Here is a 72089-nt window from a genome sequence, read left to right as displayed (position 1 = left end):
CAGGAAGTTCTTCTTAATGTTTAGGTGGAATCTCTTTTCTTGTAGTTTGAATCAGTTGCTCTAGATCCTATTCCCTGGAGCTGCAAAAAACAGGGGCTGTGCAGATGGGTGGCTAAACGCTGCCCGGTTTTGCCCCAAAAGGAGGCCATGGCAACCGCATGTTGCGGCCTCCGGTGGGACCAGAAAGAACCCACTTCTGGGTGGGTTTTCTTTTCTTTTCTTTTCTTTTCGTTTCGTTTCGTTTCTTTTCTTTCTTTCTTTCTTTCTTTCTTTCTTTTTTTTTTTTTTTTTTGCATCCCCAAAGGGGTGCCATAGGTATGCTCATGCTCCATGATGATGCCCCTTGTGCACAGCGCTGTTTGGGGGCTATGCATGATGAGCATCTTCATTGTGTGCACCATGTAAATGGGTGTGTGCCAAGATGGTGCCCAGGTGGTGCGGTGAGGGCTTGGAACATCCAGACGCTCAGCCCTCAGCTCGCCTACAGGCTGGCACAAAGTGCTAGTCTGTAGAACCCCACAATCTTGCTCCATCCTCAATATGGCAACTTTTCAAATATTTAAACAGGGCTACCATATCACATCATTCTCTTTTCCAGACAAAACATACTCACCTCCTTAAGTCAATCCTCATAGAGCATGGTTTCTAGTTTTCACCATTTTGGTTGTGTTCCTCTGGACACATTCCAGCTTGTCAACATCCTTTTTGAATTTTGAATCAGAAGCAGAAGTGACATGGCAGCATCACTGAACAGGAAGAATGAGAAAATAAGACTAATTGAAACTGTGCACATAAATAATGGGGACAAAAGCTCCAGAACATATTGAAGTTCTGCATGTCAAATTAGACTTTAAGCCACATAGTATCTCCCATAGAGAAGAGTTATGTGGGGTGGGGGGGTGAAGGAAGGGCACATAATTTTCAAAGAGTGTTTTGAGATCTGCTAAACTGGGGAGCTGGGAGTTTCTCAGAGTCCATGATTTATTTTTCCAGCTCTCACTGTGAAAAGTATTTGCTCGTTTACTTATACTGTCCTCACTGGCTTCACTCTTAGTTGTCCTTACTTTCCTTCACTGTCATTGTGCCATTTATCACTAGGTTGGATAATCTAGGAAAATAGAAGACACTTGCATTTGGTGTAGGCAAACGACAAAGGAAGAGTGGCAGCAAAATGGTTCAAAGAAGTTTTGCGTTCACACAGTCTATATAATACAGGGCTATGGGATGGCTCTATATTAGCTAAAGTGCTTCTTTCCATCCATAAGTGAATGCTAGAACACTATATTAGCTTTACATACCTGAGTTTTGTTTTGGTTAACTCCCTTCCTTGTTCAAATGCAATTAATATATAAAAAGAGAGAGCAAAGGGAGGGAAATTTTAAAACCCAAAACTGGGAGATGATTAAAGCTTTAGTATTTCCCTTCCTGAGAGTGTAGAAAAGTATTAAAAGAAGAATGCGTGAGACAGAGGCAGAGAGACCAAATTGATACCCTCTGTAGTTGCTGTTGCTCGGTCTGTGGCGAATTATCTCAAACTTCTAAAGTGTAAGTAAAAGGGGGATCCTTGGAGCCTGAGTCATTTTATTTCATTGGAATGTAACCATATTTCAATTTGCACTTGAATTAAAGGGTGACTACAAAGCTTTGAAAGTCTTAAAGAGCATGTCTCACCTATTATAACACATTTTATTAATCAGTGTTTTGCATTAAAGGAGACCATCCAGCTAACTGTTCATCTCTCTATCAGAAGATGGGGAGGGGGAGGAGGGGGCAGATTTGTATGCAGTGACTGCAGTCCAAAATAGTTAGTCCAGACACATTTGGAGATTCACCAGAGTACATCAGGAAAAAAAAAATCTGTTTTCAGTTTGAACACTTTCAGACATCTAAACTTAGGCTAAATGAATTTTTATAATGCAATCAGTGCTAATTCCTTTCAATCGAATGTATATTTTCTCTTCTGTATTTCCCCCCAAGATTGTGCAACTCAACATTTTACTTCAAAATAGAGTTGCCAGTTCAAAATGATCACAGGCCCTGAAATTTCTGGGCCAAAACCTGAGCCCTAGAACCTCAGTGTGGTCATTAAATACCAATCACAGTTAATGACAGTATGTCAACTGAAAGATGTGTGTTCTCACACATGCACACAGAGAGAGAAAGAGAGAATTAACAGTTCCTTTTTGTCACTAGTTCCCAGTAAGGGTTCAATGGGAAACAATGGCCAAGAATTTGGAATGCAGTGTCACATTATAATACTGCAGATAATATATACATAATTTCCAATTTTGACTCTCCATTCCAGCTGACTTTAGAGAGGTTGTGTTTTCTAGGCTGGGTCAATTCAGTGGGAGCCAAGATTTGCACAGAACAGAGAGCTCATTCTCACTTACATTTACCCAGGTTTGTGATTTGCTTTCACTCCGGGTTGGTGAATCGATTCTCCTCTGGAATGCATGTATCCATGGGTGTCATGGAGAACTCTCCATGCCATCCTCTGAGGCTGAGAGAGTGTGACTAGCCCAAGGCCACCCACTAGTTTATATGGCTGATCTGGGATTCAAACACTAGTCCTCAGCAGCCCAGGCTGTACTCGAAAGTAAAGGTTGAGAAGAGGAGGAGGAGGAGGCAGGAATTGCTCCCTCTTTTTTACCTCAGGACCCTGGGCTCTACTCGAAGACAAAGGCTGGGAGCCAAGGAGGAGGAGGGGGAATAATCGCGCTCTCTTTTCCCCCAGTCCAGCAGCCCCACAGCTGCCCTGAGTGAATCAAGCACACCATTTCCCCTTTGAGCACCCCTATACCAACCCATTCTGCCATAGACCCTCCCCTTCAGAATTATGTGATTCAAATCCCTCATTCCCACTTTTTGAACACACTTAGGAATCGATTCTTTTCAAAAGAACCACTAGAAAACTAGTGTCTGGAAAAAAAACATAGGTTTTTTTTGTTTGTTTTTTGTTTTGTATTTGCCTCACTTTATCGTGACAGAAATCAATCAAAGTAGGATTGGCATTGATTTCAAATGGGAACGACAGTCGTATAAACTGATCAGCAATTTGTTTAAAATCATAGTGGAAATGAGCCCTAAGACTTAATCTAAGCAAGATGATTGTTCTGTTTGTTGGATGAAGGAAGTATCATCTAATTCATACGTTTGATTAATCTGAGACTCAATTTTCATTCATTTATATTGGTCAGGTGCAATTTAATCAGCTGTTCTTAACATTTTGTATTTATTTGCCCTTGTTGGTGTTAAACAAGAGGATCTAGATAAAAAAATACTGGTGAAAATCCTAACTGAGTGAATCACATAGAGATTCAAAGACAGATTCTTAAGAGCAAAATGTACAAAGCTCTTTACCTAGATGGGCAAAACAACTGGTAATGAAAAGAAATTTGCTATGTATGCAGAACTGAAGCAGGGTTTGTAAGCTGTTTCTGGTCTCTCAGGAGGCAACTACAGGTCCGCTGTAGGAATCAGGAAGTTGCACAGGGCATATGGAGATAAAATTTTCAATCACAGTAGTAAACCTGAGTGACAGGCATGTCAGAAAGGTCAGTAGTATAATACCTATAGCAACACCTTGAATTTGGAGAGGGGGGGGGGGAGAGGATTGTTTCTAACCAATCTGAATTACCCAGTACATAGAAATGAATTGACTGCAGGAGCATTTTTAACATACTAAACTAAATTTTAAACATCTGTGTTTTAAATATTCTTTTCTTGAGTTCATTGTGTAATGGAAGTAATCACCTGTGGCATTCCAGACATTGAACTTTACTGCATTGGCCCTGGAACGGGCCTGTAGCATTCCAAAAGGGAATGTTCTGGGGACGCTTGGCAGCAGGAAACAGATTTTACCACACAGCGGAAATGCTACTGCCACAGCCAATCATCCCATCCCATTCCAGATGCGTCTCAGAGGGGGCGATTTTTGAGAATGCTTGAGAAGCGTTCCCGGAAATCACCCAGTGGGGAACACATCCGGAACGGGATGGGGACGCTTGGCAGCAGTGGCAGCAGTCTTCTCACTGTGTGGTAAAATTCATTCCCCGACGCCGAGCGTCCCCAGAATGTTCCCTTTTGGAATGCTACAGGCCCGTTCCAGGGCCAGTGCAGTAAAGTTCATAGTTGGACTACAACTTCCATAACCCCTAGCCAACATAGATAATGGTGAGATAGTGTGGAAGTGAATTTCCAAAACCATTGAAAAGATTACAGTTGTTAATTATGGAGGTTTAAAAAGGTTTGTTGCCTGGGATCACTGTGGGTTGAAACACATGTATAAATTTCTACTTTAGCAAAACATGACTTTGGCTCCCCGTTGGAATTGTTTGATCATTATAAAGGGGATAAGTGGCATTTAATATTGAATACTTCCTATCAGATCAGTTTATTATTTCTTATAATGAAGAGGTTGGGACAAAGCACATATTTATTAAAAAATGGTTCATTTTATTGCATTCTTGATTCTTATTTATTTATTTATTTCATATATTAACACCCTTGAGAAAGAGCTTTGCAGATTAGAATGTACGATATTATTTTGAAGAATCAAAAATAAACCATACATCAGCCACATTAGCTTTTATGGGCGGGGTACAGATCGCCGCTTTGCGGCGGTCTGCCGCCGCCGCCGGTAGGTCCACGGGGGAGCCGGAGCCTTCAGACGGCGTGGCTCCCGCACGGACCGAAAAAGAAGCTCCAAAATGGAGCTTCTTTTAGAGTCGCGTTTGTGACGTAGCGAGGCGCCAGGGGCGCACTCGCTACGTCATAAAGGCTGCGACACGTACGGACGCTCAGCGTCCGATACGTAAAGATGGCGGCGCCTGTGTGAACAGGGCGCCACCATCTTGTACGTATTCAATACGTACTAGGGTTAGGGGGGTGCGGAAGCACCGCTTCTTCCTAACCCTAGTATGTATTGTATACATACTATTTGGCGGTCTGTAACCCGCCATAGTATTTCCTGCCTTGCTTTTTGATGTTGCAGTGGTACAGATATTTTTCTTCTGGATGTAGAACACACAAGGCTGGATCATTGGATCACATTGGTTATGCTGATGGCTGGTACATTTCTTTATCTTATTAAATGGACTTTGGCCCATATGCCAAAACTTCATCCAGGGCTCCACACACCCCTACGCAAAAGATCAGGAACAAGAACTGGAGTTCATGTTGAGCATCTTTTAGAATTGAGTCATTTGTGATCTGAATGTTCATTTGAAAGGCCCACCTCTCCTTCCTTCACAACTGTGCCCAGTGCCCCTGTCACGTTATTTTCTCAGTCTACGTATACTGTTTGTCACTGTTGATGTGGCTGCCTCCATGTGTGAAGCCTAGGGCAATTTCTCTCATTATTCTCTCCTCCCACAAAAAGGATTTGGCTCAAAAGGAGAGAATATGACTCACCCATGCCAACCAGCCAACTGGTGGCTGAGCCACAATTTTGATTCCAGGTCAGCCCCAACCTAGTCAAACCACCAAATTCAACCCCTGACAAGGAAAAAAAAAATCCTAGCACTTTCTGAATGATGAATATGAGCCAAACAAAAATGATCAAAGTCAGAAGTGATAGATATTTTTACTTTTTTATAATTTCTTTTACTTCATTCAGGGAGCCTTCACATTTAATCAGTGTGCAAGAACTCACATTAAATTACATTATTATTCTATTTCTGCTCTCCAGATATTCTCATTAGAATCATATGACTAAATAGTATAACTTTTCCACTGCATCTTTAGCCAAAGTGTCCAACTTAACAAGTACTTTTTAAAAAGATTATAAACTTAAATTACATCAAATGCCTCTTGTCAACCATCACTGAGCTACTGAAGTTTCTTCTATAAGGCAAATGGACTTTATTAGACAAGAGAAGCAGCCATACATACAAATCTTTAGGGATGACAAAAATTCCCACTGAATTCCCATTTTAACTTTCCACCACTGCTGCCAACTGTTGCTTGCCTGGTTTTGGCAGACACACTAATAAAAATTTGTGTTGGTAGAAACAGAAAACTGAAACCGAAGTCTGGCCCCTGCCAATCCACCATCCCCACAAAACAGATCAGCTTCCAACATCTGATCAGTATTTTGAAGGGACAGTTAAAAGGCTACATGCAAAAGGGATTCATGCTGTCATTTCTGCCAAATTACAATCCAGACCTTGAAAAGGGGATGGAAATCTCACTTCAACATATTTGTACCTTTATTGGTGACAAATGATGTAAAAGCTACAAATCCCACTGATAAAGACATTTTGCAAGTCTAAATGTCCTTGGAAACTGCAGATGATTCCAAATGTGTTAACCACATTTTTGCCTTGTTCAGAATGTGGTGCAGTTGTTAGAGGGGGAGGGGAATAATAATTGCTCCCCCTCAAAGCAATTGCCTACTCCCTCATGACATTTTCCTTCAATCCACAAATTACTAGCACTGCAGACATTTTACTATGTTGTTTTAACATACGTTTTAATGTTAATATTATTTAATTTCTTTTTTAAGATTTGTAATTAATGTTTTAGTTTTATCTTCTTAAATTATTTTAAGTAGCCTTGAATCTCATTTTGGGATAAAGGTGAGATGCATAACCCATCAATCAGTCAATACAATACAAAAGTTTGGTTGCACATTTAGAAATACAGTTTATCCATCCAAAGAACAAGGGCAGGAAAAGTTACCAAGGCAATGGCAACATGGCAAATATGAGTTCTAGGGGCAGATGAATTTCATTGTCTCCTCTACACTGTAGGTAACTTTTCTCTTTAGCCAAACTTTGCAGGTAATGTATACCTGAATATCTAGTCACACCAGTCAGTGTGGTGTAGTTTTCTGAGCACTGAAGTATGACTCTGGAGACAAGGGTCAGTTCCCAGCTCAGACATGGAAACCCACTGGATGAACTTGGGCAAGTCACACTTTCTCAGCCTCAGAGGCTAGCAATGGCAAACCATTTTTAAAAATTGGGAAGAAATCCTGCGATAGGGTCACCTTAGGGTTGCCATAAGTCAGAAACTATTTGAAAACACAACACACACACACACACACACACACACACACACACACACTATTCACACCAGTTAATAGGTGGATCACAGCTTTCTATAGGGCCAAAACTTAGGCGCGTTACAGATTGCGGCGGTCTGGCTCTGCCTCTGCTTGCAGCGTCCAGGAGCCGCAGCGGCCAAACCGTGCGGCTCCCGGACGCTCCGAGGAAGGAGCGTGGAAATCGTGCTCCTTCCTGGGTCCCAGAAGAGACACCGCGAGGCGCTAGTCGCGCATTTGCGGCATCACTTCCGGGGCACGATGTGCGGACGCACAGCATCCGCTACATCAATATGGCGGCGGCCGTGTGGAACGGCCACCGCCATTTGTCACGGACTCTGTCCATGATAGGGTTAGGGTGTCTGGAAGAGATGCTCCTTTTTCAAACTGGGACGTCCTCAGGATGTCCCTAATGGCGGTCTGTAACCCGCCTTAAAAATCTTTCCCTTTATACAGTGCATTTTGGTAGTATAAAGTTCCCCACACAACACCAAGCCTTATATTCCACCTGATTGCCAAGGCCTCAAGGCCTGCTCTGTAAGATCTGCCTTGGAGAAATGTATCCTGAAATTGTCATTTGAAAATGGTCAAGGAAATTTGGCAGACTTACTTTTTACACTGCAACTCCCAGTATGCCAGAACCAGATTAGCCACTGGCCAAGTTTTGGGAGCTGTATCCAGAAGGAAGGAGGAGATCCCTTCTTTGCCTCCTCAGTAATAAACACAATACCCCCATATTGTATCCCTAGTGAGGCATCAGTCCATTGGGGAAATTATTTTTTCCAAAAAGCTAGCATGGTCTTCAATTCTGGCATCTTTGAATGCAGCTTCGTAGGTGCCAAAATGAGAACTGATGGACAGAACTACCTATGCTCTTTGAAAATAAGAAAGACCAAGTTGAATCCAACAAAAAATCTATTTGCTCCCACAATCTGTTCACATAATGGCAATCAGTTGCCTACAGATATCCCAAAAGTAGGCCATGAGCACAATGTGAGTACCAAGAACTGGTGTAAAGGGGCATACTTTCTCTGGCAATGGAGTAGATGTCCAGCAAGACTAATAGCCATTGATTTTCACAATGCTTTTCCACCAATGGGGCACACTTCTGCCTTTGCAGCCAAGTGAGTAATGTCAAAAGTAGATGAGATAGAAAAGGGAGAATGGGTTAGTGACGCCATGCATATAACTTCAGCCTGATTTTGGATTAGCTCAGGAGTCAATATGATGTTGAGGAGGGACAATTTCTGGGTGATTCATCTGCTTTACTCTCAGGAAAGGATTCATCAGACTGAATACTGACCACTCCAAAATGTATTCAGCCCCTTGAACCCTGGCAGGTATCAAAGAACAACCAGGTAGTTCTGGCCACCAGTGCAGAATGTATCAAAGGCATTATTTTGGGATAGTGGCAAAAAAAAAAAAAATCCATTTGAAAAAACTAGATGGTGAGGGAATGAAGAGAAGGGAAAAGATGAAAAGAAAAACAGTTCACTGAATAACAGATTTTCCCCCTTTAGAGGCTATGTTCTCTGGGCTCAATTTGCTTGACTCCTTTGTCCTCCTGCGTTCAGACTCACAGCAGCTAGTTGAGCAGTAAGCAAAAAAAGATTTTTTTTGAAGATTTTAAAACCCTGGAAGGTATATACAATAAAGAGCAGGAGTTTAAACATAAGCGAGACCAGTGTATTAAGCTAGCCTCTTAAATCTGATGAGAGGCAGGGCTACCTTCAAATTGTTTAGGGCTCAACTGGATAGGGGCTTCAGGTAACTCTTGCCATCTATCTGGCTGATGGATCACAGCAGCTCAGTTGGCTCGGATGTTTGGTTTGAAAAAGGATTAATGTATTTTTTCAATCTTTATAATATGCTGGAATTTGTGCTGGAGTCTTACTTATCCAAGATTGCAGGTAAAAAAAAAACCTCTTTAGCTATCCAAGGGAGGGGGTAGCTAAGGAAAATGGGATACACATAAAATCATGGGTTTTAGACTTTGCAAAGTACTTTCTATCTAAATGTAGATTTCTGGAAAATGTCCTAGAAAATTTTACACCAAGCATGCAAATCAGGACTGCATGGAGAATTTCTACTAGGAGCTCCCTTTTACAGAAAGAAGAGAAAAGAAAAGTAGAGATATGCTTTAGGTTTTGATCTGGGTTTCCAGAGGACAGTGAAACAGCCAATCTTCGGGTAACATAGATCTCAAGTTCATCCCCAACAGGGCTTTGTTTTCCTTCTTATAATCACAGTTGAACATTTGATGCATGCATAAGCAAGCACTGCCTCTTAAGAAGGTGAGAACTTAGCAATAATGGTCACTAAAATCTATTTTATGATTTTATTTATTAAAACATTTCTACCTCTCCCTTTATCATAGGATATCAGGGCACTATATGATTTAAACATCCTTAAATTGTTTAAAACACTATAGAATTAAAAGCTATGAAAATAATTTAGACAGAGTGAAATAATTCTAAACAATTCAATCATACTAAACAGGTTAAAAGAGATTAAAAGGTTGAAACTGGTTAAAAGCATATACAGGAACATTTGGGGGAGGGGAGCCAGTTAAACATCAAATGTTTTCATAAAAAACCATGTTTTAGCTTGGTGACAGAATGAAGCCAACATGGGCAGAAAGTGGGTCTCCAAAGGAAGGGCAGAACCAATTATTGTGGTCATTTCTGAAGATCAAATTCAGATCTTAAGACTCTCTGTTATTTTTAATTGCTTTCAAGCTGACTTTGATGTATAGTTACCCTAAGAATGACAGACTTCCAAGAGTCCCTGTCATCAACATGCCTGCTGAGGTCTTTAAGACTGAGGGTATTGGGCTTCCTTGACTGAATCTATCCACCTGTATTGTTGTCTTTCTCTTTTCCTAATGCCTTCCACCTTACCAAGCATTGCTGTCTTTTCTAATGAGTCACGTCTTCTTATGATACATCCAAAGTACACTAATCTCAGTTTAGTACAGTGCGCCTGTACCAACTTGCCATCTGCGGTTTGAGTTTCCATGGACTGCAAGCCCCAGCTTTCTCAATGGCCATGGATTCCCCCATGGATAGCAAGGGCTCACTGTGGTTTTGGCTTTTAGGAAGAGTTCACACTTGATTTCTTCAACCCATTATTTTGTTTGTCCTTATGACAGTCTATGGTATCCATAGAGCTTTCATCCAGCAACACATTTCAAATGATTTTTAAATCTAATGACTACAATTCAGGAAGCTCTAGTGACAGATCAAGAGAATGACAGACACACAGAACTTATGGCAGAGAATACATGAAGGAGGAGCGCATTTCAAACTTGGTAGGTAGTACTGGAGGCTAAACTCTGCTCCTCTGGGAGAGGCCTACTTCAGTCACAAAAATCTAGGCTTTCAACTACCTCCCAGCGGGCATTTTCCATCGTTGCCCCCAGACTGTGGAACGGCCTGCCGGATGAGATCTGTCTACTTACATCCTTAGACAGCTTTAAAAAGGCTGTCAAGTCAGATCTCTTCCGGCAGGCCTTCCCAAAATAGAGAACCTGGCCTCAAAAAAAGTCTGGGAATAAGATACTGCTGATCCCATTGATTGTTTATTGATGTGATTTTGTTGACCTTTTGGCCAGTTTTTAACTTGTATGTTTTTTTAAAAAATTCTGTATTGAATTTAATACTCTTTTAACGAGGGGAGGGTACCAGGGATTTTATATGTTCTGTATTTTAACTTTGTTAGCCGCCCCCATTGTTCTCAGAGGGGCGGGATACAAATAAATTTTATTATTATTATTGTTATTATTATTAAACGTTGTGAGGCAGATTCCATGGGGACACTGAAAAACACTGAGAAACCTGGACAATGAAGAAATTAGAGTGAAGATCAGTGGCAATGGGATGCTTTCATGCCAATGGAATGGTGAATTCATGCAAAAAATTTTGAGCCTGGAATTTAAAAGGAATCATCCAAAGTGCTGAATTCCATACCTCAAATACAGTTTCTTTATAGCACACAGGAAAATCTAGAACAGATCTTCAACTCCACTGGCACAGAACCCACCAGAGGCCACTACAGATATTTTCAGATGTATTTCTGTTTCTAGTGATTGGAAAAATCTGAACTTCTTTCCAATTTGAATATATAAAAAAAATGTACATTAGGTAAATTCTTCAAAATCATAGTGAAAGGAAACTCACCTTCATTTGCACCAACCAAGATCAAGCTGTAGACTTATTTCTAGCATGGATAGGGCTGAGTCGTTTTAAATATGAGCAATATCTGGTGGAGGGGAGGAGAGATGGCAACTCTTATTTAGCACTAATATGGTTGAAGACACAAGTCTTCAAAACCAGAACTGTAAAATTCTGGACCTGGATGGAGGAAAGAGTTCCATTTTCCCACACATTCATATTTTCTTTGATCTCAAGATGTTTTCATTCTGATTATGGAACTAGCTAAAATGTTGATAATGAACTGAAACAAAGTTCTAACCCAACTATTTCAGAGGAAGAAGTAATGCAAACAGGAAATACTGTAGATCTCATTTTGATATTTGGTCTTTGGCATGTGAATTTGCTACAGCAATTAGCCAAGATCTTGCTAGTCTATGTAGCCTTTGTCCATTTTAAGGTTTTTATCGGGAAGAAAAGGAGGTTGAGCACAATGTAATACATTACTTAGAACCCTTGAGTATACCACTGGTATTATATGACAAATAAAAATGTCAAGTAGAATTGGAGAAAGAGTGAAGGATAGAAGGAAAGTAAGCACACCTAACTTCAACTGCAAGTCAGTCAAGATCAACTCAGTGTTCCAGGAGTGGTGACCCTACCCTCCACCTTTTCATAGATGAAAATAATGACATGTGGCCAAGCAACATCAAAATGCGGTCGCACAATGGCAAAAATTATTAATGAGGATGAGCACACAAGCTGGGAGAGGCTGCAATAGTTTGCTTTTGCCTGTGTTTACAGAGAATACTCTCTTCCACTCACTCATCTCCTTTCCCCCTGCTGAATTAACTGAGTGCAAACTACTTTTGTCCTTTGAACTCAGTTTGTGCAACTGAAATAAAAAAAAAATGAAGACAAAAGGAGAAAGTGGGTGGAGAAGAAAGAAACTGGGGTGTCTTAAACACAGCTGAAAAAGTGGAATGACAAAAGATTATTCAGGACTGTCCTTGCTAAATTGGGAAAGTTGGAAGCTATAGTGACAACTTATAAGTAGAGCATTTTCTCCTTCAAGGCTCTGTATTCAGAATCTACTATGGGAACTTTCATTTAAATAGTGATTCAACAAGCAGAGACAATTTGCCAGGTTTTGGGAGTATTACGATTCACAAATAATGGATTTTTACATTGTTTAATTAGGATAGAATTCTGGAAGTGTATGTGATCACTATTTTGCTCTTGCTGGACCTAAGCAAAGTGATCTAAAGATCATCTCAACATATCTGAAGGGCTGCCATATTGCTGTCTGAACAATTTTGTTCTGTTTTATTCCAGAGGGTAAGACCCAAGCCAATGTGTTCAGTTTATAGCAAGAATGATCACCTGCCAGGAATGGGAAGAAGGTGTTTTGGTCCTCCATGAAATCTGAAAGGTTAGCATCTTCACTGTGCCCACCCACAACAATTATTTTTACTTTTTTAAAAAATGGGGGCTAAACTTTTGCCATACTTTCCCAATTCATTTTACACCCAGGAAAGACCTTTTTCTAACCAAGAAGTGAACCAGAAGTTGACTTTTCATTTATATCCAGGGGTAGGAGAACATTTTTACTCAAAGTTGAATAATAGGATTAAGGCAATGTGAGGGTTCAAAAACGGCCTTGAAACGCATATATAGCACCTATTTCCCATTGCTGATGGATGGTACACGTTGTTTCAACAGTGGAATAGACAGCCATAGGCCAATGGCCATGCAGAACTACTTCAAGGGCACAGTTGATTTAAGTGTATTTGCAAGAATTTTAAAATTATAAATGACTTTTTTTTGCCACATATGTCCAATGCATATGCACAGGCAACCACATTTTTCTTTTTACATAATGTTTCTGAGCTGGGGTGTAATTTCATTTTTGAAGGAAGTAACAAATATTAGCAAGTTTCTTCCATTTTAAAAACATCTTTAAAGCTACAGTTTTCAAACACTATCAGCAGTTTGGGTTTTGTAATGTACAAATTTTGTATGTGACCTTCTGTGCAGAAAACAGAATTTTCTGTGCAAAATCAAGCAAATTTCACATAGAATAAGTCGTGAAGTGAGAAGACTCTAGGGTTTCCTGTCACTCAAGAAAATGTTTTTCAACCATTTATTTAAGTGTTTTTGAATATTGTTTCCATCATTCTTGCAAGCTCAGAAATTTTCATCTGAAAAGTCTGTCTATTTCCATATTCAAGCCTTGGATTTCATCCTGAATGCTGGCATGTAAACAAGTTCCTGCAATCTGCATTCAGAAAACTATGCATATACAGACACTATTTAATGTTAGTTCTGTTTACAGTTCAAGAATTCTTATTCCTTTTAAAAATTATGTTATTATAAATTACCTCTCAAACCTTTTGCCCAGTCACAAAAGTGATACGACATGAAGATACATACATGTGCAGAGAAGTCTATGGAATTTACAGCAGGATCTGTTTCCATATTCAAAGAATATTCTTTCTGTCACGACTGTCACTAAAGTTATATAATTGGAGAGAAACAATAAAATGACAGATTGCTTGTTCTAAATAATTGGACAGACAGGGCAGCAAACAGTGGGTTATGAAAAATATTCCTCAAAGGACATCAAACTTCAATAAGTTGTGCAAAACAAAGACACTGATCTCTATCCCCCTGTCATGGTGGTATGTTTTCAAAGTCCAGTAATAATTTGTGCCATCCATTTTTAAACACTAAAAAAATAAAAATAAAATAAAGAACAAGATTCATTGCTGGGTCTTTTGTTGACAAATAGAAGAAACAAAAACACTATTTTAGTCATGCATATATATATTTCTCCAGTGTTTCCCCATGAGAATCTATTGTTAATGTTGCCATTAACTATGATATTTATCATCATCATTATTACTAGCTAAAGGACCATCAAGTCAATAGATAGGAACAAAGAACACTGAAGAATTTAACCTTACTACCCACCCACCTCTCTCACACACACATTGACTCTTCTAGTGTTTCCACTGAGATATACAAAGACAATATTCTCCTGGGCAGGTTAAAACAAGGCAGTACTTGGTGGGGCAGCAACGGAACCAGACCAAAATTGAGCATGTCACTAGTGAAGATAGGAAACTGGGGATTAATTGATTGGATGAAGCCAGAGTCCTTGGACTCATCTGGATGCCTGTTTATAAACTGCAGAAGAGTTCCAAGTGTCAGCTGGATGCCATCTTTTCCTAGTACATTAGGCTCTTTCTTCCGGAGGCCAGAATAGTTTTTATGGGCACCTGACTTCATAAAAGACAACTGGCCAGTCATGTGCAGGCTTGCTTGGTTGGGGAGGGAGGGTCTTAAGAGCAGCACCAGACAGGAAACTTCTCTATCTGGTCTGTCAGGGGAACCTAAGATCTTTCTAACCAGAATTCCTTTTTCATTTGGACATGGGGCTTATTCTCAACCTGTCTCCCTTGGCACTGGGATGGCTGATGTTTTTTGTTTGTTTTTTGCAGAAATTTGGAGTTTGTAACTTTGTATCCATATTGGTATCCTCCTTGCTACAATTTTTGGGGAATTTTATCATGGGGCTAGATCCTGACTGCATTTCCATCTTCAGGGACCTTATTTTATTTTATTTTATTTAAGTTCAAATCAGCCCTTCTCCCGAAAAGAGACCCAAGGCAGATCACAATATAGAAACACACCAAACAGACTTTTTAAAAACAATTAAAATGACCTAATTTATACACTACAAGGTTAAAATTTAAAACATACAAAAGTTAAAAATATAATCTAAAGCAGGACCTTCAGGGACTTTGGGAGTGAAGGCAGCAAAGGTCAGGAATGCTGGGTACTTTCCATGTCCCCAGACATCAGAAGGGCCATGCAGTGGTTTTCATTCATGTGGATTCTCATTTCTGTCATGGCCCGCCAAGAGCAGGAGGAGGAGGAGGAGGCCGTGGCTTCTCAAGTGCCAGAGGAGATGAAGGCTATACCAGGTCCTAATCCTGCCCTGCCAGACCCCAGCCCTGATCTCCCAGCCCCAGGGGTTGAAGCTCATCCAGGTCCTAGCTTTGTGGGGATCTCTCCTGAGGCTCAGCAACCTAGTGGTGACTCTGGGGAAGAACCAAGCCTGGAGGTTCCTCCCTTTAGGCAGCGAAGAGCTGAGAGTTCTTGTGTGCATCGATCCAGGAGGCTTGCAGAGAGGCAAGCTGCTGATAAGCCACAGCTGGCACAAGGGAGGGTGTCTCTCATTTAAGCAGCTGGGGAACGCCAACCCTTTGCCAGCAATTATTGCAGAATCCTTCTTGGTGATTGCTGTCAGCACTGGCTTCTTGTTTTCTGAACCCATGTTTGTCTCGGACCTACAACTTTGGAACGAAGTGGACTCTTGCTACCTTCTGGCTGCCCTGACCTTGGACTGAACTGACTTCCGTGAACTCTGGTATCCTGACCTTGGCTTTGTTTGTGGCTTACTTCTCTTGGACTAACAGAAAGGTCTGTAGACTGTCTCCCAGCTCCTTTCTTGCTGAGCCATCACTATCAACCTTGGTTTGTGCGTGTGCTGGCTGCAGTCCAGGACAATTTCTATCATACCATTATTAATTGTCCAATAGATTTAAAGGCAATGTGCAATGTGTACATTTGAAGGAAATCTACAGCATGTGTGTGTGATGGATGGAAGGCACACAACAACAAATTTATTTAATTAATTTATACCCCACATTTCTCTTGGTATGGTACCCAAACCAGCTCAAATCAAATTAAAAATGAAGTATAACTAAAATCTATTTGAATTTTTTTAAAAATCCAAACAATTCTGTTTGGATGTCCTGTTTCATTTGTACATTGGGAATGACATGTATAAATGCAAAATTATAACAGTTAAAATACATTAAAACTTAAAGTTGAAAAAGGAGTATTCGCCTCTCCACCTCAAGTGCCACCAATCTTCTTAGGTGGAGAACCACAAGTCTGAACATGAGAGTTTTCTCTCTATGTTGGTGTTCTCTGGGAATCTTAAAAATGGGGATTCCAGTAATGTGGAGAGCTCCTGAATAGAGGGGAACATCTCCTGTGCAGACATGACACTCTTCAAATGAGGAGAGGGATGAATCTGAAAACAGAGGTGGTTGACACTAGCATGCTTACCTCTTGGAATGCTGATTCAAAACTGTGTAAATGAATAAATAAGTGCCTTGTGTGACAGGTTGCACAAATCCTTGAGCTTTCTAGCATATATATATGGTGACCCTAAGGTGAACCTATCACAGGGTTTATTTTGCAAGATTTGTCCAGAGGTTGAGAATGTGTAACTTGCCCAAGGTCACCTAGTGGGTTTCCATTGCTGAGTAGGAATTCAAGCCCTGATCTCCACAGTTGTTCTCCAATGTGCAAACCATTACAACATGCTGGATCTTAATTGAATATATTAGTAAATAAATACAATACATGTGTTCATTCTACATACTTTGGAAATGAATGAATATAGCTCTTCAAAGTAACTCCTTCCATAGCCCATCTGAATCTGTAAAACTGCAGCATCTATCCAATAGTTTAACTGTTTTCTTTTTGGCTCCATTCCTTAGGTTTGCTACATTGCCCTATCTACCCCAAGAACTACATTAAAAATACAAAACAAATAACTATTGGCAACTAAGGAGCTTTACAGTGGGATGCCGCCCCTTTCACTGCCGGATTGGGGATGCGGCAACCACATGACAGGCCCCCAACCCAGCAGGTCTGCAATGCAAAAAGAACCCACAAAAAGTGGCTTATTTTTGTGCCACAGAAAGGGCACCAAGGGAGTGCCGTGATGCCTCACACCATGCAGTGGGGTGTGTAGCATCATCCTGGCATGGGGGTGGTGTCGGGGTGCGCAGCATGCAGTTGCCATGACCCCACTTTTGCCCTATGCTGGTGTTTATCGCTGGTCTGTTCAGGGCCTAGTCCAGACTAGGCTCAAGTACAAAACTTAAAGTTTGATTTAGGTTTCCTAGGACTGAACAGGTAGACACACACATCCCTGCTGTAACTTACTGGGTGGATTTGGGAAGAAGTTGCTTTTCCACAGTCCTTTCCCACTGAGCAAGAGTGAAGATAAATGAGATAAGATTATAAAGCTTGTCTCACTGAAAGGGCCTATAGAAATGATAAATAATCCCACTCATCACTCTTCTGTTACCTTCATTCTCTTTTGACCCCTAGTTATCCATTGTTTAAAAGATGATTCACACTCTTTTAAATTTGCTTTTTAATAGGGCTTGTCTTTGATAAGTTTGATGAGAGCCACATGTTTGTCAGAGTTGATGCAACCTAAAAGAGGAATGACATGTAGCCAGTCAGGGATAAATTGGAAGTAACAGTAGGATAGTCACAAAATGGACCAGAAAAAGGAGGACACAGATTTTCATACAGTTTCCACATGTCAGTGCTCACATGGGGCAGGAGCAAGAAGTCTTGGGTCACCTTTAAGACTGCCCAGTTTATTTTGGCATAAGCTTTGCTGAACAAGGGCTGACTTTCTCATATCGACAAAAGTTTATTCCAAAACATGTTTTTATATTTAGTTTGCTAGTATTGGACTAGACCTGTAAGAGAGGTCTTTCCTTTTTACCTATACAATGTATAGATGAATGTACATAATGGTGCCACTCTGGTGCAGCTCTACTTTTGCACTCTAAAATTGAATACAGCCATTCCACATTGGACAAAAATGTCCAACTACTTCTCTAGGAGAACATCTGTATGAATAAGACAACAGCATTCTAGCCCTAGAACCATTTCACACTACACAATAATAGCACTATGATTCTTCCATTGTTGCATTCTGTGGAATGATGGAGTTTGTAGTCTGGGGAGGTTCTTGAACTGTCTGGCTGAGAAGCCTCAATGTCCTTCCTTAAAATGCAAATCCCAGAATTCCACTGGATGGAACCATGGCAGTTAAAGTGGAACTATGACACTATAACAGTGCAATGTGAAATAACCCCTGGTGTTTGTAGGTCCATTAAGATAACTCTCCAGCTATATATTGGAGTCTCTGTCTCATGAGCTCTCCATATTGAGAACTCACATGGGTCTGACACTTAATTGTCCAGAGGTAAGGGGAATATATGGGAAGAGAGAGATGGTATGTATAGTTTTTGAACCACAAACATTAGTCATCCATCTTCAAGTAAGATGTCACATGGTATACACAGTTTCAAGCTATCATAGCAGGGCATAGTTTGTTAGTACCGAGGAAGTGGACAAGATCCTTCGAAGTGTTAGGAAGATGACTTGCTCCCTTGATCCCTGTCCCTCATGGCTGGCAGCTCAGGGGGGAGATGCAGTGTTAACACTCTTGCATCTCATTATCAATACATCTCTAAGAGAGGGCCTGTTTCCATCCAAATTGAAATTAGCAGTGGTTAAACCCCTGCTAAAGAAGCCCTCCTTAGACCCCCTTATCCATAATAATTATCGGCCCATCTCACTGCTGCCTTTCTTGGGGAAGGTGATCGAGAGAGCAGTCGCTTTCCAGCTTCAATCGATCTTGGAGGACACCGATTTTCTGGACCCATTTCAAACCGGCTTCCGGGCGGGCTATAGAGTTGAGACTGCCATGGTCGCCTTAGTTGATGACCTCCGTCTGGGCATGGACAGGGGAAGCGTGTCCCTGTTAGTGCTTCTGGACATCTCAGCGGCTTTCGATACCATCAACCATGGTATCCTTCTGGAGCACCTGAGGGGGTTGGGTATCGAGGGCACTGCTTTGCAGTGGTTCCAGTCCTACCTCTCAGGCAGATTCCAGATGGTGGAGCTGGGGGACTGTCGCTCCAATAAGAGGGGCCTTACATCTGGTGTCCCTCAGGGAGAGATTTTGTCCCCTATACTATTTAACATCTACATGAAACCGCTGGGAGGGATCATCTGGAGACACGGGGCGCGGTGTTATCAGTACGCTGATGACACACAAATAATTTTCCTCTGTGTCTCCGACTGATGCAGTAACTAAGGACGGCATCTCTCCTCTAGATGCCTGCTTGGCGTCAGTAATGGGCTGGATGAGGGAGAACAAACTCAGTGTGAATCCAGGGAAAACGGAAGTACTGGCGATAGGTTCCCCAGTTCCGGGTGGTGAGATTTGTCATCCGGTCCTGAACAGGGTCACGCTCCCCTTGAAGGACTCGGTGCGCAGCTTGGGTGTACTCCTTGACTCGTCGCTCCAGCTGACATCTCAGGTGGATGCGACGGTCAGGAGTGCTTGTTATCAGCTTCCGCTGATACGCCAGCTGTGTCCCTACCTGGACCGTAGGGACCTTGAAACTGTTGTACATGCTTTGGTAACCTCTCGATTGGACTTCTGCAATGCGCTCTACATGGGGCAACCCTTGTACCAAACCCAGAAGCTGCGAATGGTGCAGAATATGGCAGCTAGACTGGTCGCTGGTAGCTCCAGGTCGGACCATATAACACCCATTTTAAAAGATCTTCACTGGCTGCCTATTCGCTTCTGAGCTCAATACAAGGTGTTGGTTTTGACCTATAAAGCCCTAAATGGCTTGGGCCCAGGGTACTTGGAGGACTGCCTCTCCCCATATAATCTGCCCCGCACTCTTCGAACATCCGGGACAAATTTGTTGGAGGTCACTAGGTCACATTTTGTGAAGACCTCACAGAGGGCTTTTGCCATCGCTGCCCCTTCTCTTTGGAATAAGCTCCCTGTAGAGCTCCGCTCCACCGCTTCATTAGCTTCTTTTAAGAAAAATTTAAAAACGCATTTATTTCGGTTGGCCTTCCCACCTTAGTTAATTCTTCTTTCTCTGCCCCTTGTCTTTTTCCTCTTGACCCCGGACTATCATAAATTGATTTTTCCCTTTTCTTGCCCTTGACATGTGTATTTTATTGATTCCTGCTCCTATTCCTTGTAGCAATGTTTTTAACCTTATATTGTAATTGTTTTAGCCTGTATTGTAATGTTTTTAACCTTTGTAAGCCGCCTTGATCATCTCCATGGAAAGGCGGGGTAAAAATAATAACAACAATAATAATAATAATAATTATTATTATTATTAAAGTTGGAAGAGACCTCAAGGCTCATCAAGTCCAATCCCCTGCCATGCAGGAACACACCCCTGAGAGATGGCCATCCAGCCTCTGTTTAAAAGCCCCCAAAGAAGATTTTTACTTCCAAAGAAGGTTTAAAAATGTCCAAAGAAGGTCCAAGGGAGTGTGTTCCATTGTTGAGCAACTCTTGCTGTCAGGAAGGTTTTCCTAATGTTTTCCTATATTTTCCTGTAGTTTGAAACTATTGCTCTGTGTCCTAGTCTCTGGAACAGCCAAAAACAATCTTGCTCCATCTTGAATATGACAACCCTTTAAATATTTAAACGGGGCTATCATATCACCTCTTAACCTTCTCTTCTCCAGGCTAAACATATTCAGTTCCCTAAACTGCTCTTCACATGGCATGATTTCCAGATCTTTCTCTATTTTGAGTGATGAATAGACAGTGAGATGGGACGGCTTCAAGCGACCCCTGAGAAAGCCAGATTGGGGCTGTGGCAATGGCACGTCTTGGCCCCAATCTGCCTTTTTTTCTCCCCCCACAAAAAAGCGGCAAAGCTGGCTTTTCTACACTGCTGTGGCATGCAGCATCTAAACCAGAGCGCCCAGAAGCTGTAGGAAGCCGAATGTGAGTGTGCATCATGTGTACATCATACCCCAAGCTGGCTGGAAGTCGACTTTTCATTCTGGTATGTTCCGGCTGTTAGTAACCTTCCTCTGAACATGCTCCAGTTTGCCAATATCCCTCCTGAATTGTGGTGTCCATAACTCAACGCAGTATTCCAGGTGAGGTCTGACCAAAGCAGAATAGAGTGGCACCTTTACTTCCCTCGATCTAAATGTTACACTCCTATTGATGCAGCCTAGGATTAGATTGGCTTTTTTTAACTGCTGTATCATTGACTCATGTTTTGCTTGTGGTATACTAAGACTCCTAGATCCCTTTCAGATGTACTGTTCACCCATTTTAGATCTGAGGCTTTCATTATTATTTTTTCTTAAGTGTAGTGCCTTACATTTCTCCCTGTTGAAATTTAGTTTGTTAGTTTTAGCCTAGCTATCTAATTTGTTCAGGTCATTTTAAATTTTGATCCTGTCCTCTGTGATATAAATGACCCCTCCTAGTTTGGTGTCATATTTGATAAGCATGCCCTCTAGATGTTGATGTTATTTTCCACAGGTCAAATTAACTTATATAATGTGGAAGTATTTAGGTAGCACTACTGAGTAATATTTTCTTATGAAAAGTGCAATTTCAACATGGAGCATAACTATGCACTCACATGGCACCCCAGCTGGGTCCTGTGGTTAGATTGTATGTATTTATAAGGTAGCAATAGAACTAATTAGGCTTTGCCTTTAATAAGTATGCATTTGAAAATCTTTTATATCATTTATTTGCCTATACATTTGGTTCAGTGGAGGAGCAAGTACTTTTCCCCCTGTTTTTTAATTGGAAAAGAAAAATTCATGAATCTGACCATGCATTGGGGTAAGTTTCTTGGAAAAATTAGGTGTTAATTTTTAGAAACAATTATCATCCTGACCTTGATGATTAAGTATGATAATTAAAAGACGTTGGGAGTAATATGTTTTATATCATAAACATTCCTTTCTGATCTAGTCACTGGAAAAAAATGCCATTTTAGAACAGCTAGAAGTATTTTTTTCAATATGATTAGCAAGCCATCTGTTGACATTTTAGTGCAATCTCTTCTGAAAGTCCCCAGCTTACGGTTTCAGCCTTAGCAAGGAAGAACCTAAAATAGTAATGCCTTTTGCAGTACCATCAGAAGAAGGTGATTTTGAAAGGGCAGATGTTTGAGAACAATTAAGAGGATATTTAGAGGATGTGCAAAACTTTCATAATGAAACCATAAGGTGAAAAGAATTCACCTGGGCCTGTGTCTTAATTCTCTACTTGCCCCTTTGTGCTGGTTAAAATAAATCCTTAAATATGCTGGAGAAGGTGCTGGACAATTTTTAAGAGTTTATTTTGGGATTCTTCTTCAGATGAAATACAGAGACCATATAAACATGTGAAAATAACTGTTTTCTAGCTCAGTACTGAGCTAGAATGGAGATCTTTCCTCCTTACCCATTATGACTTTCTATTTAGAGCCCTCTGACAGAGAAAGCTAAAATGTCTCACAAAACTACCATTCCCAGAAGTTCATAGCATTGTGCCATGGCAGTTAAGGTGATGTCAAACTAGATTATTTATGCAGTGTGCATGCAGCTATGTACAGTTCAGAGACAGGCTGCACTGCAAGTTTTTCAATTCAAATCCAACATACTATTTCATTATCGTTCAGCTATGGCCTTGCTCATTAAAAAAAAGAAAAGAAAATATGTTCTCAAAGATCAGTTCATCTGTCAGCTGTATTCTGCAAGTTCTGTGGCTGACTCCAAATTTCACCTCAAGCAAAAATTAAAAATTGGGGGAGGGAGGAGGAGGTCTCCACAGGCGGGGCCTATGAGAAATTTTGTGGGAAGCCAATGATGTTTTCATATGATCAATATACAGCCAGCCCTCTGTATCCATGGTTTCTGCATCCATGGATTCAACCATTCATGGCTTAAAAATATTTTTTAAATCCCAAAAGCAAACTTTGAATTTGCCGTTTTATATAAGGGACACAATTTTGCTATGCCATTGTATATCATGGTACCTGGAATAAAACCCCAGCGGATTCACTGGGCCTTCATCAGAGCCCGGCAGGAACCATTGCTGCTGATGTCACACTGTTGCTGTTGTTGTTGCTGCTGTCAGTTGGGCAATGCAGAAATTGCACAAAAGGCTTTGCATGTCTGCATTGTTCCCACTCTGCTACAAGGAGAAGATAAGGGTAGCCATTGAGAGGAGAGAAGCCACCACATCCCTGAAAGCCTGGACTCAGCTGTATTTATTACATTGTCCTAGCAGCTTTTGTTTATTAATGAATCTGTGCTTCATACTCTACTAAACCAGAATAGCAACCGTTAGATTAGGGAATAGAGATTCAATGCTGGATGGGGTTACACCTCTACTGAAGTCTCAGGATCACAACTTCTGAACTCAGTCCCAAGCCCAGATGCCCTGGTTCTGGCAGCGGTGAGGAATGAATCTGTCCAGTTAAAATTAGTGTGCCAGTTAAACCTAGATTTGGAGTCTATTTTAAGGCAGTGAGAATAACCAGAGTTTGGCAATGCTACTTTTTTTTGGATGGCACCTACCAGGATCAAACATCTGTGGATTCTGAGAATTATTGTCCAAAACATTGCATTTCAAACCTGTGAGAATCAAATTGTACAGTCTTACACAGCTCAGTATGTGTAATCAAATGCAATTTTTGTGTAAGCCTCCATCTTGTTATTGGTTTTCCAATGCCTTGGACATTGTGGGATGCAAATGGTACCAGCCAGAAAGATCTGCCTTATTTGGATGGGGAATTTGGTATTATTTTCTTTTTCTCAAAATGCCTCACACTGAAAGATAGATTTAGGCCATTGTGGGTGGGAAAGTTCCAAACTTGCAAATTCCAGAATGCTTTGATTCTAAGCTTGGTCAGTTCTTATAGCACTTTAAAAAGGAAAGGAAAGAAAAGAATAAGGATGTTGAAAAAATGAGGTCAAGAGAGGAGGGAAATAGCAAGCTAATAAATGGGATAAAATCAGGACAGAAACTTTGGCCCCAACAGAATAATGTTTCTAAAAAGGTATTTACCAATTTCAGTTTTTTGCACACAGTTTTGACAAAGTTGCACAAAGGCATTGTTGATGTTCAGGCATTGTCTAAGGAAGGACTGGAGACAAAGAATAGCTTCAGGGCTACTCTCATCATCTCCTCTAGCCATTTGATTAGCATTCCATAGCAGCATCTTATGTGAAGGATTGTCCCTTGAATTTTCTATTGATGGAGCCAGGAGACATCAGCTGCTTCAAAATGTTTGTGTATACTCATCTGAATAAGTGGACAACATAGGGTGAGTAATTTGAAATGCTAAATGTGGCATTCCTCCTCTAAATTGTAAAGATTAAAGATACTTGTAAAGATACTCTTCTTCCTCCCTCCTCGCTGCTTCTTCATTCTTTCTAAGCAATGACTACAAGCTGAGGAAGAACAGCTCCTTACATGCCACAGCGTCGCTTGATTGAAGTGGGCTAGACGATAGCATCCTTTCATTCTCTTATATTTACAAGCCAGAATGTATGAACCAAACATCAAAGAGTAACTCTTCTCCTGCTTATGCAAAAGCTGAATAAAGCAAGCTATGAAGACATGCAGCCACCTCTCCACACACCTCCCTCTCCCCACACATTCAGCTATACCCTCTTTGCTTCCCAGCCTGGGTACGATCTGCTCATAATTCATCTGCCCAAATTAATGAGAGCCTTATATATTATCTTCAACTAATTAATGTTGATTTATTCCTGATCACTTCTGTAATTGAATGCACCTGGGTTAAATGGAATTTAAGCAAATCTTAGCCCAACCAGGGCAAAGAAGGTGAAAAAGCCTTTGCAGTGATGAGTCATTTCAGCCATCTTGTAGCTTTATGTGTTTCTGGTTTAATGGTTCAGTTGAAGGAACCTAAGCCTATCTCTGATACAGCAGTTCCTAGGAATGCAGCTGTAAAGGGATAGTCTGGCACTGGAAAATAGCTTCCAATCCTAGACAAAGACCATTGCTTTTTGGACTATGATTCCCAGAATCGCCCAACCAGCATGGCCAGTTGTCATGCCTGCTGGAGATTCTGGGAGTCACAATAAAATAAGTTCCCCAAGCTATGGCCCTAGCAGTGGCTAAATGACACTGAAATCAAATTGAGCTGAAATTTGAGATTCCTGGACCTTTAAAACATCTGAGAAATGTTGAAAGAGGGTTTTTTTAAGCACCATGTAAAAAAAAATGTCTGGGTAAACAAATATGCCCACAGCATAAACTCTTCTGTTAATATAGGAAGGAAAGGGGAACTCTTCACTATTTTTTTCTGAACGTTTTTGCAACACTGAAAAAGTGAACTCTCTTTTTAGTATTTCAGTATTTTCAAAGGCATTTGCCTATCCTATAAATATTGACTTCATATCATCATGACATCATCCTCATGGTTATTTTATTGCCTAATGTCAGGGATTGGACCCAAGATTAATCGAGAATGAAAGAGTAATCAAATAAAAAATAGTACTGGGACTGATCAATTTTAAAAATCTGAACAATCTCACAATTGAAATTTTGCAAGGAAATCTACCTGACCCCTTGCAATCAGTGGCTGGCATTCTGCTTGAGATGTATGCTTCTGAAATTGGCCTTACATGTGTGCAAAATTTAAATAAATATTTTTGCAACAACCATATTCAGCTAGGGGCTGCTATGATGTTACAACAAGTGGCCATCAGTTGTACAGTGGCAGAGTGACTAAAGCAACAAGCCTAATGCACAATTAACACTGATGCGTATCAGGGAACTCCCTGGAGTGTCAGAGCCCTAAAAGAGTACCCAGTGTGCATCAGAAGTACATGATGCTCATTGGAGCACAATTGTTGCTGCCTGGATGTGCATCTTCACAATTCATTAACAGGATTTCATTGTATTTCTGCAACGTAGCTTCAGACTCTTCAAGTTATAAAATGTTAATTGTGATGTAGGAACCTGACCAATACTTTTATCAGCACGTGGGACCACCCTTTAGAATCAAGAAATTCAGAAATAAACTCCCTTCCACATATATCTTATTCAGAACAGTTCTGCTTAGAATAAACCAAATAAATTTATCTGATGATTAGCTCAGTTTGTGAACTAATTGAGACCTTTCACATAAAACCAACTACAGTCGTCCCTTCTTATACACGGATTCAAGCATCCACGGTTTGAAAATGTTCCAAAAAAGTATAAATTTACCTTGATGTTCCATTTTTTATTAGGGACACCATTTTGCTATGTCATTATACTTAATGAGACTTGAGCATACATGGATTTTGTTATACACGGGGGATCTTGGAACCAAACCCCAGCGTATAACAAGGATCCACTGTATTAGTCTTAACTAGACCAGTGAATCAAAAGTAATTTGGTAAAACAAGATTGATACAATGAAATCTACTCTAGTTGGAGTAATAATTAGATTTAGGCCATGGGAAGTTACATGAAATTGAGTCAGAAAATTGGTCTGTTTAGCCAAGTATTTCCAAATAGACTGGTAGTGGCTCTAAAGAATTCTAGGTAGATTTTGCCCTAGTCCTACATCAGGGGTGAGCAAAGTATAGCCAAAAGGTTGCATGAAATTCCTGGACCTCATCCTAAAGCTCTCAGTCAGTATCCGAAAGCCTCCTTCCATTCCCCCAATTTTAAAAATAAAATTCAGGATAATTTTGGGGCATTTTTTGAACTGAACAAAAAATTGTTTGAAGGAATTCTTCTTGTCATGAGATAGCAGATTTTTTTTATTACATTGCCCACAAAGAATATCCCCCCACATACATATTTTTTGTGAGTGATTTTGTGCATTTCTGCAAAATTCTGCAGTAGTGGAAAGTGTGATAACTATTTCCTTTGAACCATGAACTCGTAAAATTATTCGATGGGTTGGATGTTTCTTAATGAGCAGTGAACCTCTCCTATTTTGCTTGTACTTTGTCCTCAGCTTCAGAAAGAGAAATGGAACTCATTTTGCACAGAAACAGCACTTTCATGCAAATTATATTCTGTCCAAATTGCCAAAGCAATGATGGAAAACAATTATTTGGCACCACTGTCTTGCACTGCATCCAAAATGTTTGAGGAGTGTAGCCAAACACTCACAATACAGTCTTGTCATGCTGAGAGGACCAGATTCACACAAATCTTCAGGGGTGGAAGCACATTTTCTTCTCATGTCCTTAGTTGTTTCCTTATTCCTCCACACATGGCTGAGAGCCTGTATCCTTATGGTTTACTTTTGGCTACTGTTGGCTGAGAGTAGAAGCCTCCTTGAAATGTCAGGGGGCACTCCCAGAGCAATTTAGTGACCAGGGGAGTAGCTGGGCAGCACATAGCTGCACTTCTGCAGCCAAGAGAAAATAAAAGCTATCAAGAGCGTGAATCTGCCCCAGTCTGATTGGCAGGGCATTTTCAGGGTGTCTGAAAACACCATGGTGTCAAAACACCATGCTCCCAAGCCACCTGGAAGCTGACATTTCCAGCTCTTCTGATCCAGGCCTATAGTCGCCATTCGAATTAATGGCACAGCCAAGGTATAGGGAATTTTGAAGCATTTCAATGTCTTCATTGTCTACTTTAAAGTTATGTAAATCATCTGTAGTTGTCATAATGTTCATCTGTATATCTTTCTTATTCCTCCTCTTCCTCTTCTTGGATTTATTTATATCCCACCTTTCTCTTGATAGAGGAACTAACTGATTTAAAAAGTACAAATTGAAACTTATAAAATCATTACAAAGTATACATATAAATTTTTTTTAAAAATAAACAATTTTAAAAGTTAAAAAACATTACCCCTAAAAATATTATATTAAAATGTATTAAAAACTATATATAGACTATTGGAAAGCATTTAAAGGCCAGCTCTCATCAGCTTGAAAAAGCCTGGTGTTGCAAAAATGTTTTTACCTGCTGCTGAAGGGAGAGCAGAGATAGGGGCCATCCTGATCTCTCTAGGGAGGGAGTTCCGGAGCCTGAGAACAGCCATTGAGAAGGCTCTTTTTCATGCTCCTACCAAATGAGCTTGAGAGGGTGCTAGGAGAGAGAAGGGCCTCTCCAGATTATTTTAGTGCTGCAGTGGTCTCATAAAGAGAGATACAATCCTTCAAATAACCTGGACCATAGGTATATCGAGCTGTATAGGACAAAACCAGTACTTTGAATTGGAAACAGACTGGCAGCCAATGAGGCTATTGTGACAATGAAGTATGTTCATTGTAGCCAGCCATCTTTGCACTTTCTTCCTTGATTTTCTTCAGTAATTGTTTTCTTCTAGTAATTTGGTGTCATCTCCAAATCTTAAATTATTGCTGTTCTTTCCTCCAGCTTTCACATCTCCTTTTTCTGAGTCTTATCCTGCTTTATGTATAAGTTTATCATACAAGTTAAACAGATATTGTGATAAAATGCAGTCTTGCCTGATCCCTTTGCCAATTGGAAACCACTCCACATCTCTGTATTCTGTTCTAATGATAGCCTCTTGTTCTGAGTACAGGTTGCACACTGGGACAATAAAGTGTTGTGGCACACCTATTTCTATAAATGTGACCCATAATTTTTCATGACCTATACAGTGAAAAGCTGTGCTATGATCCATAAAAAACAGACTAGTTCTTCTTTGAAATTCTTTTGTGTGCTCTATTACCCAATGTATGTTTCCAATATACTCCCTAGTGCCTCTTCCTTTCCCAAACCTGCTTGGACATCTGGCCTTTCTTGCTCCATAAACGACAATAGCCTTTGTTGTAGAATTTGGAGCAACAATGTGTGTGTGTGCGTGTGCGTGTGTGTATTTGCCTCTGTGCCCTCCCCCATGGGCTTGCCCTTGAGTGTCATATCATAGTGTGTATTTGGAGCTGAAATCCAAGCATAAAAGGCTTTGATGAAGATGAGGTTCTGCAGATGGGAAAATTACTGTGTTTGCATACAGTTTGGTCAGTGTCATACAGCGCTGGCAGTTTGGTGCCAGACCCATTGAATCTATTGCAGATATGCCACTCCCATTATTCACTCTAGTTGGGACTATCAAATGATGGTAAGCCCAATTTTTACTGATCGAGAGAAAGCATTAAAGTCATGCACATACTGATATAAAAGAAATGGGAGGATTTTTGACAGAAAAATCCAATTATGAGACCTTTTGTACCAATGTATAATATAAGTAAGTGCTACAGAGTAGCCAACATTTTGAACCATTCTGCCTTGCATCTGTCAATAGCCATTTCATGAATCATTTTTACATAACTCCTAATATCTGGCATCTGATTTTCCACTGATTTATAGTTATCAGCTCTCTGTAAACTTATTTCATGAGGCTTTGGTAACCAGGACTTTAAAAGAGCAAATCTCTATGAACAATCTTTATTGTGGTCTTTGAGCAGAGGTCAGAAGTGATGTGCTTGGGCTCAAAACCACTTTAAAGACTTTTCATATTCATTAGAAAGGAACAGTGGCCTCTGATTGATGTAGCGTTTCCAAGCTTCAAGGGATGGTTTTGTAGCACTCTCTCAAAAGGATGCCACAATTAGATATTAAATGCTATTTCATGGGAAAAGCAAAGGTTCTCAATCTGTCTAATCAGCCTTTTCAGTTGTGTTAAAGACTATACATTGTCTACACCATAATTATCCAGATGTTTGTACCCAGAAAATGCAGCAGTTTCAAGAACACCTGGGAGTAAGAAGCAGTGAAAGGCGAGTCCAATGAAAGGCATAAGAAGCTTTTCAAAATTAATGAAGAAGACAGGGGATTGGCCACCTTATCATGCCCCTCTTGTTGTTCTTGTTGCTGCTGATGTACGCCTTCAAGTCATTTTTGACCTATGACAACCGTAAGGTGAACCCATCACAGGGTTTTCATGGGAACATTTGTTCAGAGGGGTTTTGCCTTTGCCTTCCTTTGAGTCTGAAACAACATGATTAGCCCAAGTGGGTCTCTGTGGCTGAGTGGGGATTCAAACCCTGGTCTCCTAGTGTTTTGTCTAACACTCACACCATTGCACCACACTGGCTCTCTTAGTAACTGTTTTAAGAAATCTCAGTAGGGGAACAGGGAGATACAATTATACTGTACTTAAATGGAGGCAAAATCACAGGCATCAGCAGATTTTATTTTTTTTTTAAATATGATTTTTCATTGATACTATATATATATATATATATATATATATATGCATATGTATATATATAGTGAGAAATTCTTTAAAATGTAACAGAAATTCAATTTTTGTAAAGTAGTGCAGTATATTATAATATAATATAGCATATTATTATCATTTTGCTTAACTGATTTCTTAACTGATCAGTGAAGCCTCTTTCTTCAAATCAAAACTTTAGTAACAAATTATACAAAAAGTTAGTAGAATTAATACAATTAAATGAATAATATTAAACAATTTTCCTTCAGTATCAGGCCTATTCTTGAAGGTTACCTTTCTCCTCCTTGTCACTAATTTAATTCCATAACTCCTTGTCATTAACTATTTTCCATTTACCTCTTGATTAGATTCTTGAACCGATTCCTGAAATCGGTTCAGCAAACACAGTGGTTCCCACTGTGCTTGCGCAGGTTTCGTGAATCAGTGCAAGAAGCAACAACCGTAGCTTTGCTGCCATGCCTCCCTCCATCCTCCTGGCCATTCTGGTAGGCCGGGGGTGGAGGAGAGGCCAGGGCGGAAGGAGGGAGGCAGGCTGGGAGGATGGAGAACTGAAGATAGAGCAGGCATGGAGGTATGGCCGGGAGGCCAGGGAAGCTGCTGCCAGTGGGAACCAGGGGAATTCGAATCTAATTCAAATCCACCCTGGTTCCCACTGGGCTGAATTGATTTATTTCCAAATAAATCGATTCAACCCAAAAAACACCCCATTTTACCAACGTCTTTTTGATGCGGGTTAAATAGGTAAAAACCATGCTCCCCCTTTCCAAATCGCTTCAGCGATTCGAATTAAGTGGGAACCATGGTGTTTTAAACCAGATCTTTTCGAATCATGGTTCAGTTTAAACCGTAGTGGGAATGATGCCATCGAATTTGGCTCCCAGGTCAATTATGTTCTCTTATTATTGAAGTTTCCTTTTCCATTTTATATACAACATACTCCTTAAATCATTCTGTGTTATTTAAAAAGTTCAATACATCTCCCAAGTGGTGCAGACAACCTTTTGGAAATTCCAAAACATTCTGTGGAGGAAAATAAATACAGAAGGAAAACATATTTCTGTGCCACTTTTACAGGCAAGGATTGGTTATCCAAATCTGTCAATGCCCATCCATTATGTGTTATTATCAAAGCTCGGGATTTTTATTACTTGGCTTTACATCCTCCTACTCCATCATCATTACAATCATCATCATTGTAATCATTTATACCCTCCCTTTTGTCCAAAACTGAGACTCAAAGTGGATAAGGAGGAATTGAAATTAAATCTTCCTTGCTGATTATTGAAAATCTGGTGACTTTTTGTGACAGGGGTTCCTAAAAAGAAAATGACAGGAAAGATAAATAGAATGATGAAATATTTCATAGCAGGCCTGGCCTGACACTCTCATTAGGTTCACGAAAGTCTTCCCTTTCCAGCCCCTTCACTTCGGTTCAGGCCACATCATTTCATAGATGTCAACATTAAGGTTAATTCAGAGAGCCACAAAGGTGCTAACTGGCTTAGAAAGCATGTTGTAGGAGGCTAGAAAACAGTATTGTCTCCCTAATTGTTTATTGGGTCTCGTTTGGTAGACACAGGGAGGCAAGTACCATGTAGATCAACAGTGCTATATAAACAACGACAACAACATTTACAAACTCTTCATATTTAAAAAGACTTTATCTGCAATATGTAAACGCTTGTTTAGGATGTTGTAGATTCATACTCTTGTTGTTGTCATAGATTTTCCATGATTGATGGATCACAAGTGAGACATTGTCATTCTGATAGGTAAAGCAAAAGCATGCCTAGACCCTAGCCTAGACTCATTCTGTGATTTCTGAGCATTCAGAATCTTGAAGGCTTCTTCTTGACATTAGAGACAGGGAAGAAATTTATTGAGTCTCCATTTTCATACAAATATAGCAAACCTCTCCAATGAACAAGTAAACCAAAATCCACTTGGAGTCAGAAATTCATAATGTCCTTGAGGTTTGCAATGCAGTTCTTCAGTCAAAATATAAATTTAAAAGAACATACAAGTATGTACACACACACACACACACACACACACACTAGGAGAAAGTAGGTACAAAAACACATAGACATATACTGCACACACAAAAACACATTGTACAATGGGAGATTGTGGACACTGAAGTGTATATTGCATATTGGGTTTGTTGTTGTTGTTGTTGTTAACTGCCCTCGAGTCAACTTTGACTCATGGCAACCCCATGTGAGAGACCTCCAAGCCCCCCTGTCCTCAGCTGTTCTATTCAAGTCCTGTAGGCTCAGGGCTGTGACCTCCTTGATTGACTCTATCCATCTAAATGCACCCTTCCTTTCTTTCCACTGTTCTCTGCCTTTCCTAGCATTATTGTCTTTTCCAGTGAGTCATGTTTTCTCATGATCTGGCCAAAGTACAACATTCTCAATTTCGTCCTCTTGGCATCTAGGGAGCACTGATCTGCTCTAGTACTCATTTATTTGACATTCTGACTTCCCATGGTATTCATATCACTCTTCTCCAGCACCTCATCTCAAAAGATGTATTGGATATAAAATGCTTAACCATTTCCATTTAAATGAAAAGTTTAAAAATGTGCTTAAATTAGTGCAAGGCAGAAACAAGAAGAAACTGAGTGGAGATAAAACAGATCCAGCCATACCTGTCTGACAGTTGAGGAAAGCTTTCAGTGTCAGTTCTTGTTGATGTCATTCTTGAATGTGAGAATGAAACATCTCAAAAAATCATCTCACATGCTGAAGATCAGGTGAGGGAAATACAAGGTTTTGTATACTTTGTTTTTTTTTTTTTAAAGAGACCATTTGTTGTGCAAATAAATTCTATCCAAACTATGGCAGGGTACAGATGGAAGAAAAGGGGCAGTCCACAGCCACCCCCTTTTTTGCCGGGTTGGAGGCAGGGCAGCCACACTGGCAGCCTCTGTGGCTCCAACCCGGTGCTTTTCCAGGCTACCGAGAAGCAGCAAAATGCCGCTTCCCCATGGCCTGGAAAAGGGGTGTCCTTGGGGCTTCATGCCCCAGGACAACACGATAGACGCAACCAGAGGAGAAAGGGGACACTTGGCCCCTTTCTCTCTGGTGCCATTCCCGCAGCCGTTTGATGGCTGCGGGAATGAGGCACGCGCCAGAAGGACCTCTGTTTCGGAGCTCATTCTCGCGCTGCTAAGCTGTCACAAGCGGCCTGGGGTGGCGCGAACATGTCACGCCCACACCATGCCATTTGGATGCGGCATGGCCGTGACATCATAATGGCTGTGCCCGTGTACACATGGCACCACCATTATGTCGCCGTCACCATGTACTAAGGCTAGGGAACATGTACATGGTGTGTGCTCCCTAGCCCTAATACCAGCGCTGGTACACCGCTTTTCGGTGGTCTGTACCGTGCCAGTGAATACACAACTTTGCTTGATGGCACTGGGCCAAAAGACACTGCAGAAATTATCCAGTCTGAGACTGCTTTAACTGACCTGGCTCAATGCTAAGGAATTCTGGGATTTGTTGTTTTGTGAAACATTTAGCTTTGTCAAAGAGCTTTGGTGCTACAATAAACTACAATTCTCAGGATTCCCTAGCACTGAGCCAGGGAAGTAAAAGCAGTCTCAAACTGTGGTTTATTGTAGCACCAGAGCTCTTTGACAGAGAAGGTTAAATGTCTCACAAAATTATAGTTCCCAGAATTCCCTAGCATTAAGCCAGGGCAGTTAATAATAATAAATAATAAAATCTTTATTTCTATCCCGCCCTTCCAAGAAGATCAGGGCGGCTTACAGCAGTGTGACATGCACACAATACAAAGTTAAAAACACATAACAACAATATACAAACTAAAACAGCAATAAAAGCCCCATAGCCCGTCCTCATGGCCACGGAAGAGGAGGGAGGCCCGCAGGATCTTAATCGGGGAATGCCTGTTTAAATAGGAAGGTCTTAAGGTCCTTCCTAAATTGGGCCAGGGTGGTAGATGAGCGGAGTCTCTAACTGGATTATTTCTGCAGTGTGTTTTCACCCATTTTGATAGGGAATACAGTGGCGTGGACAATTCTAGCTTTAGTGCTCAGCTGTATAGCTTTACTCTTTTGGATCTTTTCTAGCTTTTTCCTGGCTACCCTTCTCATTCATAGTCTTCAGATTTCTTGGCTGCAATATCCATTTTTATCCATGTTTGATCCAAGGTGCAGCCTCTCTTTTACTATTTTGATTTCTTAATTCTCTAGGTTGAATGTATGCAGGTCTTCCATGGTTGTGGTTGTTATTGATTATTGTTGTTGTTGTTGTTGTTGTGTGTGTGCTTTACCTCCACATAACTGATTTTAAACAAATCCAGTGTCTTACTCTAATTACTTTAATTTTAAAGTTAAATATTAAAACATCGTGGATCTCCAAAGATGCATTGAAAGCACATAAAATCACACTCAAATATCATTCTGCCACATGATTATATAAGCTGAGTGCCAAAGGCCTGAATAAATAAAAATGTCTTGGCCATGCAAGTGGAAAGATAGTAGAGGGGTCAGCTGTGGTAGGATCTTTTGCAGTCTGGGAGCAGCTACTGAGAAGTCTGTGTCCCATGCCCTCACCAAACATGCCTGTGATGGTTGTGGACAGAAAGACTTCTCCCAATGTAATACTGTCTAGAAATAGATAGGTTTGCAAGCATTAATGTTGAGTCTTCTGCAGGCCTCCCAATCAGTACAACAAAGAGTGTGTTTGCTCTGTTGGAGAACCTTAGTTTCTTCGGCAATGTTTGTTTCCCTGCAAACCTTCTCTTTAGATCTATGTTGCCCTGTTTCCTCCCTTTTTCTTTGCTCTTGTTGATCCATGGACTGTAGATATATGTGAGCACTGCCAGGGGAACCATCTGTCTTCATTTTGTTACGCTTAGTACTCATGCATGTGTCACTGACTGCTTGTCCGATTTTCCTCCCACATGAAAACACTAGTATACCGATACTGGATTTTATAATGTAGAGTTTCACTAGGGCTTTTTTAAAAAAATGATCTCAGTTCCTTAAATATCATGGGGAAGAGGGAGGAGAGAGAGAGAGAGATTAGAATGTTACTTTAAAAAAGTAATTAGTTACAGTAAAGACAATTAAATGCCACTATGGTTACCTTTCAAAAACAAATATTTACTTACCCTTTCCTAAACATTAACTAAATATTTACTTTCTGTGTTGTATTCTAAAAATCTGAATGTTACAAGGTGATAAAGATTATTGAATACACTGTCCTCCCCATCTTCCTTGATGTCACCTCAGTGCATCTAACGGAGACACATATGTGACTTTACAGGAGACTGTGCTCTCTTTGTAAGGATTCCCTGTCTGAAAGACCATCCCATCCATGTTATAAATGTAAAGGTCTTACCAATGAAAAAGGGGAGTTAGGGCACTGAAGTCCTCTTTTAAAAGAAATTAAACAAATGTATGGGTGATAATGGTATTAATGGTCCAAAACACACTGCAGAATTAATCCAGTTTGAGACCACTTTTACTGCCTTGGCTCAGTGCTAGGGAATCCTGAGAATTGTAGTTTATTGTGGCACCAGAGGTCTCTGACTGAGAAGGCTAAATGTCTCACAAAACTACAATTCTCAGAATTACATAGCATTGATCCAAAGCAGTTAAAGTGGTCTCAAAATGGATAATTTCTGCAATGTGTTTTGTACCAATGACGACTAATCACAATACCTACATATCATGTCCAGTTTCAGAGACAGTAAGCTTTTTAATTACAATTAGTGGACACATGAATGGGTGGACATGATATTCAATATTCTGGTCTTTTTTTTTGCTTTCTTCTTCATCTTTCTCTTTTTCTTCACCTCATTTGTACATTAATCACAACCTTGTTTTTAAACTGGGAGTCAAAATGGCCTACAGACAAAACAATCACAATATAGTTAAAAACATAAAAAGGTGAAAATGGCATTAGGATTAAACTATTAACAATATTAAAACAATGTAAAGTGTACACTTTTAAAAAGCTTAATAAGTAAAGAAAAATAGTACAATTTAAAATGCAGCACCTTTAAAAGAAACTTTCCTTAAACATCTTTGGTTCCTGAAGACTGCCATAATAAAAACAAAATGGGTAATTGTCTTTCCCTTTCCACTCTTCCAGTGACAGCTAGTGCCCTCCCTGCCAGTAGGGTGGTGAATGTGCATCAAATTTTGATGTGGAATTTTAAACAATTAGTAGAAGTATTAAATTAAAAAAATGGTTCACCAACAGCAACAACTTCTTTTAAACTATGGACTGCAATTCATAACATAACCACTGTCCTGACAGGGAAGTCACTAGCTATTAATTGTAGTTGTGTGCCTTCAAGTCATTTCCAACTTATGGTGACCCTAAGGTGAACCTATCAAGGGGTTTTCTTGGCACAATTTGTTCACATGAGGTTTACTGTTTCTTTCCCCTGAAGCTGAGAGCATGTGACATGCTGAAGGTCACCCAATGGGTTTCCTGGCCAAGCTGGTAATTGAACCATGGTCTCCACAGTCATAGTCCAGCACCCAAACCACTACACCATGCTGGCTCTCTTATATTTTTGATGAAATTTTAATACCATTATTTTAAGCTCTTGGAGATTAATGCTGGTTGTATTCAGGAGCCTATTCACACTCCACAATTATAGGACTATTATTCCAGTTTAACTACCATAGTTCCATCCTATGGAATCCTGGTGTTTGTTGCCTGGTGAGCTAGTAGAGCTATTTTTCCGAGAATGTTAAACATTCAGCCTTAAACTGCAGCTCTTGGGATCCCATAGAATGGAACCATGTCAATTAAACTGGAAAAATAGGGCTAGACAACTGAGCACTAAAGTTAGAATTGTTCAAACCATTGAATTCCCCATTATCATGTACATATGTGAGAGCTGGACAGTGAAGAAAGTAGACAGGAAAAGAATAAACTCATTTGAGATGTTGTGCTGGAGAAGAGTGCTGAGGATACTGTTAACAGCCAAAAAGACAAACAAATGGATCTGAGAACAGATCAAACCTGAAACCTTGCTGGAAGCCAAGGTGATCAAAGAGACTGTTGTATGTACAGACATAATGGACTCAATGAGGACAAACATACTTTGATTACATACAGTTTGGACTACTGTAATGCACTCTACGTGGGGTTGCTTTGAAAACTGCTTGGAAACTTCAGCGGGTTCAGAATGCTGACCGGATCCAGTTATAGGGAGAATATAACTCCCTTGTTGGAGCAGCTTCACTGGCTACTGGTTCATTTCCAGGCACAATTCAAAATGCTGGTCATGACCTATAAAGCCCTATGCAGCTTAGGTCCAGATTATTTGAAGAATCATATCTCCCCATATGAATCTGCCAGAACACTAAGATCATCGGGGGAAGACTTTCTCAGGGTCCCATCACCATCACAGAGAGAGAGCCTTCTTGGTGGCTACTCCTACCCTTTGGAACTCTCTTCCATGGGAGGCTAGACTGTCCCCCTCCCTGCTTGCCTTTCAATGGCAGGCAAAGACATATTTATTTAAGCAATCATTTAAAACATAAGCATGCCATGGTGGTTTTTATACTGAACATGTGTATTTGTCATGCCTTTTAACTTTTTACAATTTTATATTGTTTTTGGATTATTTTAACGGTTTTAAATTTTTTGTAATTCTTTAAAGTCTGTGAGCTTCCTTAGGTCCTCTTGGGAACAAAGGTGGCATATAAATGAAAATAATAATAATAATAATAATAATAATAATAATAATAATAATAATAATAGACATGACTTATGAGAATTATGCTAGGAAAGGTAGAAAGCAATAGGAAAAGAGGAAGACCACACACTAGGTGGATGCGCTCAATTAGGGAGGTCACAGGTATAAGCTTGCAGGATTTGAACAAAGCAGTGGAGGACAGAGGGTCTTGGGGATGTTTCATCCATAGGGTTGCATGAATCAGGGCCAACTCAAGGATAATTAACAACAACAAATGTGTATAGTATGAATGCCCTCCCCCCCTTATGTCATTCTGTTTTTTTCACTCCTTAAAGCATCACATCTGTATTCCACAATGGGATACATGTAAAATAAAAAGAATGGTAACCCACCCAGATCTCAGTAGTGGTAGTTCAGCCTCTACAGTTCATTTTTTTCATTACACTATGAAGGAAGAAACCTTTCACTTCCTGGCTGTGTGTTTTTCTGAGCTTCCTATTTAGTGCCAGCAGTGTTAACGAATTTAGTACAGCAAGCTCACTTATTGCCAACCCTCCCCACTTCTTCTGTTTACTATGCTGAAGAGGCTCTCATAAATTTGGGTAGAGAGAGCCTCTGAGTTTTCATTGTCATCTTTTGCCTTTGAATCTTTGGAGGAGCACAGAGGAGGCAATTTCACAAAGCCTGCCACATTGACAGGGTTGTTGGACTCTGGCAAGACAATAGATGGTAACCTTGCACACAATGGTCTGTGCTGAGATCTTGAAGAGGCAATTATTCATCTAATCTTCCTGGAATGAAAGCGACAGAATCTCAGAGTGTGACAATAGTAGTCACTGAAAAATAAAAATACAATAATAAGATGGGCTTTAAAAAGACCCTCAAGAGAACCAGCTACCTTCCACCCATGATTTTTTTTCTTTCAGATTGTTTTTAAAGTGTGTTTTGCTTTTCCATGGTTTTTGCTTTTCTGCGGTTTTGAGAGCCCTCCCTTAAATCCACCTTTGTTTAGTGTCTCAGGTTTAAAAAAAAACACACACACACACAAAAGAAAAGGGGGAAATGGGGTGGGCTGGTGGGAAGATATGACATTGCAGGTTATTGCCGTTTGATGCAGTTGGAGTTGGCGTTTTAAAATATTCATTTCAGATCAGAAGTGATGTATTTGCTGGAGACGTGAGTGGTTTATAACTGCCAGCATTGACTTTAAATTTAATGACACAAAGAATGTCACGTACATGTGACACAGCCATCACTCCCTTCATTGTAATGCAACTTTGTGACACAGGCAACACAATTTGTATGCGAGCTCCCATGCAAATAATGTCATTTGAATCCTTTTAACAGAAGATAATGACACAAAATTCCAGGAGTACAGGGAACAGGCCATGAAATAAGGACTTTCAAGTGACAAATGGCAAGCTTCCTTCCTTATTTACATTTCTCTAATTTTTTATCCTCCTTCTTCTTATTGCTGGAGGCCAGGAAGACCCAAAGGGATGGTCAGGTAGGGAAATAAGGCAATAAACACCTTCATATTCCCCACAAAACAGGATCAGAAATGGAAGGAGTTTCCCACTGGGTTTCACTCTTAGGTTTTATTGATTTCAACCCTACCCCTGCCATTTTATCCTAAGTATGAACAGACACATATAGCCAGAGACAATGAAAACTTTTCAGCTACTCAGAACAAAAGGCACTATTCACTGACACATAGGAAATAGCCTTACACTGAGTCAGACTTTCACTCTGGCATCTCTCTGAAGGCTCAGACAGAGCAGGGTCTTTTCTAGACGTTTTATTTAGTGTTCTTCACACTAGAAGCTGTAGATTGCACCTGGGATGTCAAATGTGGTGGTTGAAGTGATTGTCCATTCACATGGGAAGCTTTAGGCTATGCTTTAAAGACAGCATGCAAAGCTGGGTGAGATGGTGCCAAAAAACTGCACTATAGTGACCAACTTCTATATGGAAGGTTGTAACGTCATCTACATTGTCTTGTGACAGTTTTACCACTGATTTAATTTTATATTTGTTCCATAGCTGAATGACAACAGGAAAGATAGTGAAGAGGGAGACAGAAGTGGTTAGAGTGGAAGAAATAAAAGCTTAGTTCAGGCAACCTGCCAGACCACTCTCCAAATAGGTTTAACTATTATTTGGTGTGGTGTTCAAATTGATTACTGCTTGCAACCAAACTAGAATCAGAAAATGTGGTTTGGTATTTGTGGCAACTATGGTTTGATGTGATGTGATGATGTGGCCATTGCTCTAGCACTTGATACTTCTCTCTCTCTCTCTCTCTCTTCCCCCTCTCTATGATTACTCAAATATTTGCATTTATCTTTAATTTATTTTAATTTATTTTGTAATCAGCTTTCCCTAGCAAACATTATTTGAATTTCCCCCAATGTATACATTTTAAATGATCTTCTTCCATGAAATGCACATTTCTCATTCCTCCCGTGGCCCCATCTTAGTGATGGTTGAGGATCAACAGAGGGATATCAGGGTTTTTAGTTTTAACTGCTGGTTTTATGCTTGTATTGTGTTTTTAATATGTTATATTGTTTAATACTGTCTTAAGAGGGGGAGGGATAAAGTGTTTCTAATTGTCATATTTTATATTTTACTGTTGTTAACCGCCCGGATTGGTTTGCCAGAGGGCGGTATACAAATAAATATTATTATTATTATTATTATATTATTATTTTTAGATGCAACTTTCCATATTGTACACTTTTAGTGTGCAGTATTTGAGCAAAGACATGCATCATAAAATTGGGAGAAATGCAGAATTTGAAAGATAAGGCTTTAATCTACACCGCAGAAATAGTGCAACTTATTATTTTTATTATTATATTTATTTGTATCCTGCTCTTTTCCTAGGACTGGAACTCAGAGCGGCTACACAGCATTAAAAACAGTACAATTTAAAACATTTTTAAAATGTACATTAAAAAGAAATTAAATTATTATGGTAATAAAGCAGATAGTTATTAAAAGAATAAAACATATTTTAAAAAGATAAAACTGTATATATAGAAAAAAACTATAATTTTTTAAAGAATGGTCCAGTATCCCAGCCTGTCCTTATAGCAATTCCTTAAACACCTGTGTGAACAAGTAAGTCTTCAACTGCCAGCGGAAGGCCATCAAGGAGGGAGCCATTCTGATCTCCCTGGGCAGGGAGTTACAGAATGTAGGGGCAGCCACCGAGAAGGCCCTCTCTCGCGTCCCCACCAACCATGCTTGTGATCGTGTTGGGACGAAGAGAAGGACTTCTCCAGAGGATCTCAGAGTCCGGGCTGGTTCATACCAGGAGAAATGGTCTGAGCCATGTAGGGCTTTGTAGGTAATAACCAGCACCTTGAATTGTGCTGGAAACAAACTGGCAGCCAATGAAGCTGTTTCAACAGGGGCATTATATGGTCTCTGTAATCTGACCCTGTTTACAGCCTGGCAGCAGCTCTTTGAACCAGCTGAATTTTCTGAACACTCTTCAATGGCAGCCCCATGTAGAGCCCATTACAGTAATCCAAATGGGATGTAACCACTGTGGCCAGATCGGGCTTCTTAAGGAACGGGCACAGCTGGCACACAAGTTTTAAATGTGAAAAAGCACTCCTGGTCACAGGAGAGACCTGGGCCTCCAGGTTCAAAGCTGAGTCCAAGAGTATCCCCAAACTGCAAACCATGTTTGACATGGCTTTCATTGCCATGGCTCAATGCCATGGAATCCTGGTATTTGTAACTTGTTGTGGTGCCAGAGCTTCTCTGACAGAGAAGGCTAAATATCTCACAAAACTACAAATCCCAGAATTCCATAGCATGGAGCCATAGTAGTTAAAGCAATGCCAAACTGCATTATTTCTGCAGTACAGATTAGGCCTCGGTTAAAATCCTTCTCCAGCTTTCTTCACTGTTCTTCATTTAGGGTTGCCATATCCTGGTTTTGGGTGGGAAAATCCCAGATTGGAAGGTTTGAAAATGTCTCATCCCAATTGGGCAATTTTGACCCTCCAGTCCCAGATTTCTGCCTTGCTCCAGGCCACATTTTATAAATTTCCAATATGCTGGATAAAATGTGCCTGGAACAAGGCAGAAAGCCTTCTCCAGGCCCAGCTCCTCCTCCTTCTCCCTTCCCCTCCAAGATGGTCCTCCCCGCTCCGTAGCTGGAGAAGGCCGAGGCTGAGGCTCCGAGAGCAGCACTGCCTCCTCCAGCCCCAGCCCACGCAGCCAGCTAAGCCTCTCCAGGACTGGAGGAGGTCAAGGCCGAGGCCTCCTCCAGCCCCGGGGAGGCTAGCCAGCTGTGCTGGATCTTCTGAGGCCAAGGCTGAGGCCCCGAGAGCGGCACCACTTCCTCCAGGCCCAGACAGCATGGAGCTGGAGGACGTCTGGGCTTCATTCCCAAGTGCAACAGGGCTGCATCTAGGGTTGCCATACCTGAGGACCTCCAAACCGGGACAAATGTAGGACAAGGTTTGAAAATGTAGGACCTTTTTAAAAATTTCCTAGCCTGGAAATTTTTTTTAAAAGGTCCTACATTTTTAAACCTTGTCCTCCTCCTCCTTCCGCTTGGGAGGAAGCCTCGGCCTCCTCTCAGGTCGAGAAGGGGCGCGGGGGCCATTTGGCATCGCGGCGATTGCCGCGGTACCAAGCGGCCTCTTCCTCCTTCCCGGCTTGAGAGGAAGCCTCGGCCTCCTCTCAGGCCGAGAAGGGGCACGGGGGCCACCTGTCATCACGGCCATCGCTGCGGTGCCAAGCGGCCTCCTCCTCCTCCGCAGCCTCAGTGAGGCCTTGGAGGACCCCGCGATCGTGGAGCCGCCTCCAAGGCCTCGCTGGGGCCTGGGAGGGAGCATCTCCGTGGCCGGAGCTCCAACCGCGGAGAGCACTCCCAGGCCTCAGCAATGCCTTGGGGGACCCTGCAGCTCACGAGGGCGTGGAGGTGGACGCGGGTGTTGCTGTCCTGGTTTTGGCGCCAAACTGGACCGGGATGGCACCGCCCAAACAGGGATTGTCCTGCCTACAGGTGGGACATGGCATCCCTAGCTGCATCCAGCCCTGGGGAGGCCTTGGAGGTGGTGCCATGCTGCAGGCCTGGGCCGAGGCCTCCTCCAGCCCCTAGGAGGCCTTGGAGGTGGTGCCATGCTCAAGGCCTTGGCAGAGGCCTCAGAAGATAGGGTAAGGGGGCTTGAGGTGGGTACTGAGCCTTCTGTTGCCACCTCCACCTCCCTTGCTGCATTTTCGGGATCGTGGTGGAGCAGCAGGGAGGCCTAGGGCTTGGGGTGGGGGCTTAATGGTTTTTTAAAAATTTATTAATGTGTTTGGCCTTTAATTGGGTGTGTCCTCCATTTTTTAATGTCCTACATTTTGCTCTACAATTTCCCGGTTTCGAGGTAGGGAATTATGGCAACCCCATCTTCATTGTTTCAAACTACTAACTCTAGACCACCTGAGTCTGCTGTCAACGTATGCTCCTGGTGATGTTTTTGTATAAGCTGGGTATTATTAAAGACCTGACCTTTTGTTTATTAATTAAAATATTTATATACTGCACTGAATCAAAAGATCTCTGGGCTGCAGATAATAAAATCAATTTAATCATGGTGCTGGCCATGTGCCGTAATAAATTCATTCAATTTAATCAATAAGAGAAATAAATAAACCAGGGCTATATTATGAGGCCTGTATTTCTTTGGGGACATTTAGCATTCCTTTTGTTTTCCACCTTGAGCAACCATGTTGCTTGAAAATAAATAAATAGCCATGTCCAAATATGCATTTGCTACTTGCAGAGATCTCATGATTAGGCTAAATACTTAGGCGGTGCCTTTTGGATAGACTCTGTTCCGTTAGTCCTTGTTTATTGACTCAAGCATGTCGCTTTATTTCAGAGTGAACTGAAATGCATCATTAAGTGAATGGAAAAATAACACATAATAGCCCCACTTCTTTTTCCCTGTGTAATTTTACTAGCTTTAAGTAGGATAGCTTGGGAGGGGGAAATATTGCACAGAAAACACATATCTCCTCTTCGTTTATGCAGGAAAATCTTTCTTTCTCCAAGAAAGGCACACTGGCTGTCCATTACTCTATAATCAAACGGGATTTTCCATATACTGAATAAGACTACTCAACTATTAAGTGCAATAGCCTCCCATCATCTGCATTTTATCTGTATAATGTACCGCATGATCTCCACACATAAAAACTGCCTCAGGTTGTGCTGAAACCTCTATCACACCAGAAATCTGGGTTATTAAAGTTTCTCCTATGAAATGATGCTGGAAGTCCAAGTGTTGTTGTTGTTTTACAGATGGGCCTTGGTATCCAATAGGATTTGGTTCCACCACCACCCCATGGATGCTCAAGTCCCATTATATGCGATGACAAAACAAAATAGTGTTCTTTATGTAAAATGGCAAATAGAAGGTTTGCTTTTTTAAATTTATAGCTTTTTTTAATATTTTAAAGCTGTGGATAGTTCAATCCATGGATGCAGAACCCTGTATATGAAGGGCCAACTGTATATCCCACTTCTTGTAGCTTATAGCAATTAGAACATGAACAGTTCAAACTGTTTCAGTTTGGCAGGAACAGTTATGATTAATCCTCTGTCATCTTATATTTACTGAGGCTTTAAAACAATCAATGTACTCTCTTCTCATGCTTTCCTCCTTTGTCCTCAGATTACTTCAATTGCTGCATACTGATTTCAGAGTTCACACTCAACCAAACAAGCAGCAGGGAGACAAGGGGGGCAAAATTGTGCCCTTCCCAGGAGGCTCAGGCAAAAGCAAACTGCTCTATGGCAAAACCTCCTCTGAAGAAATTTGCCAAGACAACCCTAAGGTTTGCCTTAGGGTTGCCATAAGTAAAAAATGACTTGGAGGCACACAACAACAACAAATACTTAACTCATTAGAATATCCCAAAGGATATATATGGGGGAAAACCTACCCTGGGATTCCCTTGGATGCCTCAATTCCTCCCAGTTAATTTTGTGTATAGCGCGCCCGCATTTTACAAGCCCGTCGCATCCCCCGGAAGAACTAATGGGGTGTGCGCTGCATTAGTTTCTATGGGGCTTCAGCATACGCTGATTTCCCCTTACATTGAGGGATCCGAAACAGATCCCTGCGTAAGGGGAGGGCACACTGGATTCAGAAACAGAAGCTGATAGAGAATACAGGCCCAAATGTACCTGGCAACTTAGAACTAAAAGCTTATTCTTCAAGGTACATCTCATCTTGCTTCCTTGGGAGTCATTTGTTTGACTGAGTGGTAGGTTGCAAATTGAACAAATGATTAAATATTCTGCTACAACATATTTTGTACTAGCTGTATACCCAGCATAGCTTGGGGGCATTATTAACCATCATTAATGATCCTTCAGTGTCAATGCAATGGGATGGCTATGCAATGTGATGGCTTCTGGATGGACATGAGAGATTAGTGGAGGTCACAGGTGGTGTGTTTGTGTGATGGTGTCCATGTATGGAGGGGAGGCAACAAAAATATTATCCACCATGCCATGCAGCCAGGCCATACAGACCTGGCTTGGGAGCGGGCTGTGCAGGCAGCAGGGTTTCCAACTGCTTTGAGAAAAAGCAGGATCAAGCCACTTTTTCTTACCCATCTGTTCCGCCCCTCAGACCTGCTAAAATACAGCCAAATTACCATGTAAGAGAGTGTATAACTGTATAAAACAGTGATATTTTTTTTGGATTCATCACAATCAATAAAGGAAATTTGGCCATGGTTACTTGTTCCTGTTTGCTTCACTTCTACCATTACAAAGGCCAAATACCATCAATGAATATTTGGGTGTTTTGATAGAACACGACATTCTCTATGATCATGGCAGAATTTAAATACAAAGAACATATGAGGCATGGATTATATAATAGGGGTAGGAATTAAGAGGCCTTCCAAATGTTGATGGTCAGCATGTCACAGCATTCATTACATTGGTTACGCTGAGTCGAGCAGCTGGGATTTGTAGTTAACATTCAGCAGGTTTCATGGGACTCATTCCTGAAAAAGATACCCTAGTTATCACCTAGTATGGCAGATGGCAATCAATTAAACCTAGCTCTAGCAAAAATCAAACAATCTTAAGCCAGGATGACTCTGCCCTTATTCTCTTTCCATGGGCAGGTGGAAACATTTCCGTGCCATCAAGGTTTTAAAAAATGGATTAGGATGAGTTTTTAATGCTGAGCAATGCTCAAGAGCCAGTGTGGCATAGTGATTTGAGTGTTAGACTACAACTCTGGAGACCAGGGCTTGATTCCCAGCTCTGCTATGAAACCTGCTGAGTGACCTTGGGCAAGTCACATTCTCTCAGCCTCAGGGGAAAGCAATGGCAAACCTCCTCCAAACAAATCTTGCCAAGAAAACCTTTTGGCAACCTTAGGGTTGCCAAAAGTAAGAAACAACTTGAAGGCACACAACCACAACAACAAATATATTATTTAAAAAATGAATTTTAATGTTTTAACTTTATAAGTTGCTTGTTTTAAAATAGCTTTTATATTTCAGGGGTTTTTTTTGAAGTTTTTGGCGTCATTGTTAATCTGTATTGTTTTCTTGAGTCTCGTTATTGGGAGAAAGCTGGGATATAAATAAATATAACAACAACAAACAACAAAAGATTTGTCTGATGGCAAGACAATATGACAATGAGGGTGCCAGGCATCTCTTTCTAGAGAAAGGTATCCACAGATAAAAAGTGTATTTCTCTAGAGTAAGTACCTGGAGGTCATTGAAAATATTGGGGATGCTTTTATGACAGTGACCAGTTTTCTTGCACATTCTCATATAAAATCAACCAACGCAGTAGCAATCCCAGTGCTGATGGTATAATTTATAGCTATTTATAGGAATTCTTGAAAAGACAGGCAAATAAAGCTAGGTCTTGAAGTATCCATAGGATTTCCACACCCTTTCCCAGCAGAAACCTGTGATAACTTTAAGTAGAGGTTTCTCACCAAAATCTGATTAAATGTGCCTTTTGGAGGTCCCCATGATACACATCCTACCTCTCAATTCTTTCCAGACTTCAGGGTCAGACAGTGACCAGACAGGCAAATAACAGTCAAATTATGCAGGAAGTTGTCAAAAGAGTCCTAGCCCAGGCGAGGCTGACCTTTGATCTCCCTCCATGTCAAAGGGCCAGTTCAAGTTACTTTCAAGTAATCTGTCACCCTGGCAACCCCCTTTGCGTGAATCAATTTGTACATTTCCCTTCTAACGCCTGCCTCCCAGTTATGAGCTTGTGGGTTGTGAATTTATATATGTGCATGTGTATCTAACTGAAGATATCATTTGAGCAAGCTTTTGCTTTACAGTAATAAGGACAACGAACAAGGAAGGAAGGAAGGAAGGAAGGACACCATCCACCAGTCCCAATGAAATGAATGGGAGTGGCGGCAGCACAAGGAGAGTAATGATATACTTGTTTAGCATCCATTCCTTTCAATGTGGTCCCCGCCCACACACACACACGTGCAAAGTATGTTTTCATACTTTCAAAGTATGTGCCCTATGAAAACTTAGCTGTGCGAATTAATTGTGTAGGCAAAGGGAAAAGGTGACACAACCGTTCCTTCCAAAATTTGAAAGCATTTTTAAGAACACATGCTTTTAAAATATGTTTTTCTATAAGCAAAGGTTATATAGTCGGCCCTCCATATCCACACACACATATATATATGCCACAGGTTCAGGCATCCACACCTTGAAAATATTCAATATATATATATATTCCAAAAACCTTGATTTTTGCCATTTTATAGCGGGGTCACCATTTTACAATTGATTGTATTTAATGGGACTTGAACATCCCCAAACTTTGGTTTTCACAGGGGGTCCTGGAACCAAGCCCCAGTGGATACCAAGCGCCCACTGTGTTCTGGTATTTAGCCCAGAACATATATTTTCCTGGGAGTCAGCCAAGTGAAGCAACTGGACTATGACTCTAGAGAACAAAATTTGAATCCCTGCTTGACCATGGAAACCCAGTGAGTAATCTTGGACAACTCATCCTCTCTCAGCCTCAGAGGGAGGTACAGGCAAACACCTGTGAACAATTCTTGCCAAGAAAACCCCATGATAGGTTCCCCTTAAGGTCTCCATAAGTCAGAAATAACTTGAAGGCCCACAACAATAATATGATGTAATTGTTCAAATTAAATAATATCTTCCTCAAATATTTTCAGATGTTGATTCTAATTGTTTTATATTTTCTCCATGTTTGTTGTTGTTGTTGTTACTAGTTTCTAATGTGGCTTGTCTGGCAGCATTTGAATAACTCTAGATGCCTTAGTGCAGGGGTAGGCAACCTGCGGCCCACGGGCCGGATGCGGCCCGGTGAGGCCTTGGGACCGGCCCCAGCCCAGTCCTGCCGCCGATTGCCGCCGGGGCCTTTGGGGGGCAATTGTCTATAGAAGCCTCAGAAACATGCATTTATATTAACATTTTTTAAAAAATCAGCAACTTTTTTTCCGTGTCCTCCATTTTTTTAAAAAAAAGTGTCTTCCATTTGAAAATTTTGTCCTACATTTGTCCTGGTTTATTTATATATTTAATTTTTTAAAAAATTATTTAATTATTTATTTATTTTTTTGCTTCGCCCCCCCAGTTGTCTGAGGGACAGCAACCCGGCCCCCGACTCAAAAAGGTTGCCTACGCCTGCCTTAGTGGAATGGACAAACAAGGTGTGGCCCTTTAGATTCTGATGGACCTCTGAGCCAATTTCAAGGCCATCAGCCATAGCTTCTTTCTGGGCTGCTGGCTCCAAGATCACACTTGGAGGCACTGTATGAGAGTGCTAGTGCTCTGATTTCCAGAGTCATAGTCCAACCACTGCTCAACACTGGCTCTCTGGTAAGCAAACACCATTTTACTCAGGCAGGCTTTTGGCAACCTGTCTTACTGTCCAAGGGGCCTGTGGTTGGCTGCTGCAAAATTTCTTTTATTATGTACTTTGAAATTGTGGTTAATTTGCTTTTATTCGTTTTATGCCTTAGGCTGTGTTTGTTCCACTTTATCACAAGGCACCTTGAGCCCCATTTTTCTGGCATTATAAAATGAATGAATAAATCAATTGATAGATTATGGGAATGAATTCAAAAAGTGCTATACAAATCTTTGGCAATCGTGATTATCTTCAGAACATATAATTTCTCCTCTAGAAGTCAGCAAGTACTAGGAGAGACAGAACAGTGAAGGGACGTAATGAGAGAGAATGCTTAACGATTGGTTTTTATTGCTATTTTTGTGAGGTTTTATTATTATGCTTTTTCATAAAACAATATTTAAGCATTAGGGATGGAATAGTTGTAATTTTACAGATGAACAAGTTTTAGAGTTTCCAGCTCTGTTTCTAAAGGTCTCAGTCAATGAGGCAATTCCAACTTTTATTTGAGCTGGTATAAATTCAAGACCACCCAGTGAAATCAGGGGAAGTTACTTTAGATTGTTATCAGCTGCTTAACTTAGAACATGATAAGTTTTCATGCTTTTCAATCCTTCCACAATCTGGTTTTGCTCTGCTCTGACTGCTTATTAGCTTAAAGAGCTTTCTATCATCCAGATCCAAATGAATAGCCTTTTGCAAGCAATAGTACTGCATATAAAGAGGAACATGATTGTTCCACAGGACCATGCATCCTTGAATCTGTTCCACTGGATCTTTTGGTGTGCCTGACATGCACACACTGGATATTGTGTTTAGACAGAAATTTACATAGAACAACGAATAAAAGCATGTGCAGAGCCAAATTGTGTTATCTATACAATGATAAACTGGAGATTACAAATCAGAACATCTGGACCATTTTCAGTCTCCATTTGTCAATTACTATCCAGAAGGGGGTAAAAATTTCCAGTCTTGGTTAAAGAGGGGTCTGTATGTGTCCAAGGCCTCTAATCCTTGAAAAGATATTTCCCTGACCACCCCAAGAATTATGCAAGCTTGCAACATAAGGGACTCCTGCTACTACTGTAAGACCATTCATCTGCCTGTTTTCTTCCTCCTCTCCCTTCCTGCATTTTCCCAAACTTATCAATTATGACAGCATGGAGGAGAGAAAATTATAGCCAAGGGGACAAGCATAGCCCAGGATGGTTTCTAAAGCATTCCTTACACTCTGTAATAAAGACAGAGACCACATTCCTGAGAGCCCACAGTGCTGAGAAGAACTCAGGTACGTGTAATTTTGTTTTTATTCATTAGAGCAATAAGAAAAGAAGATGTTTAAAACCCCTACATTTCTTAAAACTCATTTCAGTAATGCAGGTTCCAGACAGCAGACCTTTTCCTTTTCCTCTGCCACATCTTCCCCAACTCATAACAAACCTCTTGGGCTAGGATAGAATTGGGTCAGCCCTCTAGATTATCTTTGTTGTGACAGCCTTCTCAAAGAATGTTAAGCCCTGATTCTTGAAAAACTTGAATTATCATTGAAAAATCTGAACTAGTGATTGGTTTCCATGAAAGTAAAAATAAACCCACAATTGTAAGCAATGGGCATAAATATGGTGCTCATCCCTGGCACACTGGGGGGAAAAATATGTGCTCGTCCCCCATATCAGCACTGATCTAGACTATTTTATTTAAAACCAGTTTCTAACTTCAGCCAAGTGATCAGCTGGGGTGAAAACATTCCAACATTTCTGTCTGTATACATGGACCTAAATCTAATTGCTAGTCCCAGCCAGAATAAATCCACTGAATCACATGTTGAATATTAAGCCAACAGTTATGTAAATCCCATTGATTCAGTCAATCTACGCTAGTTGGTAACTGGATTAAGACCATGGTTCTCCTTTTTTCCACTCCCTCAGAACCCATTCTATGGGTGTTTAGGATTGAGACTGGGATATTTAAATATGCATTTTAATAACTGGAAGCAGCCCTGTCTTGCTGTTTTGTTATCTTCTCCGCTGTTGCCTGAAGAAATATGTGTTAATCTTTTCCTTCCTGATTTCCTCTTCCAGGAAGACCCTGAAGTTTCTTTTGCATTTGCCAAGGTTTTGCTCTTTCCTTTTACTGGGACTGCTGTGCTAACACCAGTGTGAAATAAGTAGAGAAGAAGTGCTTGTTTATGCACAGTGGTTGATTGCCGTTTTGGCAAGATGCATGCAAGGGGACAGACCTTGTTTAAAGTGTTCTGAAAAGTGTAGTCAGACAGTAAGAAACTTTTTGTTTTGTTTTGTTTTGTTTTTTGTTCCTTTCTCCAAAATCCAGCGTTTATCTTTGCAGTGCAGTAAGACTGTTAAGCACATTTCAAGTCTACTAAATATTATTTCAAATAGACAGGAAGTGTGCATGTGGGAAAGGATTTTTTTTCAAGTGTTAATATTTGGAAAATTAAATTATTTCTATCAGGGTTACTCAACTCCATGTTAATTGGGTGATGAATCTGCTTTAGATTGTAGTCATAGAATCATAGTATCTCATGGACAGTTAACCTGACTGCACCCTAACCGGATGCTTCCGGGATGTGGGATGCAGGTGGGAATTATCACAATTTGCATTTAATTTCACCTGCCAAATACAGCCCAACTGCATCCCAGGTACAGACATGCTCAGCAAGCTGCTTTTCAAGGCGGGGAGCTTTCTGATTTTAAAAAGTGGCACCTGGGACCTGGTCAAATTAAATGTGAATTAAGTGCAATAATTCCCACTTGCATCTCACATGCTGGTTGCATCCCGTTAGGGTGCTGTTGGGTTAAAAGTCTATGTGATAAACTCCATAGAGTTGTAAAAGAGCACAAGGGCCACCAAGTCCAACCCCCTGCCATGCAGGAACACACAATCAAAGCACCCCTGACAGATGACCACCCAGCCTCTGTTTAAAAACCACCCTTCAAGGGAGTGTATTCCACTGTCTAAACTCAAAGGAGCTGCCCTATCCTCAAAGTAGTTTCAGCACCTTCGATAGTTTTTATTTTATTTTCATTCAACTTTCTTCTCAAAAACAGGACCTAAGGAGGCTTTGGGAATTTCCTCCAGATTGTTCCTTCAAAATATACTTTAAAAGACAGAGCAGAGCCACTGCCTGACTTTCATGGGAGGCACAAGTTGCTACTGAATGATTAAAGGAAGATCTAAAATATAGTGAAATATGACCCTAAGGTTAGGCTATCATGGGGTTTTCTTGACAAGGTTTGTTCAGAGGGGGTTTGCCTTTGCCTTCCCCTGGGACTGAGAAAGTGTGACTTCCCCAAGGTTTCCATAACCGAGTGGGATCTCCAGAGCTGATGTCCATCACTCCAACCAGTATACCACACTGGCTCTCTCTATTAGATTATTTAATTGCAATACGCACAATAGCTATAAGAGATTTTCTGATAAATGATATAATGCTGTTGGATATCCCTATTGGGATATGTTACAGAAGCTTGGCCTTGAATAGACAATTAAGACCTATATCTTAATTAAGGCTACTCATGTCCTTGCTGAAGAGGCCATTTCTGATGGGAAGAATAGAGCCCACACACCAGCATCCTGACAAAGCTAGAGGTGGCTGGCAGCCTTGTCTTGGAGTCAAACAAAGCTGGCAACCATGCCCTGGAAGAGAAGTAAAGAGCATGCTATGTAGATCCTGAAGAGAAATGTAGAGAGCAGCAACAAAAGGGCAGGAAATACCTTGACATGCTTTTAAATGGAAATACTGAGGTAATTAGGACAGCTATGCTGATTTGCAGCCATTTAGTCATAAATTAGCATAGCCACAACCATCTTAATGCTGCAAGACAAAAGCGGCACACTTTCCATATAGCATCTTGCTATATTCCCTAGTCTTATGTTTCCTGACCTTCAGTGTACATCCCTGTAGAATTTGAAGATAATGTATGGTTTCCACAGGATGTTCTGGGAGCAATCTAACAGCTCCATTTTGCACTGGCTGAAATTTTTGAGTTATCTGTAAGGGTAGCTCTATGTAGAGTATATTGCAATAGTCTAATTGGTAGTTTATCCATAAATTTCCATGACCAGGATTTTATAGATCCATTTGAACTAAGTTTCGAGCTAGGGCATAATGGCCCTCCAGCATGACTGGAGGATTCTGGAAGTTATAACCCCCAAATGTAATATTTCCAAGCTCTGGAATTTGGTATCTTGTTCACTATTGCTATCTTTCTTTCTTTTCTCTCTCTCTTTCCCCTTTCCCCCTACAGCTTTATATCATGAAAGAAAAAGTGAGCTAGGGGGAGTTCTGTGCAGGGAAAAATGTGAAGTGCAACTTACTCTGCAACACCTGCAAGAATAATCTTTTCAAAAGCTGGTTGACTTGAAACCATACCCATGCTGATTAAAGTCAGGCAAAAAGCCCAAATCCCCAAGTACTAATTTAACAGCTTGAAAAATGGAAGCAGGGATGAAGTGAAGTCAGGGTGGGGAGGGAGAGGATTTCAAAATGAAACTAAATGTAGTTCCAAAGTTAAGAAGTATTCTTCACTTCCCTTTTAGGTCTTTTCAGGGAAGATCTTAAATATACATCAAGGAATGTGAGTTGCATTTGCCTTCTCATGTGTGAGTCTATGATAAAGAGAAGCTTGTTCTGAATCCGTCACACCCTGTCACATGGTCACCTCAGGCTACAGAGAATTTTATCTATGCCACCAGCTTTGCTTTAATAAAAAGAGATGTCTCTAGCCCTCATGAACTGGAAGGAAATCCTCAAAACACAACAGATCGGTGGTGGTAGTGATGGTGGTGGTATGTGTGTTCGTTCCTGAAAGAATTATTGCCATTATAGACGTTTTGCTACGTAAAATTAGGGTGTTCATTCCCACAGCAATAGTTCTTTCCCATTTCTATTACACACATGATGGGAAGAGAGGGACACTATACCAGAAGTGTTGATTCTTGCATAGATATTATACAGATGTCAACTGCAAAGCAGGGCAGCAGGATCACAGAAAGTTTTTTCTGCTTTAAAAACACAGAATCATTAGAAATGCTCTAGCTGGCCTAGAGTTGTTCCCTTTATTCTCAAGCAAGAAAACATCACTAACTAGTATCTACCACATGTTTGGTCATATAGAAGTTACTGTATCAACAACATGCCATTATTAGAGAAAGAGTATCAGTTTTGGGGCTCATTTACACTGTCCAGAAAAAAACAGGCTTTTCCCAGAGAATTCTGGCACCAGGGCTGTCCTGGATTCCCCCCAATACTGCTGCACTCTGTTGTGATGCTGGGCACATGTCCCGCTATGCCACTCAGTTCCTAGCATTGATCCCTCCCTCAGTGGGAGCAACTCCTGCCAGCAGTGGTGGCACTGGGCAGCACAGAAGGACACATGTGAAGACAGTTGCCTGCCATTGCTATGGATTTTTCTGCAATTCTAGAGCAAAAATAGAATAGAGGTAAAGAAACTGCAGTCTCTTGGGGCTTTTTTACCACCTTCCCAGACTTCTCCAGGCCTCTTATAACTTCGGTGGTGGGTGCATGGGAGGGTGACAGACAAAATCATCCCTCAGTGGCAAATTATTATTCCTGGAAGCCACTAGGACTAGTGTAGGGCTATAACATCCCTAAGCCTTTCTCAGGATTGTAAAAATAGGCCACCAATAGTGATGTGATCAGTCATGAATTTTGTTTTTCAATGGAGCAACAAGTAATTTTAACAATTTTCTTCCTGCTGTGAGAAGAAAGTTTTTGAAGACCCATTTACAGTTGAGGATTTATTCTGCACCAAATTTGCATGTGGCAAAAAAAAATTCTGCACAAAAATTAATCTGTTGTTGTTGTTGTTGTTGTTTTTGTTGTGTGCCTTCAGGTAATTTCCAACTTATTATGACCCTAAGATGAACCTATCACAGGAGTTTCTTGGCAAATTTCTTCAGAGGGTGGTTGCCATTGCCATTCTCTTAGACCAAGAGAATATGACTTGCTTAGGGTCACCCAACAGATTTCATGGCTGAGTGGAGATTTGAACCCTGTTCTCCAGAGTCATAGTCCAATACTAAAACCACTACACCATGTTGGCTGAGTATTTTTTATGGAAGTGTTATTTTTCATGCAGAAAATGACAGAAAGAGAGGGAATAGAAAAGTCTTTCTGCACAGGCACATGTATATTCTGTACAGTTTCTTGCTGAGAAAAATGTTGTTATTTTGTACAACCCCCTCCCAAGAAAACAACAACACATATGCAATTATGTGTAGAATAAGTCCTGAACTGCAAAGATTCTTGTCAGTCCAGGATTGTCCTCTTCGGGGTTTCCTGACATTCAAGAAGTGTGTTTTTGTATGAGTTTTCTAATATTCATCAGTGTTCTAACCATCAGTGTTCAAAACTAGAAATCAGAAGTCACTTCTGGATTTCTTTTCTGCAATTTGCCAACCAGTTATTGAGCACCTGTTGCCCACTGAGGAGGCATAGGGAAAAATATTGGACCCCTTCCCTCCACATTTACTATTCCTTAATATAAATGCTCTGCTTACAAGCCCTGGGAAAAATCAGGATGCAGAATCTATTAGGGGTGTGTGTGAAAATATTGCATTCCCTATCTTATGTGTTTCGCTAACCCTACAAGAAAATACCTGAACAGGGCTAGAATGTCCCAGCTATAAACAGTGTTTATGCACTTATTCAAAGAGGAATGTTAACAAACATTCTGTAGAATGTAAATTTTGTAGAAGCAGGATATGTTTGCTTCTCATTGGGCTGAATGTGATCCCTCTTGTCCTAATAAACCATAAGTGTGTGAACAGGAAGACAAACGTTCTGAGACTCACAGAGCTGACAAAAAGGATCCATTTACGGTAGTAAAACTTAGAAATGAGCTGTATAGTATTTATAGAGAGAGAAGGAGAGAGGGAAGCCAAAGCAAAGGAGAAAAAAAAAACCCAACAACCTCTTAACACTGCATGACCTCCGGAACCAGACATGCTGAGGTTGGACAATATTGAAGCCAGAAACAGAAAGGTTTAGGATAAAAAGCTTTGTGATAGCAATCTCTGTCTCTCATGCCCTCAGCACAATGGCTTAAATATCTCCTCCTTGGACAAACAGATCAATACAAGCTTTTTAACATCTTCAATGAGAGCTCATTAATGCTCTCCCCATGTCCTCCTTTCTGCCCTAATGACCTGGTGGGAGCAGGAGAAGTGTAATAATTATCACAGGCATAACACTTCAGATCATTTCCCAACATAATGTGAATTGTTTTTGTAATTATTCAGGACAGCATCAGGCAAAAGTGCAAACTAATAATGATGTACTTGGACACACGAGATAAGGCTGATTACTTTGGGTGAAATGTTAACTTCTCAGGCTATTGGGTTTTGGCTCTCTGTACAGTGTGCTTATTAACATTGTGGTCTTTGGTCCTCATAGAGAGCCCATTGCATTTCTCACCCTATGAAGTAGACTAATACCAGATTTTATGTTCATTTGATGATGCAATGTAAAGATGTTCCTCTTCTCTTACTCTAGTTCTATTCAGGAGTTCAGCAGGTTATAAGGAATATTCCCAAATGTTCTCATCCTTGCAAGAAAGGGTTTGTTCAAAGATCATAGCAATCCACTAAAACTAATAATAAGCAGTACAAGTCCCCCTTCCCACAATTTTGAACTACAGTGCGCCTGTGTTATACTTTACGTGGTCTTGAGTGTACGTGCTCAAGCTGCAGGGCGCATGCGGGGCGCAAGGGGTGGTGCATCCCATTCAAATGAATGGACGCACGCGCCCATGGCGCCCCGTGCCCCACCGTACTGCCGCACTGCGCATAGAGCTCGAGCATAGGCGGAATTCGCCTTATGTGGCGATGTCTGGAACGGATCCCCGCATAAGGCAAGGGTGGACTGTATTATTATATTTATTTACAACCCACTTTTTTTACAAAGTTAGAACTCAAAGCAGCTTACAAATTAAAAAAATACAATTGAAGACATACAAAAATGAACATTAAAATGGAATTAAACTGATACAATATTAAAACACATTGCTCATTTAAAAAATGCAGTTAAAAGGCTAAAAATACTTAAAAACAATACAGTTAAAACAGTACAAAATCCCTAACCTTTACTTTAAAGATTTTCTGTTTTAAATGCCTGTCTGAATAAAAGCTATTGGTAGTAACAACATCAACAACAGTACTGAGAAATAACTTAGGAATTTTCAGTTCAGTATTTCACTACATGCAGCAGCTGCTGACAGATTCCCAAGTAGATTTCATCCAGGCACTGATCAGACTCAGATGTCTTCAGCTTCATTGGGACAATGCACTGATGGTAAAGTGTTGTGTGGGGATCCTGCTTTTCTTGTCAGAACAAATATTTGTTTCATGGTACAATTTTGAAGTAGTAATTTCATCTAGAAAGATTTCATCTAGAAAAATGGTACAGAGGAAACAGTTCATTTTCATCTCTCCAGTCTGGTCCTCAACCAGATTTTAGAGCTTCCTTTGTTGCATTTGCATAGGATACCCTGACAGCCATTCTGCCTGGCTCAAAGTGGTGTAGACATTTGCCTTGTGAAACTGGACTATAGTGTGACATTTAGCACTCTCCAGATCTACAATAGAGCCACTGGTGTCATAAATTATTCTCTGAAATCTGAGGAAACTGATTCAGAGGAATTGGATTTCCCAAAGTTTTTGGCTCTAGCTAATGGCTCCCTACCTGAATCTGAGAAGATGAGAATCTGAGAAGCAGCTGAGGGGTTCATTCCTCAGCAGGATTTGAGAGATGCCATAGAAAGACCCCTGTCCTTTGAAGCTTGCCAAAGAGAAAAGGAACACTATAAAAATGTCAACTTCTGTTGCATAGAAAACACTGACTAACCAAGCACCTGACATCCAGAGTCAGCCATCCATACATCTCCCAAAAACTGGTTGGAGTCCTTGTTGCTTACAATGCAATCACCTTGTCCATGCTGTCTGTGCTCATTTATTTCTCGGGTTTTTTTTTTTTTTTTTTTGTCCTCTGAACTTGCTATGTTTAACATCTTCTTGGCTTACTCTTTTTGACATTGATTACCTGGTCTACTGGCTTCATGTAATGGTTTCTGAACCAGCTGAAACCTTTCTTCTGTTCCTTCCTTCATCTTCCATGAACCTCTTGGATTACCTGTACATGACCTGGACTGGCTCAACTGATCTGTAGCTGGTTCCCCTTATGATAAGCCATCTCTCTGTGCACTTGTTGTTTGTAGGCATAGGACAGCTGAATCTTTCTGCCGATAGCCATTCTGAGCCTAGTGGAGAGCAGGAGGGATCAGAGAAGTGTCTGTCTAGTCATGAGCCAAATGTAAAGTGATTACATCATCTGCTAAGATCCAACAGAGTCTTCTGGAAGTCTCAGAGGAAGATCCAATCACTTCATATCTGGTTAAACAGACATAGCCAGATCTCTCCTGCTTTTCTTCAAGCATGGAATGGACATGAGGAGGGGGACTCAGTGACTCTGAGGTAGATCCAGAGGAGGACTTCATCACTGTGGAGGAGGAGAGAATGCCAGCCTCTACAGTGATACAGTATAGACATATGCAAGTTTAAGGTCAACTTACAACTGCATGCACCACTGGCAAGATGCCAACCTCTTTGTTATCTCAATCTATTTGATACCAAGTAGGTCTGTGGTACAACCAGGTTGGTCACAGGAACAGCAAGGAGTGACTGTATAACACTAATATTGAAGTCACTCCACTGGCTGCCTATTAGTTTCCGGGCAAAGTACAAGGTGTTGGTTATCACCTTTAAAGCCCTACGTGGCTTGGGCCCAACCTATCTAAGGGATCACCTACTTTCATACAATCTGCCCCGTCCACTCAGGTCATCTGGGAGGAATTTACTACAGTCCTTAAAGACCAGGTTGATGGCGACCTCCCAGAGGACATTTTCTGCAGCCGCTCCCAGTTTATGGAATGGCCTGCCAGATGAGATCCGTCAAATTATCAATCTAGAGAGCTTTTAAAAAGCCATTAAGATGGATCTCTTCCAGCAGGCCTTCCTGGAATAAAATACTCAGCCACGAATAAGACTTCCCATCTATTGAATTCTGCCCATGATTATTATTATTTGGATTAGTCGGATTTTAATATGTAGTTTTAAATTTATACTGTTTAATCTTGTTTTAAGGGTGGCATTATGTATATATGGATGCATTTTAACTTGTTGTACGCCACTTTGATTGGCTGGCAAAAAGCGGGATAGAAATAAAAAAAATATACAAGAGAGGCCCCAGTTTTTTAAACTAACTAAATGAATATTTACGTTTAAATTGATTTTTTTTAAAAAAAACTTCTTTTAAAATTTTCTTTCAAAATATCACATTTTACCAAATGTTCACTTGAACCACATGAAATGGTGTACATGTAAATACATTTAGGCTGTATGTATGATTTTGTAATTTAAAGGTATAATTTTAATCTCACTAGTTGTTTATGTCACAACTATTGCCATGGCATTCAGCAATATACAGGAATTATGATTTATGAGTAACATCAGTGCAAAAACATTACTAAAGATTCTGTATGGTACAATATGCAAAATGGTCAATGTGGGTGGTTACTGCACAGTTACTGCACAGAGTGATGCCAACCGTAGTGACAGCAACCCTAGTGATACCACTGGTTCCACGCAACCTGAATACAACCCACCCAAAGCATTTTTAAACACACCCTGTAATACTGATAATTAGTTACTATGGATTTATGGAGAGACAGAAAAGAAATTAATGTTAGCTGAGTACTATGTTTTTTATATATAAAAAAATCCTTTTCCTTTTTTGGAATTATATGTATGTGAGTATGTTTAACATATAAATGTATGAGAAGGATGTGCGAATAAAGAAAAATGCATAAAAATGTGTATTGCAAGAAAAGGGTGTATCAATGTCTTTGCAAGGGGGAAGGAGAGTCTTACAGCCCACTAAGAATTTTGAACTGGACTTGAACTAGCGGTATTCAGAGAAACACAACCTTTCTTTAAAAATAAAAAAAAGAATTACCAGGTTCTCACATCACTTCTTTTATGTAACACAAACACACAACTGGGCCATCAAGTTTCCTCAACCAGCTCTTCTGAATTCTCCTTACTTATTCTTGTATTGTAAAGGCTGGTTGCCAAAACTCTGCTCTTTCCCTGACAAATGCATAGAAATAGTACAGGAATTAAAAGTTTCAAGGATTCTGTAAACCTGACATGGAATATCACTTTTTTTTCTGGAATGCCCAACTCATCAGCTCTCTTTGCCAGTAATTCACTACACAGAAGTACATAGCAAAAAGGGGAAAATGTGACACTTTCTTTTAGAGAACAAAAAGAGGCAGTGCTCTATTTTAGTCACTTTTTAAATTCTTGTTTTTAGTGTAAGAATTTAATTATATATATTTTCTCCCGTTTCTTATAGTCTGACAAATTAATTAAGGATGCTCTAATGCAGCTCCTATGGCACTGTTGGCCTAGTCTTCAAAAACATTTGACTGTTTTAGTACAAATATAAAAATGAGAAGGTAGGTAAAAGCAGCACCTCAGCCAGCTGCCTACACACTGCCATTCCTTCTTGTCACTGAAATAGAAGACTGATTATTTTACAAATAAAGTGATACTTTCTCCCCATCTTCACTGTGGTATATTATTAAATATGAGATAGATATCATGAAGACTAGATGGTTTCCTAAGGTTTGTCCCAGATATCAGTTTCTGGGTTAATTACTGCTGGGGGAAAAAGGTGTAGAGAGGTCCAAAATGTGTGGGGAATATGAGAAACTGAAGATCTCCAAGAACTTATAGGAGAGGCAAAGAGGTTCTCTTATAACACTTGCCCACCCCAACTAACTTGAGCACCGAATTAGATAGCGATATGTGTGTAGAAAGTGTTGCAAACTAGAATTAGGAAACCATATTAGACAATAGCTCCCTGTTGTATGTACAGTCAATAGCAAAACTGGGTTTACTGCAAGTGGACATGAGTTTTGTCTCATGGAAACCTAATCTGGGGCTCATGGTTCCATCCTATGGAATCCTGAGGTTTCCAGTTTGATAAAATACCAAAGCTCTTTGGCTAAAAATTCTAAATGTCCCTCCCTAAACTGCCAGTCCTAAGATCCCATAGGATATAGCCATGGCAGTTAAAGTGGAATAATAGCGCTATAATTTTGTAGAATGAGTGAGCCCCTGAACACATACTCCCAATTTATAGAAGAACATATTGCAATCCTACAGATATTAGTAGTCAGCAGTTCCACTTGAGAGGAAGGTGGGAGTTGCAAGAGGGCAACAAGTTGGCCTCTCATGATTTATTCTTGTGCATCTTACTTTTCTCTACTATTCTGGAAATTTGAATAATACTGAGATTTTCTCCTTCTTGATACCCTGTCAAGATTATTATTCTCTCTCTCTCTCTCTCTCTCTCTCTCTGGCTTCTTTTTGTGCAAATGTTGTTTGTGCAAAGAACTTGTTGCTTTTATGTAAAGAAAAGCATTTTGCTCATAAAAGTGGGGTTTTATTGGAACCAGTCAGTTTTTCTTTTTAAAAAATTCCTGAGCTGTGAAAGATCATTGAAAAGTATGTCAAAAATCCTTGCCCAGTGAAAAGAAAAAAAAATAGAATTTATTTATCCTTGCATGTGAGAAGAAAATAAGATTTACATTTAGTTGTCTCTCTCTCTCTTTCATACACGCACACACCAGGTACTTGAGCCAGGGAGCATATTGTCAAAAAGTTGACTCACTCTCTTTATCTCTTTGTTATTCTTTAAAGCACAACTTACAAAGATAATGCTATTTTAAAACCACAGTTGGATTGGATCAAATGTTCCATTGATTTCAGTGAATTTCCTCAACATTTCAAGGTTGAATCCAACCTGCTGTATCTAGGGAGGAAAAACCCTCTCAAACTGTGAAACAGTACCATCCCAGTGTACACTTCCATTGATCTGGGGTCAGATATGCACTGGCCAGAATAATCTAGGATGCTCCAGGAATAATCTGGCTCTACAGCTGCCCCAAATTCAACTCATTACCTCTGCACTCTCTAGTGTGGCTGTCTACACATGCATTCCACTGTGTCACCCAGAGCTGCCATCACTGGTGGAAGTCATTCCCTCTGATGTTGAAAACAAGGCACACAGTATCAGTCAAATGACTGGGCATAATCATAAGAGTTAATCACACAGCGGAGAAAGTGTCATGCTCCTGTTTTTTTTCCCCCTGTTACCTTTGTGCAGTTGCTCAATTGCACAATAGCAATGAAACAGTAATGGGAGATGATCACACCTAAACCAAAAACGATGCAGTTCCACTTTAACTACAGAAGAATAGCACTTTTAGTATACATACCTGAAGCATTATGGTTCCATTTTTGTAGTCTCTGCACAGGCACAGAAGAGAGATCCTGGCGGTTCTCTCCTCCCCCCAACCAGCATTGCTGTTATTTTGAATAGCAAGCTGGGAATGAAACCACAATTGCAGATATGCACAATTGTGCAATTGTAATGCTTTGTAAGTACACACTTGTGATAATAACATTAAAATTGCACTTTTGAGATGTTATTAATGATTTAAATCATTAATCAATCTGAAAGGAACATGACACTTTGATAACTTGTGGGCAATGCGATCATCCTGACGTCGTGTGATCATCTTATTCGCAAGTGCGCAGTGGTAACAGGAAAAAAAATGGGAGCATGATGCTTTCTCCCTCGTGTGATAAACTCCATAGAATCATAGAATCATAAAGTTGGAAGAGACCTCAAGGGTCATCCAGTACAAACTCCTGCCATGTATGAATACACAGTCAAAGCACTCCTGACAAATGGTTTAAAAAACGCCAAAGAAAGAAAGACTACCACACTCTGAGGAATTGTGTTCCACCATTGAACAGCTCTTACTGTCAGGAAGTTCTTCCTAATATTGAGGTGGAATCTCTTTTCTTGTAGTCTGCATCCATTGCTCCATGCCCTAGTCTCTGGAGCATCAGAAAACAAGCTTGCTCCATCTTCAATATGACATCCCTTCATTTATGTTCAGTTATGTGAACATAGCAGATAGAAAAATTCTAGATGTGAATGATATCCAGTATTTTGCTCTCTACAATACTAGAATTTTGGAAACTGAGGGGAATTCTGGGGGGCAGAATTCTTACTGTGAGGAACAGTGCCCTCATCCCCCCATAGCTATTGTTGTTGTGTGCCTTCAAGTTGTTTCCAACTTATCACGAACCTATCTTAGCAATTTTCTTGGCAATTGGCTTCCTTGGAAGTTTTCTTCAGAGGAGATTTGACATTGCTATCCTCTGAGGCTGAAAGAGTGTGACTTGCCCAAGGTCACCCAGTGGGTTTACCTGGCCAAGCCAGGATTCACACACAAGTCTCGAATCATAATCCAACATTCAAACCACTATATCATGCTGGCTCTCATACTTATACTCAGGGCTTAAGCAATAGGATTGAGGACATATACATGAATTATTCAAATGTGATGCAAATCCTGTCCTCTTTCATTCTTCTTTTTGGAGATCATTTCCCCCTTTTCGGCAATGTCCAAGTGACCACCTGATCTTCCCCTTTTCAGTCTACTGCAGGTGGCCTATGTCATCAGTGTTAAAGACATAGGCCATCTCTATTGACAATAAAAATATTTTTCAAAGAAAATACATGTATGGAGCTTATTCATCATCAACAACAACAACCATACATTGTTGTTATAGGAATTTGGTCAGGAAAAAGTATATTCCAGAAAAAACAAACCAATCTTTCCCTGCCCCCCAAAAATCACAATTTGATATGAAAAAATGGAAAGGGCAGAGTACACTGTACAGCCTCCACAAGAGTAATTCTCTACCCGATAGTTTAAACTTTACCTTTTAAATCAGGATTATTTTTCTGTTCCTTTCTTGCAGCCACAAACTGTTTGCTTCTTCCAACCCCAGAAGTTGTTCAGTTGGCTTCATAGAACAGCAAAATACATATAGGAATTCATATGTACATATACTCATATCTGTAAATCATACATTTAGAAACCTTGTATCACCCTTGCTTCTATCACTGAATCCTAAACAGAGTATTTGTGCGAGACACATCACCCAAACAAGTACCAGTCACTTCACTTTTTACCTTTTCCTGCTGAAAAGCCATGAATGGGTAATGAATTATTCCCACAAGTAAGCTTTGTATTATTATTAATTTGTTTTGTTTCATTTCTTTTGTGTTGTGATTTCCTCAGTGGATCCTGATCATATTATTTTATTTTATTTATTTTCAAAAGTCTAAATTAGGCCTAAACCAGCAATAGTATGCCTCAAACTACTTTTGAGAATAAATGAGATGAGCTGATGCCAAAATGTGGGTAAAGGGGGATTAAGAAGGCGAGGGATGCTTTCCACCTCAGTGGTTTTGCATTGCTATTAAGAGGGATGGATTAATATCAGATTTCTAGTATCTGCCTCCTCACTGATATTGCTTAATTATCCAGATAAGTGATCAGAATCAGAGTGTCAGCAGCAGCATAAATATGAAGGACATCATTGCTTTATATATATAATGTGTTTATTAGTTCAAGTCTCATAAAAACAGTGGTAAAGTGCTCATTAAAGGTTAAATCAGAAGCACTTTGTAGCTGTTAGATATGGGTTTAGTCACTCTCTGGAAAGCAATCAGATGTTTCTCTATTCAGTGAATGCTCAGCCGTGTACCTAATGAGTTTCTGTCAACACTGGACCACATGCTTTGGTTTTACAAATAGGTTCTCACTACCGGTTCTCCACCCAGTTATTTCATCTGCTTTCTCTCCTTCCCAAAGACCCCCACCTCAGACCCTTACCTTTCACTTAAGGAGGTGGGCTGCTCAGCTTCCCTTGGGTCACATCAGAGGCTGCAAACATCTGGTGTTCAAGCATGAGCTATGAAAGGCCAGGCCAGGTATTCCCAGATTGCTTCCCTAAGTCGCAAAAGCTAACGTGTGGCAGCATTCTCTGATTACTGGTAATTATTATACAGTGACCCATTTGGAGAGTGTGCATCAGAGAATCCTCAAAGGTTTTGCTTCATTTGTGATAGGGACTGAATTTTCATAACAGGCATGAGTCAAATTTGTGAAATGCTCCATTGCTTTTAATTGTTTATCGTTTAAAGCTCAGCTGCTGATTTGAAGTTACAAATAAAAAATAAGTGGCGTTTCAAGGGTTGTGTATGTGTGTGTGTGTGAGAGAGAGAGAGAGAAAAGAGTTTAAATAAAAGTGGCAAAACTTTCTTCGTGTGGGTAGGCAGCATTTCATATGTATGTGTTGTGTGCCTTCAAGTTGTTTCTGGCTTACAGCAACTCTAAGGCGAACCTGTCATGGGGTTTTCTTCACAAGATTTGTTCAGAGGAGGTATGTCATTGCCTTCTCCTGAGGCTGAGAGCATATGACTTGCTCAAGGTTACCCAGTGGGTTTCATGGCTGACCATGAATCAAACACTGGTCTCCAGAGTAATAGTCCAGCACTCAAGCCAATACACCACACTGGCTTGATTGCATTTCATAGATGCCCCCAAATTTGACTTTATGTGAAATTCAAAGTGAGTTTGGAACTAATGAAGAGGAGGAAGCTGTTAGAAAGCTGCCTTGAGGAGCACATGCATGGTGGGATTCTGGAGGACAGATCTATGTGCATCAGGAATTCTATCATGCATACATGAATGTGCATACACTCACAATATAAGATAGCCTGCTGTTTTCTTTTCTTTTTTAATTTTTATTAAACATAAAAAAACATACAGATGCATATATAGTACATCAACGTCTATACACTCGTATATACAGTCAGCCTTAGACTCTTCCCCATTCCTCTCTTTGGACTTTGATCCATATTTAGGCATTAGAAACTCTGCAGTCTTAACTGTTTTCCCTTTACGTCACAACACTGTGAGAGAGATGGGTTACAGATAGGGCAGCTGTCTATCTCACATTACATGAGACAGGTCTGCTATATTGAGGGCTCTGCAGTTTAGATGAGGTTTAAGGATGAGGATCCATGCAAAGAAAGAACAGGAGGATCTTGAGTTGTCAATCAGCATTTAGTACCTGAGAGCAGATTCAACAGACATACAGTTCAGTTGGGTACATCTCTGAATTGATATTTTAAATATACTAATTACTGCTACATTTGCATCTATACATATAAAATAGTATGTAAGCTTAACCAGCCTCTAGCTGGAAAGACACTGATGTATGCTCATATATATATCACAATCCCCTCTGGCCTATAATAGGTTGCACTGCTGCTACAATCAAAGACATACACATCCCACCACAATTTTTTTAAAAGCATCATCACACACTAGTTGACAAGCTAAGAATATTAGACTATAGTTCAGGTTGCCAAACCTCCCTCTGCACCTCTTTAGATATTGTTGAACTGTGACACCCATCCACTCCTAGTCATTATAGGCCATGATGAGGGATGCTGGGAGTTACAGTTCAACAATGTCTGTAGGGTTTTCCCTTGCATTGTTTGAATTTAGCCCTACTCTGGCACAATGGAAAATTCACAGCCCCACTGCCTTCTCCTTTTCCTTGTATGTTATGTCTTATTAGATTTTAAACAATCATGGAGGGACAGTTAAATTAACAATTTGTAAGCCACTCTGTATTTGGATGAAGGGTAACGTCTAAATGCTATAAAGAAAGAAAAAGAGTATATCAACACTGCATAATTGTAGCAGTTTGAAAGCATTTTGACTATCATGGGTCCACTCAGGAAATCCATGGATTTGTAGTTTGGTGAATGTTATGTTTAGAGGTTTGGAATTCTTGGATGCAAGACTGTAGATACACCAGATATGTAAGAGGATTCAAGATTTGTTGCTTTATCATTTCTACCTTATTCAGGGCCACAAGGCAACTGTGGCGTGTTACGCACGTGCCGAAAGTACGTGTTAGGGTTAGGAAGGGGCGTATTAGGGTTAGAAAGGGGCATCTATTCTAGACACCCCTCAACCCTAGTATGGACTGGGTCTGTACAAAATGGCGGCACCCATCCACACGGGCACCACCATCTTGACGTCGCGGACGCATAGCGTCCTGACCTCGCAACCCGGAAATGACGCCGCGAGTGCACGACTAGTGTCTCATGGCACCACTTCCGGGGTGCAAAAAGAACCGCCATTTGGGGGCTTCTTTTTGCTCCACAAGGGAGCTGTGCAGTTTGGCTGCTGTGGCTCCCTCGCAGAGCAACCGGCAGCACCGGCAGACTACCGCTTTTAGGAGGTCTGTAATGCGCCACTCTTAGTCTTCCCAGACACCCAGCATATATAGTACAGTTTAGTAGCTATACTTAGTCCATTAGCAATGCTTGGCCTGGGTCATGAAACTTGGCTTGGATCAAGAAATGGATCTGCCACAAACATTACAGGCAGGGACTTAGAAAGCCTCTAATCCAGTGGATCTCAAACTTTGCTCCTCCAGGATTTTTTGGACTTCAGTAACAGAAGTTACAAAGACATTAGCCAGTGGTCATGAATTCTGGGAGTGGAAGTCTCAAACCTCTGGAAGATCAGAGACTGAGAACTATGGCTCTATTTTACTCAAATTTTTATTCAAATTTTTATTCCAAGTTCCTCATGAAAATGAAAGTCCCAGGATTTCTTAGGATGGAGCAATGTCAGCTTTCAAACTGCTATGCATGTGCAAATGAGATACCATGTTAGAAAGAAAGAAGGAAGGGGAAATCTCTGCATGGTGTAGCTGATGCAGATGGAGGATATGACTATTGTTTTTTCCCCCAATATTAGCATGCATTTAAAAATATGATATGTGCCAACCTCTGCAATCTGAAACGAAACAAACCTGCAAAAGTCAGCCAACATTTCTTCACTTTCATACATTTTGTCATCAAGCTACACATCCACAGGCTGAAACTGAAACACATGTTTAATTGTTAAGATATAATATCTCCCAACCACTGTAATTACTGCACTCTGCAAGACTGAAAATTTTGCACTTCTCAAAGCAAACAGTACCACCTGGGGCTGAGATCATGCCAGAATCTGTGACCTAACTAAGGTCAGGCAGTGCCCTTCTTGCATTGAAAACATGCTCCAGGAACCTTGAGGTTGCAGCTGTATCTAATTAGTTTAATTTTCTCCTCAGCTTTAGTGTCAGTCTAGCATAATAAAAAGGTGGGGAGCATATTGTACAACACAAATCCTTTGACTGCTGATGACCATCTTTTAGAAAGAATAACATATTCAAACATATGTTGAAAAAGTTAAATGTAGAGGATAAACGTAAGAAATTTAAATGACAAAGAAGCCAGACATGTAAACACAAGCAAATCCATTGCCAGAAAAGTAGAATGGACTCTGTATCAGAAGTGAAGCTTTAAAAGAAATAGCAGTTTCTATACAATACAGTGGTTAGAGTCTGAAATTAAGACCAGTGGCTCTGTGTGTGTGTGTGGAGGGGTAGGTGGGTGAAAGAGAGAGAGAATCATCCTCCATCTCTTTTTTCAACCCTACTCAAATAGACATGTCTCCCAGTATCACATAGCAAGTGGCCACAGGAAAGCCAGGGAAGGATCCTGGAAGGATCCTGGAAGGTTACACTCTCCGGATCTTGGCTACTTTCCTCCCCACCTTCCAAATGTCATATGGGTAAAGTGAGGGGGAAAGACAGTCAAAGACCCGGAAGGCTATAACCTTCTAGATCCTTGGCTACATTCTCAGTGTCACCTTCATGATGTCAGGTCGGGTAGGTGAAGGGGAAAAGCTGTAGCCTTCCAGATCTTTCCTCCCCTTGTCCTGATTTTGTGCAGGAGGCTGGCCAAGGATATTTCTCTTCTCAGCCAGACATCTTCTTGCATATTTTTCCAAGAAATCTGGCAACAGGGAGAAAATTGGTTAAATTATTCATTCTACTTTGAGGGAACAGCACATCCCTACCAAATCAATCAATATACAGACATAGGACCTTATCACGCAGGGGAAATTGGGCAAAATTGGGGACTCAAATAGGGATTAACCCATGCAAAATGTGATATTGCAATTAAGATTTTCACATGACGTCACTATTAAACAGGCAATAATCAGGTAATAGTCCGAAAATAAATAGCAATCAATCATTCACGGCTTGTTTATTGCCTGTTTAATAGCAATGTGTCTGAACATCTTAATTGCGATACCGTGTTCTGCATGGAATAATCACTGTTTAACCCCTCCCCCCAATTTCCCCCAGGTGATAAGATCCAAGCAATGTAAGCAAAGCTTCTGATAGTGAATCTATTTTTTAGTCCTTTTTTTCTTCAGAGTCCTTGTCCTCTGCCTAGCTGGAATTTTTTTTAGCACTATTGATTCTGAGAGGAAGGTGAAGAATAGCTGGAGTAACACAGACTTCCCATGGTGGATTACAGCAGTGTTTCTGCAGTAAACAATGCATTAAAGAAAGTTTGAAATTGAAAAGAGCAGGTTACTCTTCTAACCAATCTTTGTGTAGCTGTACCTGCCTAAGGCAGGAAAAGTAAACAGCAGAATCTCTTACTGTGCATGTGGGAACAGTAAAGTCACAGAAAAGTTTATTTCTGTGAAGGCTTATCTGACTTGCTTGTTTCATGTCACATGTGCATATTGGTGCAGGACAGACCACCCAAAATGGATGGTCTCCCGGCGCCTAGTTTTGGTCCACGGGGAAGCCGCAGCCTCCAGACTGCATGACTTCCTCGCGGACCAAAAACAACCCACGAAAAGTGGGTTCTTCTTGCGACGCCATTATGACATCGCAGTGTGCCAATGGCGCACTTGTGATGTCGTAATGGTGCCGCGATGTGCAGACGCTATGCATCCAGTACATCATAATGGTGGTGCCCGTCTGTACAGGGCACTGCCATTTTGACACCCTCGTAATATGCAAGGGTCATCTAGAAGCGCCACCCCTTGCACATGATGAGGGCATCCTTTCCCGTCCATCTGGACTGGGCCATTGTTACTTCTGAATATAATGTTTGGTAGAACATATTAAATTGCTCTTCTTTTTTGTTTGATGCAACAACCTATCCCTATTCTTTTCATGTAATGGAACCCAATTTTCTGTTTAACAAGTAATGTCCTAGAACATATCTGCTTTGTTGAGGTATACCTGTATTTCCATTCTAATATCCTCAATCTTTCTTCTCCTTCTGTAGTTTTAAGATTACATTTTTATGTAAATGGAATGACACCTTCCATTTGTGAAAGATTTAGCACAACGTTCCTTAAACTAAAATTTGCACAGTCCTAATGGGGCCATGGATGGACTCTAGGGGGAATTCATGAATTGGGTGCAAAACTCTTCCCCTCCCTTCCTTATGTTGTCATCAGTATGAATTTTAAGCTAAACATTTTTAATTGTAATTTTTTTGTTCAGATGAATTTGTATGAAGGAAGAGTATTTTTAATGCATAAAATAATTTGTACAGAGACAGCGTGGTGTAGTGGTTTAAGGGTTAGACTAAAATACTGGCAGGCCAGGATTCGAATCCCCACTTAGCCATGGGAACCTATGTGTTCTCAGCCTCAGAAAAAGGCAAGGGTAAACCCCCCTCTGAACAAATTCTGCCAAGAAAACCTCATAATAGCTTTGTCTTGGGGTTACTATGAGTCAGAAATTTCTTCAAGGCACATAGTAGCAGCAGCAGCAGCAGCAACAAATAATGTATATTAAAATGTTCAGTACCTGTTTATATTTATTGGGGGGGGGGGTCCATTGCTTTCATCAGACTGTCAAAGGGGTCCATTACCTGGCAAATGGGTAAGAACTACTGGTTTATCACATGCAGAAGAATCACCACATAAAAGGAGAGAGGGAGGTGTGTGTGTGTGTGCATGCCCACATCCTCTTGCTCTTCTTTACAGCCTGTTTCAGTGAATCCTGCAATGGCCCAGAGGAGATTTTTCAGGGGCATGCGTAGAGATGGAAGGAAGAACCTTTTCCATGAGTGAAGAATTTGTGTGTGGGATACCTCTTGCAGACTTTCTTGGATGCTGTTCAATATTTGCACCTCTTCTACTGCTCCACACCTTTAGGGTACTTTCCACAAGGGTTTCCACCATTTGACATACAGAATTTGTATAGGACCTAGTGTGTTCAAATCACTTGTAGACTTGTGGTGGCCCCATTAATTTCATGAAAGTTGGTTGTTGTTTTTGTTTGTTTTTTAAGCAAAGACTCTCTCTCTGGCTTTTCTTCACAAATGAAGATTCAGGAAGGACTCATCCCGTGCTTTCTACAAGCGTGTTGATGACTTAAAAGGCCAATCCGAGATAAACAAGTCCGGTTGCAGAAAGCACAGCAAAAAGTCTCCTTAGGTGATGTTTTCGGGTTGTGGTTCTTTCTGCATTGTCATTTCTCTTCGAGACTCATTTGGCGTGAGCTTTCAAAAGCAAAGAATACTCAGAGGTAATTAACCATTGACTTCCTCTGAAATATAGTCAACAGCACCTAATATTTCTTGACAGTCCCCCATTCAAGTAATAACCAGACATGACCCTAGTTATTGTCTATGATCAGACAGGATCTAGTACCTTCATGGTATTTAGGCTGTCTAGAGAATATGTCTAATCCAAAATAAACTCCATATTAACTCATTGCTTACAGGATGCATGTTCACAGACTTTACCTCAGGAGTCCCTCTCTGATCTATGTATACAGAAAAGTATTTCAGTTTAGCTGGATGCCATTCCAAAATCCCCAGAACTTGGAAGTAACCCATTTACAGCTTTGGCTTTTGTGGATTTAATTATTCAAGAATTTGACTGATATGTTCACTCTATGGATTTCTAGGTCCTCCAATGCAACTCTGTGGTCAATGTCCAAGGAAGTTGCACTGGATGACCTAGAGATTCCTAGAAATAACACTTTTCTAGCCAGTTCTAGGTCTTCCAGCACAATTCTATGCAAAACCTGATCCCCTGACCATAGCATTGTTTTGTAAGACCTAAAGATTCTTAGAGAGGTGTTCTTTCAGGTAAAATAATACTGCTTTTTTATTTGCATTTTTTGACTTTCATGGGGGCCTTGCACACTTAATCCCAGCAAATTTGAAGAGCCCACTGTAGTTGTAATTACTTTCTTTCCCTAATAATTGTGATGGACATTATAATTGCAGCTTAATGAAAAAGAGCATCACTACTTTTGCAATGTAACTTTTACTTTTTTTTTTTTTTTTTTTAAGAATACCACCTCATTCAAGTTCTGGCTCATGTTCTTGGACGTAAAACATTTTGATTTTGGATTAGTAGCATTAAAATAACTGTTTAGTTGCTTTTGACAAATGGAAAAATTAAAGTTCTACTTTTAGAAATTTAATTATAACAGTAAACTAGCTA

The 72089-nt window shown here is 40.5% G+C and overlaps 1 long non-coding RNA gene across 2 annotated transcripts; it reads left to right on the top strand.

Annotated features, from left to right (window-relative positions):
* The first annotated feature begins 47655 nt into the window (after positions 1-47655).
* LOC121919043 lies at positions 47656-71084 on the top strand. Of its 2 annotated transcripts, none has more exons than XR_006101379.1 (3): positions 47656-47806; positions 49865-49993; positions 70961-71084. It is a non-coding gene; the product is annotated as an uncharacterized LOC121919043 (long non-coding RNA). The 2 variants fall into 2 exon arrangements; XR_006101378.1 differs by lacking the exon at positions 70961-71084 and adding an exon at positions 53266-54522.
* The last annotated feature ends 1005 nt before the right edge of the window (positions 71085-72089 follow it).

This window comes from Sceloporus undulatus, chromosome 1, assembly GCF_019175285.1.
Source record: "Sceloporus undulatus isolate JIND9_A2432 ecotype Alabama chromosome 1, SceUnd_v1.1, whole genome shotgun sequence".
NCBI classification, from domain to species: domain Eukaryota; kingdom Metazoa; phylum Chordata; class Lepidosauria; order Squamata; family Phrynosomatidae; genus Sceloporus; species Sceloporus undulatus.
This window is presented reverse-complemented; position numbering and strand designations above follow the sequence as displayed.